The 65,991-nt window shown below is 41.2% G+C and overlaps 2 protein-coding genes across 3 annotated transcripts; one reads left to right on the top strand and one right to left on the bottom strand.

Annotated features, from left to right (window-relative positions):
* Positions 1-38,022: 38,022 nt before the first annotated feature.
* On the top strand, positions 38,023-46,080 carry ANKRD1 (ankyrin repeat domain 1). 2 transcript variants are annotated; one of them, XM_083865984.1, is made up of 9 exons: positions 38,023-38,148; positions 39,332-39,511; positions 41,388-41,456; positions 41,546-41,653; positions 42,280-42,378; positions 43,432-43,530; positions 43,676-43,774; positions 43,864-43,962; positions 45,169-46,080. In XM_083865984.1, the coding sequence occupies exons 1-9, from the start codon at positions 38,119-38,121 to the stop codon at positions 45,277-45,279; spliced, it is 894 nt and encodes a 297-aa protein (XP_083722110.1). In that variant the 5' UTR covers positions 38,023-38,118; the 3' UTR covers positions 45,280-46,080. The 2 variants fall into 2 exon arrangements, with proteins under 2 accessions (XP_083722110.1, XP_083722109.1); XM_083865983.1 differs by having other exon boundaries at positions 41,319-41,456.
* Positions 46,081-47,523: 1,443 nt separating this feature from the next.
* On the bottom strand, positions 47,524-65,553 carry RPP30 (ribonuclease P/MRP subunit p30). The gene is made up of 11 exons (XM_083865985.1): positions 65,437-65,553; positions 64,464-64,519; positions 64,088-64,144; positions 63,316-63,390; positions 62,715-62,786; positions 58,015-58,104; positions 55,787-55,903; positions 52,296-52,325; positions 51,793-51,830; positions 50,602-50,681; positions 47,524-49,208 (listed from the first exon to the last, which is right to left on the bottom strand). Exons 1-11 carry the CDS (start codon positions 65,516-65,518, stop codon positions 49,099-49,101), a joined length of 807 nt encoding a protein of 268 aa, XP_083722111.1. The 5' UTR covers positions 65,519-65,553; the 3' UTR covers positions 47,524-49,098.
* Between the last annotated feature and the right edge of the window lie 438 nt (positions 65,554-65,991).

Raw genomic sequence — 65,991 nt, 5'->3', positions numbered from 1 at the left:
TTTATAAAAGCATTTGGTGGTCAGGCATCATTCCCTGCCTGCATTCAATCCCTGTGAATGTTTTTAAGCATCTTTGCTATTAGCAGGGCCTTCCTTTTCAAGTTGTACATTAAACATAAGAAATGACATTTGAAGAAATACTTTTGTGTGTGGTTAGTCTCTAAGGCAAATCTTCTAAAAGTAAGCCAATCAAATGCAAATCTATTTCCCAACTCCATATAATATGTAATCTTAATATAGATATCTTTCCAGGAGGCAGCATGGTTTCCCTAACAGCAAAAATCAGAAAGCTGTCCTCATGGAGGGGGTTGGAAATAGTACAACACTGATGAGGTAATACTATTGCAACACAGTCAAGGAGCCTTCAGATTGTCACTTGCCACGAATCCTGATTGTTGCCTGCAGCTGGTAACAAAGTTAATAGTGCACCTCTGAAAAGCCTCACACTTCAGTGGTTTGCCTCCATTTACCTCTGGAAATATTGTCAGAGGGATGCAAGCTGCACCATCACCAGTCCTTTGTGAACATGAAGTACCTACACGGAACAAAAAGCTGCCTCAGCTCAACTTTCATCCCTGCCTAGATTTTAGTGAGACAAGAAAAAGGTGAGAGTTCTTTAAAGAGTCACCACCTGGCAAAAATAACCAGAAAAATCCAAGTGACTCCTAGCTGAATGTTTTTACCTTCCATCAGTACTGGAACTGGGAGGTGAACAACATGAAAGGGAAACATTTTCTCTGCATGAGCCTTTTTACAGCAGTAGGTGAGAACAGCACTGTTGTTTCAGGTATAAAATATTGTAACTATAAAACTGAGCCTATTCTCAGTTTTCCCTTCTTTTCCTCAACAAGGAAATAATAGTAGAAACTAACTTTTGAGTGTAGAAAATAACAGGAAAACTTCACAATTATCAGCTCTGCATTACCCTATGACATTAGAAATGTTTAATAAGAAATACCATCTTTTTATAAGAAATATCACCTTGATGTATGTAATGAAAAGACATTTAACATCTCAGCATAATAAAACCCAGTTGCTCTACACAAAATAACTGGTGGATCACTGGGGTTAATTTTCCAGAGAACTATTGAAGTGCTGAACAACAGAATGAGAATTCAAACAGCAGTAACGTGCCAAAAGGATGATTTCATTCACTATTTCATATGTGCAAAAATGGAGCGACAAATCACCTCCATCAAGACAAAACTGCTGCAGAGAATGCAGCAAGGAATCTGTATTTTTACCTTTGTTCTCACAAGAAGAACAATGGAAGGTTTGCAAAGTGCATTCTGGTCTGTCAAAAGCACTCAGTGTTTGAGTCACCACAATGCCTGTGACCTGGAACGCCTACCAATTTTTTTTTTTTTTCCTGTGTTGATTAAACTTCATTAAAGGTGAAAGAACTGCATGCTGCTGCAGGAGAGGGGAGGAGGCAGCACTAAGAGGCCACTTTCCAAGCAGATTTCCCAGAAATACAGCAATTAATAAAGAGCCCTAGAAATGCTTTTCGTGCACTTCTATTTATTATGTCATGAAGTGCAAACTAAAAGCTTAATGAATCATAAAATGCAGCATTTTTATGATTATTTCTTCATGCCTAATCCAGACCTGTCTAAATAAATGAGGATAGTAATGTACAGGCAGAATTTGGATCTGGCTTGCTCTCGGCCAAGGTCACATACACAAAACAAATGGTTCTGTGAAGAGAGCTCACGGAGCCTGGTTTGCTATAGATTTTATCTGGGAGCTCAGTTCACTGGGGGCAAACTGTGTGTGCATTTTAAGTGAAGTTTTATCTGGATCTAGGATAGTCATAACATAGTTCTTCATGTGGTATCTTTTGTGTCTTGTAGGAGCTGAATCCTTAGTAGAGGCACTCTCCCTTGTTAGGGGCACCCCTAAATTCTCTCTCTCCCCTTGGTAATGACCTTCTGATTTTCATAAATATATGAGAATATAAATTGCTTGGAGACTGCTGCTGCTCTCCAATTTGGTTAAAATTTCCTAGTGGTTTAAGAAGCTGCCACAGCAAGACAGACAGATGCAAGACCACATCCAAATCACAGGATTGCATAAGCCTGTTTCCTTAGAAAACCAGAAGAGGAATTCTGAGACCCCAGAAAGGAAATCACAAAGAAGGAGAAAAGCAATTTAAGCAATATATTGACAGTACCTAAAAAGCTCTTCCTATTCCTCTCCACAGCGAATCTACACACATAAAATTATTGAGGCAAATACTGTTCAGATTTAAAACATCTTATTGGCACATTAGTTTTACTCATTTACCACATTAGTTTTACTTTTCCTTACAGTTAACACAACTGAACTTCACTGAGCTACTACCAAAGAATACGTGCTTCATCATCCTGATATCAATAAAGCAATATAGTGCATCAAAGAAATGTTACCTAGTGAATGACATTTTTTTTACAGTAGAAGCAGAAGACCATCAATATAATTAATTTCTGAGGGTTTTTTTCCTAGACAAAAAGTCAGGTACAAGTCTCTGTTCAGATAAGTAGGAGAATGAGTATTCAATCCCTTTAAAGATTTTTTTCTTTTATCCTGTAAGCCATACAGTTTTGTTTTACACAGTACTTTTCACTATAAACAGGATCAAAGCAAACTTTCAGAAAACACCTCTTTGGTTCTGCTCTGGAAAATTATCTCCTTTGTTTCCTTTTCCCTCCCCATGAGCTGTTTTCAGTGTTTCCACCAAGTTGTTAGTCATAACAAGTCACCAAACCTGGAGGGTGTTAGCTTTGCAATGAAACAGAGACAAGTCACGGATGAGGTTCTCTCCTAATAGCTTTATCATATAATGACACAGGAATTGCAGCACCCTGGGCATACTGATGCAACTCTGAACCGACAATTTGATCATATTTTAAAAGAAATTATTTCTGAAAAATAGCCCAAATGGGCTTCTCTTCCACAAGAGAAGACAAATGTACATTGTCCTAAAAACATTTGCACAGGTGATAGGGGGACAGGGTTCTATGGCGCAAGGAAGACACCTTCGTCCTAAACTGAGATCTGCATTACCATTGATGGAATGACGGCCCCTGGGAGCCTGCGGGGACGGGGACACAACCCCTGCATCTCTGCCAGATCCTGCACATTGGAAAGAGCTCGCTGGAATTCCCACTGAAGTGCGCTTAGGTGGGTGATGCTCGCGGTAAACAATTCTTCAGCTGGGGAACCCACCCATGACAACTTTGGCAACTTTTTCACTGCAGCTGCTGACATCACTGTGGGAGCATCACTGCAGGAGCATCACTCCTGGGTGCAGCCCTGCTCCAGGGGCTCAGTGCAGGAAGGCAATGCTGATCTCTACTACTTAGCTTGGTAGGTAGATCAGGTTTGATACTATGAAAAGGGACCACAAAACCAAAGATTTTATTAAATCTATCATCACTCAAAGGAGCAAATTACATTGTTTCCTTGCTTCTGAATTAGCTGCAGTCTCAGTACTAATTTTTAATTCTCAAAATTTTCTCCTTACAATATATGCTGCTTAAATCCAAGACTTTAGTGTTTCTTGTGTTTAATGGAGCACTCTTGCACAATAAATACAGACATTGTCTAACAAACATACTTGAAATCTTGATTTTTTTCCTGGTGTGGGGTAACAGCAGAATTTTTCTTACTAATTATTCAGGTACACTTAAATAGCTGGTTGGGAAATTTGTGTACAGAGACAAGTTAGCAAAGTGCCAGGTTCTAGAAGTAGCCTAAGTGCTGGTTGTGGAGGTGGCCTTTCTCATGACAATCATGCTTTGTCCTTTCAGCAGACAAGCTGTAGCAGCTGCCACGTGGCTGGTTTTCTGATGGCCTCCTCTCCCAGGGCAACAAAATCCCTAGCAAGCAGCAGCGACTGCTACAATTGCTGAGAGCAGAAATAAATGCACATTCAGGACTGATCTACTATGAGCCTTTACTTTCCTTGCCCCAGCCCATTATCTCTGTTTTGCATCAGTTACACAGTGGCCCAGAAGTAACGAAACAATTCTGAAACCTGAGTAGCTGAAATTGTTTCAGTCCTTCCCCACCACCAAGAAGCTCAATCCACCTCTGGCAACTACACTATGGTTTAAAACTCAACCTCTTTTATTCAATTGAATGAAAAAAAAAGTATGTTTTTCAAAATATACACTCTCTGAACTTAGAATAACCCAGAAATAACAAGGCATTAATGCAGACAAGAACTTTAATGCTCTCATACAAATAACATTTGTGAATTTCTTATCACTTTTGAATTGTTTTCTCATCTCTAAATGGCAGTTTGCCAGCGGCCTCTACCTCCTGAACTTCTCCTTTGTATGTGCTAAATTCAGTACAAGCATCAGCACATGTTAGTATTTCTATTTTTGCACCAAGCATCAGTTTGTAAAATGACAAATAATAATAATATGGTAGCACAAACTCAATTTAATAGAGGCTTATGATCAAAATCACATTTTTTGCTGGTGAGATTTGGTCAAGATCTAAATGAAGCAAACTTCTTTATCATGTGTAGCTTTGGGGAATCAGATGCACACTAATTAGAAAGCATACCCTTTCCCCCCACCCCCCTCTTGAAATATTAAACATAACTGCTCATAACTGATCTTGTTTTCTTGCTAGAAGACAATATACTTGAGAGAGACATGTTGCATTTCCCACCTCCCTGCCTCCTCCCTTGTGGCATAGTCTACCATTTTTCTACAATGAAACATTCAGATTTGGCACTTGGGTCTCCTTAAAGATAGCAAATCCACACACCTTCCTTAAGTAATAAAAAAAAGCTTCTTCCTTTAAATGATAATTTATCGTTTGAATACTTCTTGTACAGAGGACTTATTTCTAGCTCAAGATCCCATTCTGGAAAGTTTTCCTCAAGTTTTCCATTTCTATTCAACCATAGGAGGCAGGATTCAAATCCTTCCTTTACCAAATTCTTTTTCATTACTATACAGCAGCAGAGCTCACAGTATAATCTGCATCAAGTGTTCTTCTTGATTCTGCCTTTAACCAGAGACATTTTTAGAAACGTGGAAGAAGGTATTGTTTATACTGCTTCCTGTAATGGACCTAAGAGGATGTTTAGCAAGAGAGATACGAAAAAGGCAAAGGAAGATTTCTGCATGAATAGATCCTATAATAAGCATTTTAGCTTTGGATCCTCTATTTCATTCTAATGTGATTACTAGTAGGGAGATATTACCAAAAGTGGTCCAGTATGCAACTGTATTTTTGGATAGCAGAGCCTAACTTATAGTTGTAATAAATCAATGTTTCCTTCAGTTATTTATTGTATTTTAAGCCAGAGACAGAGCAGATAAGATGTCAATAGGACTTTTTGCTGCTTTTGCCAAAAGCTGAGATTGTCATGCAGGACTGACTGGCTTTTTAACTAGTGTGGTTGGCCCACACTGGAAAGATCCACCAAGGAACAAACTCAAGTCTAAAAAAGACATGTCCAATTTAAAGTCCAAACATAGCCCCCAAAGTAGCACATACACAATTATATATATACAAATTAAAATAAAAAATGTATATAAACATATACATGTAGAAAGATAGTTAAAGCAGCCTTGCATTCCCCTCTGCTCTTGTTTAGCTGTCCTGATCAAAAAAACATGAGAACAACTGACATTCAGCATAGAACAGCACAACTTTGGGAAGGCTGCATTTGTCTTTACTTTGTCAATTGTTTAAGAAATTGGACATGAAGAGCCTCTTATTTGTATGAATTCCCTCACTATTAAGGCTAGATAACCCTGAATAACAACAGAGGAAGAAGCAGAATGGATTTTACTACTCTAACCACCTTGCTCAGATTTAGTTCTTGCTCCTCCTCAGACAGCCCTACCCAGTTCCTGCTTTTTATTTTGAAGGAGACATAAGGAAGGGACAGTTTCAGCTGATGTTGGGGAGGCAGGTATATGATCCATGCAAGTTCTAGAGCTGAAACATAAGAAAATATTTCTCACCACCAGCAAGACCTGTAACTTCAGCATTTTTCAGAAACAGAACAGCATAACTTTTGGACATGTCCCATACCCAGAATATATTCCACTGCGCTCTGCAGGAGTGCCAAAAGGTGACTCAGCTACAGTGCAGAACCTCTCTGTAGGCAGACACGGTCACACTGTTGCTTCTTACTAAAATCTGAAGTGTGGCAGTTGTGGCCCTGGTTTCAAGGTAATGACAGAAAGTGTCACCACTCTAGTGCAACTGTGACTGCCTGGAGAGAAGTGTGGCCTTTAGTCAGTTGTAAGAGTTGCCATTCATGAAAAATCATTTATTTGCCAGATATCTCGGATAATTTCATGCTGGGTAAGGAAATATCCTCTCCATGGAGCAAGGGTAAGTGATGGGTTGAGACCACACTAATTGTCTGCTACCAAAGCTTTTTTCTAGGTCCCAGGGAGTCGCAGTATTCACTATTAGGACCATTCTCCTTTCTTTTTCATTACAACTGGTCACTCTGGTGACTTTGGTTTATGGTGACTTCATGACTGGAAGATTCTGCTGACTTCAATAGGAGTTAGGACAATACAAATGTTTTTCAGAACTAGTGTCTGAAACACACCTCAAAGTTAAAGTTTTCAGACAATGAGGAAAAAGCCATTGCAGTGTCTCTATTCAATGAAACTGGAAAGCTCACAGGGGGCCTTGAAGCATACTTCAGTTATGGTCTGGCTTGGTTTTGGAGTCTTTAGCTTAAAGGCTATGTCTCCTTTTCATATGAGGGTGAGTCCCAGTTCTGTACAGAATTTTCTTCAAGCACCAAGATTTTAGTTTCCTTCCTAGAATCAGAAAATGGGAAAAATCTAAACTCTCACCTTTTAACTTTTTTTGGGAACTTGAAAGTGCTGAACTTGCTAATAAATATTAAGAAGATTTTCACTGTCATCGTGATAAGTTGGAAACAAAACTTTCACTGAGACTAAAAGTAGTGAAAGTAAAGCTCTAATTAATTTTAGGAGAGCACAGACACTCAAGTTTGATAATTCTTCTGCAGGTTCAAAAGAGAAGAGACTGAATAAGGCTCATCTGTCATTTATGCTGCCCTAATATACATAGGCTACAGAAATTCTTCTGAGAGCAAACTCAGACAAAAGAAGAATTCTCAAAGCTCATTATACGGTGCTTGCAAATGAGTTGAAGTGCCAAGTCTTTGATTTCTGGAGTCGCCAAACACTGGCTCAAATCCTGACCCCCTAGCACACAGCCTACAGAACTAGGATATGCACTGAGGAAATCAAGAGTTTGGGGCAACAATAGAGCCAATCCCATCTTCAACAGCTCTCAGACACACTTTTTCTTCACTTCTCTTCTTTTCTCCACTGCAATGGCAAATATACTGATGTATCTCAGTGCCCTAGAGTGTTCTTTCTCTGGCTCTCAGGAGACTCTGGTAGGTCCCTTCAGGCTGTACAGTGTTGGTCTCCCTGTACAACAGACCCAATGCCTGCATGGCTCTGAGTGTTCAGAAAGGGTTGGGAAGCTGTACAACATATTGCACCTAACTGCAAAGATTACCTTGTAGACAAAAATAAGACCATGAGATGTTAAAGAGTCCCCACCTCTCAGCTCTCTGCTGCATCACTATCAGCCCAATCCTCATTACCATTTGTTAAAACACTGTCCAGAAAGGCAGGAGCATTTCAGTAGGAACATATCCTCTAGCCAGGCTATGGAGTGGGCAAGTACAAGAGCTGCATCACAGGATTAGTTTAGAGGCAGCATTATGCACCTTGAATTCTGAGGAGGGGCTGTGGTGTGGGGTAAGCCAGCTAACATTGCCATTTCACTCTTATGGCTATTTACAGTGGGTGGGGAGGAGAGAGAACAAAGGAACACTTTCTTACAAGTGCTTTTCCAAAGTGGTGTCATCTGAACACAGAGGATTAAGTCGTCTACTGACATAGACTGACATAAATCAATTGCCTTTAAGTACAGTAGCTGCATTAGATCTGGCCCAGAGCTCCTTCAGGTCATCAGAAAATGTTATTTGTTACTTTTGGCATCACTAAGACTCCTTCATTTCACTCCCAGGAGGCAAAAACCGATACAGAGTTTCATGACAAAATATCCTCCATGTGGTTAACTTTTATGTGATCACTGAAAACTCAAGGTATGAGCACTGTATTTCTGTTAGCTTTGTTGCTTTGTCAGATTGAGCTGCTGTACAATTCAAAAGCTGAGTCAAATTTTATTCAAATCACACAATTAAAATCATGAGGGAAGCTTTCCCCAGTCTCAACAGAAAACAGTCTAAGGTAATGGTTTGGGTGTTTTTCTTAAGATATACCTTGACTACATGGTTCTGCTGTATGGGCTTGACTATTTTTTTGTTTTTTTTCCAGCTAAGTAGGCCCATACTGTGTGGGCTGCTTACAGACTGCTGGTAACATCATCAAGGCTATGTCTCATCACTGTAGCAGGAGCACACTATATGGAAAAAGATTTATGAATGTCAAAATACACCAGAGAAACAGGCAGCTTACAGCCCAAGGGGGCAGAAATCATCCCTTTAGTTAATCTCTGCAGAGGCTTTTATAGACACTGCCTAGGACATCCAGGGGTTTCCAAGAGGAAAGGAAGAGAGAGGGAAAGTATGAGCGGTTGCAAACGTATCACCAGTAGGGCTTAAAAGTATAGGCTCTCCCACTTTGTGGAGGACAAATGGCCTAGATTCCCTGTGATCTTTTCTATCTCAGTGCTGGTTTGCTTTTTTTAAACTGTTAAGGCCTAATTTATTCCTTTAATCCATAGCAGAGAAGTTGCAGGCTCCTAAAGGTAAATCACAATTCATTTAGTGGTGGTGTTCTGGGTTACATGAAAGACAAACTAATCTCAGGAATTATACATAGCTATTGGTTTGATTTCAAAAGCTCTTAATATTGAGGGTGTAGGTTATGTAATTAGTCTTTTGTGCAACAAACCTTTCCTGTCTTCTAGTGAGGATAATGTGTCTTAATTATTGTTGTGTTACTAGGTGAGGCCACAAATTCAATAAAACCTGGTGCAGTTGGTTGGCAATCATAACGTGGGATTTCCATTTAACACAAGCAGGTTGATGGTTGAGTCTGGGGAACACATTTTACATGTTTCTTCACAATTTCTGCCTCCTCTTTCACAGTCAGAGCAATGAAATAAAGTGCCTATTGAGCAGCGTAGCAAGTGTCCAAGAGACCTTCTTATGGGATGTTGTTACAAACTTGTCTCCAACATACCTTTCTTCTGTAGCTCCCTAGAGGAAATATCGAGCTGATGTTATCAGGCTGATCTTTATGATATTAGTCATCTGTTTTTCCTGCCTGGGAAGAAATTTATACCACCAGATACCCCTGTGGTCACAAAGAGTAGTGGATAACATCTCACTGAACTTGAACTTTAGTTCTTACATCCTTTGCTGAAGTAAGGAGTTCATGACAGTATAGAGTGGCAAGGTTCTTAAATACAGAGTTGAATAAAAACCACCCTCCCCTTGTCCTTACATTTAATAATTTCAGGGCATGTACTATTTTTTTTTTTTTTTTTTTTTTTGAGGTCATAAAACTTCTTAATAATCTAAAAAGACTTTTTTCCTGTTTCCTACAGCAAAGAATGCATCTTGTGTCATCCTCAGGATTGGAACTCCCTTATGTCACTCAAGGGGCAAAGCAACTTCAATTCTCTTTCCTATTGCTAATTAGAAGGGAAAATAGATTGGTTGGTAATCATTTAAATCACAACTAGTGAACAAGAAGAGCCCAGGGACTATTATTTCATAAAATTAGGGAGCAGTGAATTTAAGGGCTGCTCTAGCAAGGGATAAAATTCTTACTAGGGGTTTAGAAATCTAAGCCATGGGCTTTAAAGCTTCTTGCCCAGAGTCTTCAATTTATAAAGACCTGATGGAGTTTGGCAGGTCCAAAGTGCTTGGCCAAACTTGCATTTCAGGTGCTTTCCACCTAAATAAGCCAAGGGGAGGGTGGGTAGAGGGGTGTCAAATAGAAAATAGAAGACATAACAACACAAGCTATATTCTGTATTAGGTGTTACCAACATATGAACTATCAACTATCACAAACAAACAACACTTGGCATCATCTTTTCCAAAGACCTCATGATTACAGCTTTAATATTTGTTTTCTAACCACATCCTGAAATATTTATTTAATAGTCACTCTGTTGGTGACCTGGCAATTGGCTTAATTCCTGGCATTAATCTTAGATGCAAGGACAGCCACACAAAAATAAGAACAACGTAGAATGTAGACTTGATTTTTTGCAACAGGAAGTTTTAGAAATTAAATGAGCTGTCACAGAAGTCTTTAATGCATCTTCCCTCTTGCTTCATTTTCACAGGGTGTCAGCACAAGCCTGCAGTGCTCTGATGAACTTGGGAATGATTTTACAGCCATGTTATTTTTAGGGAATTGCAGTTGGGTATTAAATGAATTTCCCACTCCAGCCAGTCCTGGATTGCTTTATTTAAGAGAAGGGGCTGCTATGAGCTTCAGTTCCAATTCTCTGCCTTGCTGTCCCAGTTGCACCCCCATCTGTTGTTCTCTGTTTTATACCCTGTAACTTGTTTATGAATTTGAGGTTTACCTAACTGTTCTGAAGTATTCAATAAGAAGTTTGCATACCTGTTACAACAGATGCAGTCAGAAGAGTTTTGGAATGAGAAGCAGAAGGAAGCATGAAAGTGCCATTGGAGGACACTAAGTGTTTGTGCAAAGACAGCACTGGAGAAGGAGCAACTGTGTTTTTTCTAGCACTGTTTTCCTTCACATGGGTACAGCTGCCATGTGAGAAGTTTTATCTTACATGGAACTGGAAGAGAAACTCTACATCTGTCCGGTCGACATGGGCCATGACCCTGCAAACTGCTGACTCTGATAGAGCAGCCTGTGCAGATGGAGCAGGCAAAGCTACTGACCCTCTGTGACAAACCAGCACTGCTACACTTCATTGTACCATGATGGACTGCCTGGTACGAATCAGCACTTCTCTTCTGGCATTCTTTACAATCCAAACATCACAGGTAGAAGGCAGAGTAAACTCTGAACAACTAGAATTCAGGGTGTGTAATGATAACACAATCCTGTAGCTTGCCTGAAGGGCTGTGTTGTCTGCAGGTAGCTGCATTATCATTATTTTGAGACTGTTGCAATGATTGTCCTTTGTGCCCTGGAAGTCAGTTCCTCCCCTTACTGAAGGACAAGACCTTTCCTCTCATCTTCTTGCAATGGCCAAATGTAAGAACAGTAAGCAACATGGGTCATCAACAAATACATTAGAACAAACTTACATCTATAATTTTATGCTCCACTTGTTGACTAACTAAAAAGGCTGGCTTCTAAAACAATGCACGGATCACTATGATAATGTGTAGTTACTCATTCGCATTATTTTGTAATTTTTTGAAAGTTTCAGCCAAGAATTGCAGTGCCCAAGGCCTTATGTGAGGGACTTGCCCAGCTGCCAGCTAAGTGCTTTTCCTCAGTGAAGGAGCCTGGTTATTATGTGCAGCAGGCTCAGGTGAGAGTAGATTCAACAGCCTGGGACTGTGTGGGTGCAGATGCACCAATGGACTGCCACAGCAGATGATTGTGAGATCACACAGGAAAAAGGTGTTTACAGGAAGCAAAAGACTGAGTCCAGGGAGTCATCACAGCAGTGAAATGAGGTTTAATTGCTTCGGCAAGGCTTGCATTTTAGATTGTGTTAGTTCACACTCATCTCCATAACACATATAAAATAGTATGAGGTAGTTGTATGGTGCAGTCTGCACCATAAAACAGAAGATACAGAAAAATATTTCATTTTCAGGACTAGGTCAAACCTCATTTTTAATTGTCCATTTTCTTTTCATTTTCCACTGTGATCTTTTTCATTCGTGCTTGCTCATCTCCATAAATTTGCACAGTATGCTAAAGTGGAACATCTGCTTATCACTCATTATTTTCCTACTCATTTATGCAGGGTTCATTCAGTGTGATGGATGAGGTAGAACCAACAAAAAATAGATTTAGTTTTAGCTTATGGAAGGAATACACCCATCTGGGAACATCTTACTTTCCTAAGAATGGAGCACTTTGGAATACTCTCTCTCACAGCAGACAGCCAAGCATGCATCAGTAGAATAAACAACCTTCCTCACAGTTATCTGTTCTTGCTGGGATCTTGTATCGACACTTAAAGAATAAATGCCAAATATCACATGAAAATATTATTAAATGCTCTGCATTTATTATCTCTTTAGAAGTGTTTTTAATTGATAGAAATACTTCCAATTATTCACGTTTTTAATTTTATGTTTATTGCAATACTTTTCCTTGGCAGGAAAACAACTGTTATGTGCACATAAAAAAAGCTATTAGAAGCAATTTAGCCCCACGAGCACTTATCTAGGTATTTGTGTGGCTCCTGGCTATATGAATATGCTCTTATGCAATAGGATTTAGTAATCTGCAAACAGATTTAACAAGTGCCAACCAAGAGCTCCCTAAGCAAACCTCCACACACGACAAATCAAATGTACAATTCAAAAATAGAAACTCATAAGGTTAGAGTCTTATAGAAACATTATTTCACTGTTTTGTTACATAAATCCCTGAAGAGTGAAGAAACAGAGGAAACTGTTTGGTAACAGACATAAAAATTCTATCCTGGAATAATTCAGTGACTCAGGAATTTCTCTGAGACTCCACATACCTGAGTTCACAACCTTACCATGTCCTAGTCTGACAAGGGTTTTGAACCTGTTTCTCTTCATCCAGGGGAAACCACCGAATCATTATCTATTTGCTGCTCTGCTTTTGAATTCTCACAGTGACAAGAATTTAAGGAAGAGCAACTCTCCATTAAAAGATGAGATGAGTCTGTTTTAGTGAATCAATGTTTTTGATGATATATCAAGAAACCCCAGACCTTTTACCAGTTCTACATCCAGAGACACTAAAGGACTTTGGAGCCAGGGTGTGCAGAGGGAGGCTCTTCTTCCCAAGGGACCCTGCACCTCCCTGCAGTGGAGATCCCTGCTTTGCAGAAAGCCCCTGAGGTTGACCAAGGAGCTTTTGGGGTCCAACTTAGAAATGATGGTAGGAGCAAACCAAAGGGAATCTCCTTAGAAACAGCTCAACCAAAAAAAAAAAAAAACCAAAAAAAACCAACATGAAATCAAGAGAACTAGTAAGAATCCATCTTGGTGGATATTTAAGATCTGTGGGACTGAAGAAGAGAAAAAGCACATCATTATTTACAGACTCAGGTTTCTTGATATTAAGTGATTTGTATTTAGGTTTGAGAGGCAGGGGTGGAGAGAAGGTAATGTTAAGACTATTATAGCAGAGCAAAGGATCAAAAAGAGGTGAATAGCTGGGTGGCTGCTATATGAAATTTGCTCTAGGCAGAGGAGAAAATGGAAAGCAATCAAATTGAAACTGCCACATGTGCTGCAGCAGAACCTAAAATACAAGCAATAGAGGTACAAGGGGAAAGATGAGCTAAAGCTGGGAAAACTTGGAATTATGGAAAATTGGAAAAATAGAGTCTTATCGTCAGGATTTTAAAATGAGAGCAAAAGAAAATGAGAAATTATTTGAAATAGGAGAGAAATTGCAGCACCATGTCTGTTATATTTAAGAACTTAAAAAAATGGAGAAAGAAAAGCCAAGAAGTAACACTCATATGTTTACATTCATGATAAAGTTATCTTAAAGAAAAAGGATTATAAAAACCTGATAAGAGTGCCCTGCAGATCATATGATGTGAATTTCCTAAACCCTTACATGACCTCTCACTCTGCTAGACTAAAGGCTGTCCCTGACCTCCTGACTACATTGAATTGGGTTTTGATCACTTCACATCATTACCATAAAAATTACTTTCAACTTGACCTGGAAACAAACAAGACTGGCTTTTACTGCGTTAGGAAACACTGGGGCTGGTCATACAGTGATTCAGACATCGATAGGGAGAAATTTTATTACATCTTACTCAGGGGACAACTTGGGACAAGAACATTGAAGTTTTTATGATCACTCTGCCGAGTGTTATAATTTTAATACCACAGCTTATTCACACAATAGTATCAAGAGAGTTCTAGGTCCAAATCACCAATTACTGTTGAAGTCAAAGCAGAGATCCAAATCCACATGGTAGTGTCCACTTGTAGCCTGGTGTTGGCTGCTGCAATTAACCTCCACTGAATTGAAGGAGTCAGGCTGCCGTGTCAGTGCAGCCTGCTGCAAAAGGAATGATATTTGTCCACAAGCTGAGAAAACATAACCTGGAATCATAGGAAGACTGAAGGCACCTGGAGTGACTGAAGCAATGCCACAGGAAGGATTGCACTCTGAAAGTGTAAGTGCTTGGAGCACTAAGCAGCTGTGCATCACACTTGATCAGATCTATGACGGAAAATACATCTGCTTTTGATACGTTCATTGTATGTCAAGTATAGAAGCACAGATATGTTTTTTTTATGGAATGATACTGTTGCAAGACAAATAATATTAAAATATTTTCTCCTAGAGAAAATTGCCACAGTTTTCCATGTTGCAAATCTTTGGATCTGAGCTCTAAAATTGAAAATGAGAAAAATTCCCAAGAAGGTTTGTCCCAAGAGACATATCAGCATGAGAAGTCTTATCCCAAAGAGTCACTTGAAGTTTTCTTACAATAAATTTTTACAGATACCCTATAAATGCCATTTCCCCACTAATTTTTCATGGGTAAGTTTGCACAAGTTCAGACTTGCTTACTGTATCTCTACCACCTGCAGAGAGTACCTCAATGACATTCGTATTCCTCCTACCATATCTGATAATCTATGACAGATTATCAACCCCCCTGTAATATAATGAGATTAAAAAAAAAAATAATAATTAAAAAAAAAAAAAGAAAAAAAGAAAAAAAAAGAACAAGATAAGTTGTTGAGACTAAAGAAATATGGACAGGCCAAATCTGTGATGAAGACTCTGAAGTAAGTATTTCCAGCCAGTTTTCACTGCTTCAAATAAACCATCCTTATGAAGATGCATCAGCAGGTCTTACAAATATGTTGAGGGAAACCTAAGACCATTTTCGCATAATGTGTAGCAATCTCCTTTTTGATAACTATTCTGCCTCTTTTCTTCCCTTCCACTTTAGACATCTTCTCACCACAGTTTTCGTAGGCAACTTTTCTTTCTACTTTCTCTTTTACCACACTCAAGGCTCAAGGCCCATTTAAAAAGAGGATGGGTGAGTGCATTCTCTCAGGAACTGGTGCCACATAGCAAACCACATCGTTCATCCTGAGGCAACTCTTGGAGTTGTGTACACCTTGTACAGATAATGACCTTGATCCAGATCCTCTCCATGTTCATCCAAGAAGATCAAGGCAACCTTGAGAAATCTCATCTAGTTTCAGAGTTGGATCAACTGTTACATCACTTTTAAAATTAAATTTCTAAAAGGACTGAAGTAGACTACTTAATGCCCTAGTAACCAAAGCAAAGTGATCCATGGAAATCTCTTCAGCATTGTTCTGACTAGGTTCCTACACCCAGATTATCAGCTGAGCACCTTCCAGCCAGCATTAGAAAACAGAGCCAAGGTCTGTCACATGCTATTTACTCCAATCTCTGCTCCTCATTCTCAACCCCCACTTTTCCCCAGGCTTTGCAGCAGAGTCCCCTGCTTTGGTAGCTTTTTTCCCCCCTGAGAACATAAATCCTACTATATGTTTGTGCTGTAGGTTGGAGGGTGTGTGGCTTGTTCTTGGGATATTTTTTGTTGAAAGCTACAGCAATCTCCAGCTTGCAGGAGAAAGTTTCACTGTCTTGAAGACCATCCCAGGAAAGATTGATCTCCTATCCAGGCTTGCCTGTGAGAGTGCACTTACTGACCTGCAGGTGTGGCTGGCAGCTCACCAGGACACCAATGCAGAGCAGTGGGCAATAGATTAATTAAGAGATGGACTTTTTAGAAAGAGTATAAATCCCTGTCCAGTGCTACTTTTGCTAAAGGTGCTACAGGTGCAGCTGCTCTTGGCAAAGTCTCAGGAAGCCCCTCTGTGCCAGCTGTGCTGGTGTCCCCAGTGCAGGAGCACAGCCTAGTGAGCTTCACAACAGAAACAGCACCCATACAGGGCAGTTCTCAGGGTGTGCTGCTTGCAGCCCTCCTCACAGCTCCACTGCTGCTGGAGCCCAGGGCAATGGTCATGCTGCACCAGACTGCCCCACACTGAGTGCAGACAACAGTTAGCAATTGCCAAGTGTGCATGGAGGAGTTTGCTGTGCACTGTTGCATGAAACAGCTATACCCTTAGAGAGGAAAGGATATCTGCATCTGTTCCAAACATGAGACATGATGCTCAATCAGTTTCCCAAACACTCAGAGGAGGAGCTACTAGGATTTTGGATGTTAAAAATGAGGGTCTGCAGAACCTTACAGAAGCATCAGCATAATGTGGGTGTGGCATGAGGACCACTCCTGCCTTCCAAGAGCTGGTGTTGGAGAGGTCTGCTTTTCTCTGCAGTGCATTGAGGCATTTTGTTCAGAACAGAACACCCATTGTTGTACCAGATGACAAGGTTGAATAACTTCTCACCCCCAGAGGCTGCTAACCAAGCTCTGTTACAGCTTAGTGCTGCTCTGGGAAAACCTGAGGCATTTTCTCTAGCACACTATTAAACAGAAGTTTCTCTCCCTGTTTCACTGCTGGCTGGGATGCAGGGCCTTCCTGCTCCCTTTCCTCTATCAAAAAGTTCTGTAGAGTCTAGCAGGGGTAGGACTTCAGTTTTTCTGCCTTGGGAAGCTAACACCAGCATACTTTGTCCCACATCCCACGTTGAGACAGGGGAACTTTCAGCACAATAGCTGAAATCTATTTTGCTCCTCAACAGCATACTTTCAAGCACATTTTTCATGCATCAAGCAGTGGAGTTTTCACTTGTAAAATGTTTCCAAGTTAAACTGATGTAGTTCCTTCCTCCCAAAGCTATTCATGAGGTTTTTCTGCTTAACACAGAAGCCCCACAGGGCACCAACTCAACTCTGCTCTTCTAAGATACCCTTTAAAGCATCTTCCCACAGATGATTGAATCTGAACTCCAGATGTCTGCAGGCACAACCTGCAGCAGTAGATAATTAAAGTACAAGCAACACTGTATGGATTTGAGTATGGATCTGCAGAATTTCCTGGCTTAAAGCCAGAGCTCAGTAGGCCCTGTCAAACATGGAAGCAAAGTTTTATGCCCTCAGTGGTCAAAGCAGAGGATAGATTCAGAGACTGTTTAAAAAGTAAAAAATCAGTTTCTGGTAGGGAAATAAGAGGAGCAATACCACCACTCTGTTGCCATGAAATAAGAACATCCCATAGGCACAGTCAATATGTGAGTACTTTCATAAGACACAGCCCAGTAAGACTCAGTCCAATAACACCTCAGCTATTCCCTTTTCAGAAGGGAATCACCACTATCCTACACGCCTCCAAGGGGTACGGCGAGTTGCACCAATAGATTCTCCCTTCCCTAGAGCCTCTAGGCAAGTTTACTTAAGAAGTAAAAGCAAAACGTATCCCCCTCCATCTATTCCTCTGCTCCTGGCTATAACATTTCCCATGTAGCACAAGAGCTCCTCCAAAGTTTCTCCACCTGCAAGTCCAGAATGAGGGTTATGCTTCAATGAAGTCTCATAAGGATCCCAGATCTGCAGCTGAGCTCCTGCCAAGGAAGCTACCAACAATGCCATGCAGGATGCAAGTTTGTGTGTAGCCCCATCTTCCCATTTCTGCCACAGACTCACCCCCCCAGCCTCTGGCAAGACTCTCCATTTCCTTGTTTGCTTGTTCAGCTCCACCCTACATGTGCCTCCTCAGGAAGATGCCAAGGGGCAGACTTGGCAATGGAGAATGATTTCTTCTCAAGGCACATGCTTAGCATGAGCCCTAGAGCATTAAAGGGAGACCCTCTTATGTTCAGGAGTGAATATCTGATAAATCCAAGGCTATATTTAATGCATTTTTCCTCTAACAAAACAACTCTAAAACCATCTACTCCTTGTTACCAATGTTGGCAAATTGAGGCACTTTCTTAAAGGGTAGTTAGAAGATCATGGGGACCTTTACTGCTTCAATAGATAGAATTTTATTACAAGCTGCTCTTTCCTTTTTGTTCTTCATTCAGCATACGTGGCAGTGTCATTTGATGTATTCACAATTAATTTCTGGAAAACAGGTATCTTATTTTATAGCCTTGGCACAGAACACATTGCATTGCTATGAAGAAAACAAATGCATGGGATAAAACAACAACAGCTTCCAGCCCTGCTCTTCTACAGTCATTGATTTTATTTGGAACTCACTCTCACAGAGCTGTCTTCAGAGACACCAGCAAGAGATCTCCACCCTGGAAGTGCACATGCTCTTCCTCCACAATATTGGTTGTCCAGGCACTGAAATGCAGATCCACAACTTCCATACCTTGCCTGAAGAGCTGGTATGTGGGGAGAGGAGATGCAGCTGATGGGAGAAGAAAGTATATGAAAATAGGCTGTATTTTATTTGCTGAGAAGGAAGAGTGAGGAGAAGGCACTTCATGAGACACCTTGCTCCCAGAGTGAAACTTGCTGCTTACACCAAGTGGAAGCAACCTGTGGCTGCCATCCCACTCTGGTTCAGACTCTCAACCTCCTTTGCAATACATCAGCCTGGAATAAGCAACCCTATAAACAAGGACACTCTCAGATGGTCACACTGGGTTAGACATTAAATGTCTCTATATGGCCAAGTCATATACAGAGGAGAGAACCAAAAACAGAAAAAGAGGAGGGAAAGATTCCTGCAAAAGGACATGGCATTGATCTACTAAGGGTTCCAGCCCAATTCTTTTTAGAGAGGAGTACATCCCTCACTACAATGTTTACATCAGTACATGCAGTATTTCAGCTCATCTCTTGCCTTTTTAGAATCCATGTTAGCAGCTAAATACATGCATAGAGGGCATTAAGCTGATGCCAGACAAAGGTGGTGTGTTTTAGGGCTGGATTCAGCCACACCACACCTGTCAGGATGCCCACAGAGCCACACTCCTCACATGCCAGCATCAAAGGGGTGAGTCTAGACTCCCCTGCCCTGGGGTATGTGCAGCCTTGCCAAGGCCATGCCGAGACTGTTTAATCCTATTAAAGCATAAGCTGGAAGTACACGATACTCATTAAAAGAAAATAGCTTGCTTTGTTCCTGAGATCTAAACCCCATAGCAGCAGACACTGTGGGATAACCCACCATTATTGACCTCTGCAGACTGGGCTTACAATTCCCAGCTCCACTGCCACGAAGTCTCACAGCCCTGCTCTTTGCTCTCATATGAAAACACAGATTTAGGATCCCCGCTCAGGACAAGTGCCAGAGCTAGAGTACATATCTTTCTAAGGGAAATTGCAAATATGAGGGTCCAGCTAATCCTTTGGGTGCTGCTTTACAGGCATACAGGGTCCATAAAGAATCACAGCCAGCTGTCACTGTCCCCACACTGCCCTTCTCACTGAAAAAGTACCAGGTGGGCAAAATATTAGCTGGTTGTATAAGTCAACAAGTAAATCTTTTAGGAATAGTAATTATTTAGCAAAAGGTTTAAAAAAAATCTAGGTAGATGGGCTGTGCAAACTCAGATTTTGTAATGCGTGGAAGGGGTGGGAATCCAGTAGCATGTGGAGTTTGTCTGCAGTACAAGATTCAAGGTTTCCAATGGCTTTAGCTGTTCCAAAAATTTGATTTAATCTGTTAAACTTCTAAAATGTGAAGAAGTTTTCCCCTCCCAAAACCATTTTTTTAAAGATACTTCTGCTGCAGTGCAGCACACACTGTTGATTACATATCACCTTCCTAAGGCAGTGATGAAATCAGCTTTGTTGCTTTTATTCATTCCACCTATAATGAGCTGAAGTAATTCCTTCCAGTCTCATGCCTTTTGGAAAGACAGAGCTGTTTGTATCCAGGTAACCAGTGCTGGCACCACAGAGCTTGCTGCAGATGTGTGCCCAGGGACACATCTCCCCCCACGTGAAAGGGCCAAGGAAGAGGCAAACCCCCCTGAAGCAGGAACACACCTGAGCATACAGAAGCCAATAAACTTATCTGCTACATTCCCCAGAGAAGCCTGGTAGGGGTGTCCAGGTACTGGGCAGCTTTGTGGACACAGAGCTGTGCATCAACCCCCTCCCCAACACCACCCCCCCCCCCAAAAAAAAAAACCAACAAAAAACAAAAAAACCCAAAACAAACAAACAAAAAAAAAAAACCAACAAAACCCCCCCCCAAAAACCCCAAAACAAAGAGGAAAAGAAGCAGGAGAACAGCAGCAAAGGGAAGACATACACGTGCATGTAACCAAGAGTTAAATGGTTTTCGTTCCTTCATGCTTATTTCCCATCTTGTTTTTCTGCATGTCCAAGTACCAGAGCACTGCTTCCCTGTGTTTTGATAACAGAAAGTCTGCCCCACAGTAATAACCACAAAACCTGTTACTTAGAGGCACTACCAGCTGATCCTGCTTCCCTGCCCCTCAATCAGTGGAGCAGTCATTCTTCCCTTTCCCTTGGTGCTTGCCTCAGGTCCTCAGGCCCTATCAGGGTATTAAACTCTCTCTGTTGCTGAAAAATCACCACAGATATTTCCATGCTTTCTGCACCCGCTAACAGTTTATATAAAGCAGAAATCCCCCATTCTCTTCACCCAAGAATTTCTTTAAAAAAATAAGCGATATCTAAAAAAACCCATGAATATAATTTTTTACAGCAATAAAAAACAAACCAAAAAGATTACACAACATTCCCTTCACATAGCCAACTCTGAGTGGTTTGGTTTTTTTTTTTTTTTTTTTTTTCAGAGCCTGTGTTGTCAGTTATTGCTTAAGAAGGTGCTTTATATGCTCTCCAAGGCAGCATTCATACTATCCCACATATCCTGGCTGTTGCTATGGAAATCATTCCTCCGTAAGCTGATGTGCGAATGCAGGTCTCATTGCTGAGCAGAGAGGCTAAAGGTGTGCATGAGTCAAACCATTTGCTGTGCATTATTCCTCTGCAGCCTCTCTGCTGCCAGGGGACAGGAAAGGAACAATTAGTGTCTGCGCAGAGGGTGCCTGTAACAAGGAGCTGTATGGAGTTAGCACTGCTGGATAGTCACAGGAAGGCTCTGGCTGTTACCTGTGGCCAAGCACGATTTAGTCATCCAGCTCATCTGCTCTGGGTGCCACAGGATACAGGTACAGAAGGTACAAAACAATTCATGATGTTTTTAAACATTTCAGGGGGAAGGTAAGTCACAATGCACCATCACAGCTACAAGGCACACAGTCCCCTGCCCTGTCTGTAGGCCTGTGGTCCCTCAGGGAAGTCAAAAATAAAGTCAGGCTTTTGGCCAAGACCTGCTGGTGGCCACAGAGAGGCAGAGACTGAAGAGTGCTGGAGATCCCTCTGACTCTGGTGAAACAGCAAGACCAAAAAGGAAAAACACCTACAACAATCAAACTTCTCCACATATGCTGTGCTTGGCAACTTGACTAAACGTAGTTTTCAAGCTCCTGACTACCTATGAATAAGCATTAAGGCAGATATTGGAGTAGTCCCAGTCAAAACACAGCCTGATGTCAGCAGGCACTTTTCAGAAACAACTGCTGGCCTCTCCCAAAGGAACAGAGGAATCTGCTGCCTCCAGGACACAGCCCCTGACCATGAGTGCAGCCCTTAGACAGAGGGCACACGGGGGCAGATGCAGAGCTCCTCCAGCCCCACTCCAGCCAAACACCAGCACTTCCCTGCATAGGGGAGCCTGGGAACATTTCAAGACAAGCATCCCACACCCTTTTCTTTCCCCCTCCCCTGGAATACTTGGCAGTAATTTTCATAGATATATTGCAAGAAGTCTCAGGGCAGCCTCCATGCCTCATTGGTTTCATAGTTCATCTGTTCCACAGCCTGAGGGGAGGGACTGGGATCAAAGATAGAACAAGGGGTGTAATGAACTCAGATTTACAGCAGGTTTTAAAGAGGGGAGAGGGCAGGGTATTTTGGCAAATGTTAGATTAGCCATCTGAATATTCAACTTTTTTTCTTCCAAATTTCTTTCTTTCAGCCTTTCTTTTAAAAGCCTGTAGCAGGAAAAGGCAGATCCATCACAAAAAGCAAACATAGGATTTTTTTTCCTTCATCCCCCTCAAGAAATTACTGTTGAGAAGAGCAACAAGTAGTCCATCACACAAACTTCAAGTCTCTATTAACGTGTTATCTCCTTTCTCACTACTCTGCAGGAAACAGGTGGTATACCCAACCTCTCCTCTGAATTATCTTCTGTCCTAAACATTAGGAAGAAGCTTGGAAGCGAAGAAAACAGGTTCAATTACAGAATCACAGAAGTTGGTGAAGTTTTGCACCACCTTTTTTTTTTTTCAGTCACCCAGAGGAAGGGCAGCTAGTTGAAAAGCAGATTCCAAACACCCAAACAGAAGTCTAAACTTCTGCAAAACACCTCAGGTCACAAAGGCAATAATCTTGAAGCACAACTCCTGTGAGGCACATTATAAATGACAATTAAACACAGTAAACAAGCTGCAGCATATCAGTGTAAACAAAACAAGCATATCTCCCTCAACTGTAGCCCAAAATAAAAGTAGCACTTACCTCATTTCAGGGCTAAAAAGGAGTCTGCTGTCACCTAAAACTGCTCCACTCCTGCTTGCCTTCTCAGTGGAGATGTCTGGTCTGGTCTCCTCTCCTCTCTTATGAGCTACCTGCCAGAAGGTCAGCTGCTCCCTGGTCCTTAGTAGGAACACCTGGTTCAGTACAGCTTGCTACCAGAGCACAGGGAGGGCTGGGATTTAAAACAAAAGAACACAGTTAATGATTCTTTATAAAGATTGTTGTAGTTTTAACTATCTGTGATCTGTAATGGGCATTTTTCTGATTTATTTGATAAATGCCTCCTAAATATTCTAATAGACTCATTTATTGAAAATACAATGATAAGCAAATAGAAGTGTTTCCAATTGTTTTAAGAAGATATTGTATGAATGTGAATAAACTATGTTAAATCATACTATCATAGAGAAGTATCTTGTAATTTATAAGTTCTTACCTTATGTAAATGAATGCCCCACAATTCTGCAGCCTGTGGATAGCTCCCTTTTGTGTTGTGATATGAACACACATACTATGCCACAAAAGCTTCCAATTACGTGGGTGGGATTTGGAGAATACAAATGACATAAAAAACTAGAGGGATTTATTTCAGGAACAGCTCAATATGATAGAATACAGTATCAAGATTAGAGGTTATGAATTAGAGATTCACTTTCACTATCTTGTTAGAAAGGGTATAAAAGAAACATTGAAAGAATAGTAGAGATATAGGAAACAGCAAAGTAGACAGGTGCATTTAATACCAATCATCACCATTCCTCTTATTTTTAGTATAATGGTGCATTCATGGTGCATCATATTGTGACTGTAAGAAATGTGATTTTGAATGATTTTTGTTATGATCTGTTTATGACATTCCTAGGTGCAGACACAATGCCACCATTACAGGGACTGGGAAGGATTCATCTCATGTACATGAAAGCCAAAACCTATATATTTAAATTCTGAACAAGTTCCTGAATTTTTCTAGTAATTAGGGTTATTTCTCCCTTCTCAGTTGCATCATTTCATGTAAACTGTTTATTTCTTGGCAGCTCAGAGTGTGAATTTGAACGGAAATTCTCCTTAAAATATTTTATGCTCTTCTGTAACAGATGTAAGTGAATTTAGAAGTCCAGATCAATGAAGTAATAGATTGAATCCAATAGTTTTCTAAGAGCATTTTCATCAACAAAACCCAAGTCAAACTCAGAGACAAGATTCTTGCAAATGTTAAAAAACATAATGTTTTTAGGGATTGCTTCATTTATAAAGTGAAAATTTAAGTTAGTTAATTAATCAAGAGGGAGGATACACAACAGAGAAAGAGGTATTACAGACTCAAAGTTCTGCTAACTTTTGGTTTTCCTGTGGGACAGACACTATTTTTCTGCTTTGCATGAGAGAAAGTTCTCTTAGCTATGGCAAAACTACTCAGAAAAAGGACTTTTACCCCTCATCTCTGTAAGAATTCCACCCTAATTTATGTGTGTGATGACAAAAGAAGACACAAAATACACATCAGTGCCAAATGCTAAAGTTAAACTGCAGGGGAGGAGGAGGGTTTGTCAGTAGGGTCCTGTACATCACACTCTGTATGAGGCAAACCCCAAGAAGTCCAAAGCTCCCAGGTCTGATTAGCTCCCCCAGGAGTGCAGTGACAGCACCAGGCAGTAGAGCCCAGGGCATTTCAGGGTGAGGCCATTTACCTACATGACAGCAAATACTGCAGTGCCCCTTTAAACTGATTCTATACACATAAATATGGTGTAGCAAATCTCATCCTCAACACCTCATCAGGCCAAAATTGGTGGTCTCTTGGCTGAACCTTATGCAACTTGGCTCCACTTGACCAGCAACACACCCTGAGGGTCAGATATAGGAGGGATATTTTCATCTGACTAGACTGTTAGTGAAAACAAATACCATCCATCATTCCCTGCCACTCCCCTTTGTTGCTGGATTTATTTTGTGAGAACAGTTGTCCTTTAAACAAGAAAGAACTCATGTGGTTGTTTTTGTAATTTCAAAAATGATCCCAAAATCTATTAAAGGATGATAGCATCTAATGCAATGTGTCCTGTCCTTCCACAGGAAAGGCACAGGGATCTGTGTTTTTTTTCTCTTACAAAGCAAAGATAGCAAATGTTGTTTCTTTCTCTTCTGTCTATGCCTTTGGCCCTGAGTTCAAATCTTCATCTGTCAAATCTAGATGTAGAGCTGGAAACAGACCGATAATCACATATGATTATCAGATGCACCAATTCCACTGATTCAGGGTGGCAATATGCAACCTACCACTTCAAGAGAAAACCTCTGGTTATTTGGCTGTTGAGCACAGACAAAGTGTTGTGCACACAACAGAATTGTTCCAGGTATTTTCCCTAAGTCCAGCATATCCAGGATGTGTCTGAACAGGACATATAATGAGCTGTGTCAGGAGCAAAATGACTGAAGGGACTAGAGCCTACAGAGAGCTGGTATAGTGTGTGTCCTTCCCAGCTCTGATGTGTGAGGTGCATTGTACTCCTGCTCACTGGCTGGCACTGCACTCCTACACATTAGAGTAGTTCCTCTGTGTTTTCCAACTTCTCAGGCTGTTTGTGGCACCTCAATGTATATTAACAAATAGAAGATTTTTCCAAGATTGCTAGATTCTGGGGATTGGAAAACTGACTGATTCATGGAAATTCTATTTCAGGTTAGTTCTACACTGTAAACCAGTAGAAAGGCATGTTCTTCCCAGAAGATTGACTCCGGATTAGTGAAGCTCAGCTGGTTGGAGCATGGTGCTAATAATGCCTAAGTCATGGTTCAATCCCTGTATGGGCCATTCATGTCAGATTGGACTCAGTGATCCTTGTGGGTCCCCTCCAACTCCAAATATTCAGAGATCCTGTGATTCTGGAGAAAGGCATTTCAGACCAATCCAGCAGAAACTTCGTGTTGGTCATCAGCAGTTCATCCACCTCCATTCATCAACACAATAATCCTCCTGTTTCCTCCTGGTGATACCCAATATCAGCACAGAAGGCACGTTGCCTTTGGAAGCACAAACTTGCAAACACTCTGCAAGGGGATGCGCATGTCCCTTGTCCTGCTGTAACCTGGAATTGAACCTGATTCAAATGTAATTCATAGACAGGGCTACTACAGTTACACTTTCTCTCTTGCAGCGAGACACAGTGGCAACTACTCAGTTCTGGTATATCTACAATGTTAGAAAACAGTAACTCGATACAAAGAAAACCTCAGCAGGGGTCTGGACTTACTGCTCAGTGACAGCAGTTCCTGCTCTAGGAATATGGCTCCAGATGATGTTAGGATGACACATCCCAACCACAGCAGAGAATACACAATTGTCCCCATATGACATGTAAGGTGACACTGTCCACAGCACACAATTTTAGCCATTAGACATTTGTTATGAATATCTAGCAGCTGCAACTGGGAATAATTTTTAGCATGAAGGTCTTGCGTTCCCTGTGCAGACACAGTATAAGGGGGAGTAAACAGCTGCTGAGGTTTAGTCCTCAGCCAAAACCCTGCAAACTTCTGACCCTACATGTTTTCCCTGGACTTAGGGGCTCCATGAACCTGCAGCTCCAGAGGCTGTGGAGGTGGTGTTGCACTTGCTCTGATCAAAAAGTGTGTTTGTAGCTCCATGTTCAGCTCCTCGCAGGAGCTGAGTTTGTCCACTTCTTACTGATGCTTCTGACAGTTACTTGGCTCCTCTTTCTCATGACCATTATGACTAATAAATATATCCTGTCATTTCTTAAAAGATACTATTAGGAGCTACTCCCTTTCATCCCTCAAACCATCTTAATGAGGGAGGAAGTTTGCTAAGTTCAAGGATAACTCTGCACTAGTTCAGCCCAGCAGAAATCTCACAGACAACTGTCCTTGCAAGATGGGAAAGGATGATTGTGGAAACTAATTTATGCTTAGAGCAAGAAGCACTTAGTGAAACTTCAGAGAAATTTCATTTTCTCTTCTGTTAGCATGACTGGTATTACTAAATTGCTCTTGTCAGCTGGGATGTTTTGAGGTTGAGTATTTGTGCTTAGTTGACTTAGGAAAATGCTGTGCTGAAAGAGAAGTGAAAAGTCTTGGCACAAAATGGGCACTTCAACGTGGTGGTTTGTGGTGATTTTATTGCATCTAGGGATGACTTCCATATGGATGCTCTGCTTCATGTGACAGTTCTTGAAGAACTGTCTCACTGGCTGACAGCACACAGCTGGCAGGACAAAAATGAGATAAATTTTCTGTGTGCTGGTCAAAGAGAGGGTGGAATTGTTGGTTTTCATCTTAAGAGAACTGAGGAAACTAGGGCCAAGTCCAGTACAACTGTGGCACAACCTTCTGTGAAGATGCTGAAGGTAGCACCTATTTCGTGGTTAGTGGGTTTTCAAAAGGCAGACTAACCTATGATTTTGGGATTTCTCTTTTTAACTTATGGTGCTCTTACATTGCAATGGAGTAGTTCAAGGGCTTCTTGTGTAAGCTTCATCTTTGTTTGAACATACTAGCTTCAGCCAACTGGATTTTAACTGCTTGAAGGTAAGAGCTGATTATTGAGGAAGCTTCAAACTCACAACACCTCAGGAGACTATGGATTTTAGGCAATAGACTTAACTCATACAAGTTATGAACTGAAACCTATACTACCCAGAAAGAGGAATAGATATAATCCAAAATGCACAGGGAAATTTACCATTTCATTCCAAAACCTTTGAATTGTTTGCTTGAATGAGATGTTGGAAGCATGAAATTTAAAATATTCATCTGTTCAATTTTGTATTTTTAGGCTTGTAGCTCAAAAAAGTCTACAGACACCACATGGACTGACTCCACCTGTCTGTAAGCTCATAACAAAAATGGTGATACACTCAGACCAAGAGCCTGCAAGTTTCATGATTCTGTTTCTGAGTTGGTATCTAATCCCCTTGTGATTTCTGATGGCTAATTAATTCCTACAGCCCACTCTGGTTGGTTTTATTTTCAGTAAGAAATGGGTACTATAGTCTCAGAGTGTATTAGATACCATTTTGAGAAGTGCACACTTCGCTGGAGGACTTCTGTGCCAAGTCAGTGGTTTTGGGACAGTCCATCAATGCGAGATACCTTGCATTGTGTGTGAGGAAGAGCAGGACTTTGCTGAGTGCACAAAACAGCTATGGGATTGCTTCAAACTACTAAAGCCACTTACTTTGGCATTTACAGGTGACAGAGACAACATTTTACAGCTTTAAAACTTTCCATTTTAGTTTTTCTTTACATAAAAATGTCATAAGGATGCCAGTGAAACTCTCACTCAGTGATAGAGTGCTGCTATATCTAGGAAAGCTGCTACATGTCCCTGCCATTATTCCTAGACAGTAATAAAAAAGAAAATGTTTCTGGTTCCTCCCCCCATTCTAATGCCTCTCTGAGATCTTCTGAGTGGCATATAATCATATTAATTAATGATCATGCAAGACAAAATATGAAGGAAACATACACTTCAAAGGACTATTCATTTGTATGTGAGTGCCTCTAACCCCAATGAAGACAAATGGAAGATGCACATATAAACAAAAAGAAGAATATGTTCACCATGATGGACAGAAAAAGGCCAGCCTGGAAGAAAGTGGAATGCATAGAGGGATTTTAAGAAGGATTATGGATGCTGGTGGCAACTGCACTCAGTAAATTATAGTTAGATCAAAGAAAAATAGAATGCTTTGATAAGAGATTAAAAAGTGCCCTTCTCAAATGTACAGCTGTAATTACAAACAAATAAAATTACATTTTAACCCCATATTCAAGGTACTACTTTTTTATTTAGTTTTATTTATAAATTACTTCTGGCACCCAGGGAAAAAGACAGATTTTTCAATGTCTTCATTCTGTTACAACCAGCCACCAAATAAACACACAATCATTGTTTCCATGCATGTATCAAAGTTTTGGTGGGGGCCACGGGCTTTGGGTGCAGGTGGTATAAATTTTAGAAAAACTATATGTGGTACTGCAGCAAAAACGTAAAGAGATAACCCAGACAGCAAGGCTGCTGCTTTTCTTGGGTTGATAGCTAAGTATTTACTTGTAATAAAGAGAGAAGCAAAATAGGATTTGCTTTCATCTATTATCTAGAATAATTTTTTGCCCAAGAACATAATGAGCATGTGGACTGTTGTTTATGCAGCTTAGAAAAAAAAGTAGTTCTTTGAAAAGTCAATAGAAAATTAGGCAGTAAAGCCATAAGTTATTACTAATGTGAATATGCTTTCATCACGTTATACTAAGTGTAAAAGTTGCTCTTTTTTTCTTTTTTTTTTTGTTAACTTACAGCTAGCATGGGAAGATGCATTATGACTGTTTCCCTTCAGGAGCAGAGAAGCAGGCACCCCAACATGCATTCTTCAGTGACTGGGACCACAGAACTATTTGCAGCTGCTTGATTCAAGACAAATCAAATCTGAGCAATTTAATGCTGGAGTTGTCTAGAAATTCTGTCCTTGGAAAAATCACCTGCACATGACTATTCCTCTTTTCCAAAAAATTGTTCAGACAGTAAAATTCAAACCAGGCACCACAGCCTTATGTTTTTCATCTGAAGGTTAAAATTTAACATTTTCCTAGATTAGCTTCTGGTACAATTCATTAGTTGAAAGTTCTCTGCACTGGCAAAGTGCTTTTAGTAGGAGACTTGACTTTCTCAATTATCTGGTGCTGAGGGATCTAATATTTTACTGGGGATTAATTTGTTTGGTCCAACAGGATGGAGGTAGCACTGGGTTACTGTGAATGGTGCTGTAATGCCTTGAGAGCTCATTCCACTGAGCACTTATTGCTGATGAGAAGATGCTTTTATCCTCTCATCAATAATCTATAGTTGATATAGAATGTGGTGCTCCTCCTGCCTTAAAAATCTTTAGTGAGAAGAGCACAATTCCCAGTCTCATCAGCACTAAGCTGTACAAGTTTCCATGAAATGTCAGTCATGAAGCTGAGGGAAGCATGGATGCATACTGCTGGGATTCATTTCTTCAAGTTTTCCTAGAAGTGGCATTAGAGAATCCATGTATGGAGCCCCTGTGTTTGTGCTTCTGAGATAGAGGCTGCACATGGCAGTAGCCCTCAAAAATCAAATGGCCATTGTTGGACATAGAATATAGCTGTAGTGATCTTAGTGCTGGGTAGATGTTCAAAACAGATGACAGTGCATTATTTTGGTTCTTTTTGGAATACAGTTTTTCTCTTGCTCTGATTTGTTGATTGATTGGCTTTTGATCAAAGCAACATTTTTTTTTTTGATCAAAGCAACTTCCATCTGTGCAAGTCTCTAGGCCACCTGTAGGTATTTCTGACAGGAGGTGACAAATGTCATATTCATCTCAAGTGGATTTTTTCCCCCCAAAAGACAGGAAAAACATTTCTACTGATTTCTGTGACCAAACACTAAAAGGGGAAAGCCCAAAAGGAAATTGCAAAGATAATCACAAATTCACCTGTACCTGGCTTTAATCTCAGCAGTCTGGCATTCTGAGCCAGCACATGCAAACATAAGAGTTCAGACTGTGATCATGTTCTTGGCCTCTGACAAATAAGCCTTAAGAATATTGAAAAAGGAGAAAGTTTTTCCATACCTATTTGAGCTGGAATTCAAACAAAGTTGTAGTCAGTCAGAGATGCCCAACACTTCCTTGCTTCAGGAAAGCCAGGAGCCTGGTGGAATTTAGACATCCGGTGTTTCAATATTTCTTTTCCAATTTCTGCCAAAATCAAGAATTGCAGGGAGACTTTATGAAGAAAACAAAATAACTAGCCAAACTGTGCTATGTCTCACAAGCTGCAGTTTCTTGGCAAAGCCCCTGATGATTTCTCATTTCTTTCAAACTAGTTCTCTGACTCATCCTGCTTAGGGGAAAGAAATGCCTTCTCCCTTCCTCATCACACACCACTGTATGAAAACATAAGGTGACACCAGAATTTACTGGCCACTCTCTTGGAATAAAGAAAACCCAGTGGTCTGAATCCAAGTGTCAGAGAAGGCAGTGGCCTCTTCATTGCCATTCAGGCAGGAACCTCTGGGAATGTATTCACTCCTGTGGTCACTCAGCCACAACCCTTGGCCATCTGAAAAACTGGGCACTGATAAATGACAATGCCTTTCACTATCTCAGTTTCTTAACTTTTTTTCCTCATATCCATGAGAAAAAGTAAAGTATGTGTTTGTTTTAACGCTTCTTCACCATGAAATTTAGTGTTTCATTTGGATTAATGTCATCCTGCATCCTCTCTATTGATGCCCTAGGGGGAGGAAAAGAAGGATTTTCCTGCTCTTTCTATGACTTTAGAGTGAGAACAGCCTATGCCTACACTGCCACACAGACAGTCAGAAAAAACATGAAAAAAGAAGCAGAGCTCACAGCGAATTTCTCATGGGGTATGTGAATTAAATATGGGCAGAGCTTCAGGAAGAGCTGGCTGGTCCTGGTCACAGCCTAGTCACCTCTCCAGCTCCTTTGGAAAACAAGAGTTATTGTGGAAAAGGCCTATCCCTTATCCTACCCTGGGTATGGTCTCCTTATCCATCTGGCTGTGAAGATGTCTTTGCTGAGACAAAATAGCTAAGGGGGAGATTTTTAGTATTTTCCTTTGTGAAAAGCAACTTCCTAAAAATAGTGTCTGCAGATGAATACATTGCAGTTTGCAGACCAGAGAAACCAATCTAGATAATTCACTCCTCTTTCCTCCCTCTGCATGCACTCCCTATACTTTCTGAACATGAAATGAAACAGAACACAGAAACCCCATGCCAGTTTCACAATAGACTCCTCTAAGACTTCTGTATTACAGGAGCACACAAGGCTTTTATCCAAATTCCTCATAGACATAAATTTGTCTCTGATTATGAAACTTTAGGGGAAAAGGTGCATTTGGAGTTTTTTCCTTGCCTCTTTTTTTTTCTGTTGGTGTTTTACTTACTCTCTTCTCTAAAATGAAACTCAAACTTCTTTTTTAATATATGCTATGTACCTATAATAAACTGACAAAAAAAGGAAAAATATTTTCTTATCCTATTTGTGGAAGTATCTATCCTCTAGCTCCAAGAGGATGGCCAACATATGATGTAATGTAATTCCAAATTTGCACCAATGCTTCTCCACCCTCACTGGTATTATTGGAATCAAAGGAGATATTTGTTAAACATAGCTTGGATAAAAATCCAATGATATCTTATTGCCAATGAAAGCTTGTGAAAGGGGAGAAACAGCTTTTCAGCAAATTTAAGGTGAAGCAGATTTACGCATTTACATTTTAATTGCAAAATGTTAAAAGCAAAAACAAAACCCAAACCAATCAACCCTCTCTCCCCAAAATAAAAACATAAAATGGTTATTTTTTCCAGGTAATAGTGATTTTAAAATTCTCCTCAAGCTGTTTCTAACATTTAGTGAATATGATTCCAATAAATGAAAGAGAGAGGCTGCCTGAATGCACGTCTTATAACAGAGTTGTGACACACTGTTTTGCTAAGAAATTACAAAATCAATAATTTATGAAAACATCCTCATATTTTAAAGCAAAATCCAATTCTTTATAACCTTGATTTCCTGAGCTTCTTTTTATTCACAAGAAGCAGGAATCTCCCTCAGGTAGAGCATCCACTTGGGCTGCACCCAAAGATATCACAGACCCACTTAAGCTCCAGTAAAGCAGAGAAGCTCTTTTTCTTTTTTCTTTAGCTCCCAAGATGTTTTGACTGGCTGAAAATGATGGAAGAGTTAACAACAGGCTTGCTGACCTGACTCAGTTCTGGGAAAACAGAGGGAAGAGTTAACCAAAGCTTTAGCAAGACAGAATCAGACAAGTTACATGAATGCCTATCCATGTGGCTAGATGTAAAGCAAATCTTTTCTAAATGTCATTTTGCAGAATTTAAGGTCTGGTTGAGAGTAGCATTCCTGTTAATGCAGTTTACTTGGGTCTTGCCAAAGGCATTTCATTTCATGGCATATGTTGGTATGATTAAAAAGCGTGCATTGTATGGAATTAAAAGGATGCACTTTGGAAGAATTAAAGTTGGCTCACTGACAGATTGCAAAGTGGTGAGAGTAACGAGTGGAACTATTTCCAGCAGATTCCCACAAGGATCAGTTCCTGGTACAACATCGTTTAGTATTTTCATCACGTGTCCAAACAATGATGTAAAATCAGTCCCAAGATGGTTGGGGGCTGGAGCACTCATGGTCTGAGAAACGGCTGGGAGAGCTGAACTTGTTCTGCCTGGAGAAGACAAGGTTTCAGGGATAATAAAAACAGCCTAGGAGGTTACAAGGAAAGCAGAGTGTAATGGTGTAGCCAGGCTCTTTGCCGAGGTTTGTGGGAAGAGAATGAGGGACTGTGATCACAAACTGAAAATGGGGAGGTTTTAATTATATACAAGGAAAAAGAAATTGCTATGAGAACAATCAGACATTGGATCAGGATGGACGGGGGATGTTATGAAATCGCTTTCCTTGGAGGCTTTTGAGGTCTGATTGGATGGATCCTGGAACAACCTTACCTGAATTCAATTTTGGCCTTGTTTTAAGCAGAAACTTGGACTGGATGGCTTCCCAAAATCTTCCCTTGGAAGGAATGTAATTTGGTTGACTCTACGTGGAGAGGGAATTGGGAATCCTGTTGGGTAGCACTTCAACATGTACTCTAATGTAAGACTACAGGAAGAATCAATTGCTGTCAAGAGCCCCACAGAAATCCAACACCTTTGCAAGGTGGAACACCTAAAATAGGAGCAGCCAGTTGCTGGTGACCATCACTTCCTCAGGTGCAGCCTGTGAAGTCTTGCACTGCTGCCCGATGGAGCTCTCCAGTGCCTCCTGAGCTGCTGTTTTGCTATGTAAGTGGAGCAAAGGACAGCTGGGACCTGGATTTTGTCCTGTGCATGCTATGCAGCATTTCAGATGGATGTTTCTATCACTCGAAACTATAGCAGCCCCTTACACTTACAGAGAAAAAAAGGCATTCAATACTGAGATGAGAGAGAGTACACAGGAGCTTCTACACAAAGCCTTACCTAGATTCAGTGACTGGAGTCTTCAAGTTAGACAACGTGAAATTCTAAATAAAAATAAAGTTTAAAAATGCCACAGCTTCTCCAGAGTGAAGATGAATTTTCCCTTGTTGCTATTCAAAAGTACTGGCCATGTTTTAACTGCAGAGCAAGTGGCCAGTGCTGGATTGTGGCTCAGGTGGCCAGGATTTGCAGGCGGGCACTCACTGTTCCCTACTTCAAGCACTTTCCCTTTTCTGCCTGACTTGGAGTTGTTCTGGACTATTTCTCAACAGTAGAAACCTTTAAGACAACTCTACACTTTCACAGAAAAGCCTTTTTGCAGTAGCTGAGGGAATAATGTACATGATCTACCTCACCAAATGTAGTCAGAGGTTACACAAACAGCATCAGCACAGGTGTGCTGGACCAGCAGGACCTTGATCTATATTGCTAACTAGAAAGGCAAGCAGCCAAGAGGTAAACCCTTCTGACCGCAGATAACAACTTTTCTGATGTGTTTTGCTGCACTTGCTTGTTGGGTGAGACCCATTAAGATGAATTATCTAGGTTCACATGTGGTAGAAATGCCATTGTGATAAAGCTCACAGCCTCAGATACATCCAAATAACTTGTTTTTAAATAGAAATCACAGTAGTATTTTTTTCTGTAATGTGAAATCCCCAACCCTTATGTAATTTGAAGAGGCTTTTTTTTTTAAAAAAAAAAAAAAGCATCTCTGCTTCTGAAGTGATGCAACTATTGACTCATTGCTGGTTTGAGTTTTGACACCAGAGAACTGCATTGGCCAGAGCAGCTACCTGCTAGGCTATGAATTCTTTGTTTCTTCAATAACAATCTGAAAAAATGGAAAAATGAACCTCATCTTTTAATTCAATAATTTCTTGCAATCTAATTGTGTACTTGACTAGCTTAATATTCCTATGTAAAAAAAATTTCTAGATTTTTTTTTCCTCTGAGAAGACATACCAGTTTTAGACACAAAAATACACATTGATAAGTCTCTAATCAGATGATGTAGCAATTCCCTGACCACTTTAGAAAAAGCAGAAAGACATACATATTGCTATGTTGAAAAAATTAGAACAAGTGGTATAATTATCATATCATAGTTAACTCGTTCCCAAATCAGCTAACTTCTTGACAAAAGTACCATAGAGTGTATGTTAGACAAATAAAAGTGTTTACTGTCTTTTATGGAAAACCAACAGCTAAAAAGAAAGATGAGAAAATAAATGCATTTCTTGCAATATGCAATTATATATATACTGCTCTGTTGTATTTGGATATGCTGAGTGCACACACACACTGCAAAATAAACAAGCCATTACACACTAACACATCCAGGAGGAGTAGCCTGTGGGTTACTGCTTCTTCAGTGTATCTTGATTATGAATTTATCTTTGACTGCACACATGTGGAACACTTTGCTGGCTCAATAATCTCTTAGGTGCATAACCACTCCTCAGCAACTGATTTTTTCATACCTTTACTTACTTAGCAGCAGTAAAAGGACACAGGCACAGTGGCATCCAAGGGCAGCATGTATGGGTGCATGGCAGAGCCAAGGGCAGAGAGCTGGAAAATGTAAGATAAAGTTGAGCAGTGATGCCATTGAAAACATGGTAGTCACACACTTGACGGGAGGTGGTGATATCATTTTTATCACATATGATACTTTCACTCTACCATTAATCACTTAGAAAAATTCATTACCAACATTCTTTACTCTAGTCAGACAGTTCCATTTCGGTAGCAGGGAACAGGGTGTGCCACAGTTTTCCCCCTGTCATGGTGAGCCTACTGTCCTTTCATGTTTTCTCTATGAAGGATTTTTGTGACAATATCCAGTTGCATCACACCTTGCAGATGATTGCTCTGTCCTTATCCTTCAGTGGAGTGGCAAGAGTTTTTCAGATTCCTGTTACACATCGCCCACTGACCATCTGCTATTACCACCTTAACGAGAAATCACTTGATGAAAGGCAATTGAGTGGTTACCATCCAGTACAAGGTTACAAGCTCATTATACTACTTCCCCCTCCAATATTAAGCAATAGTGATAAGCCAAGAGTCTTAGCTGATACAAACTAGTGCACTTCTGCTATTTCAGTAGTGTTGCCTTTGTTTACATGACATTTAGCTTGAAAGCATTTGCTGTTAGGTCAATTTAGATCCCAGCCTTTGGTTAAAGTGGGTTTCTGGGTGCCACCGTTTTAAAATAAAAACTTGGGATAATCAAAGAATATTCTATTCTTTATTATTATTTTAGTCATCATGGATGAGATGCTTTAAAGATGAATAAACTGTGGTGTTTCAGTACTCATGAGAACTTGGTTTCTGTTTCCTCTCAGAGCACTGAGGTTTCCTGTAAAGCTACTCTGGCTCTGGATTTATGTACCATTAGCAGAGGAAGATCTATTCACTTAAAGCTTCCACATTAGGCTCTGCTGAGTCAGTCTTATATATCAAGCTGATAAAAACAAAACAAAACAAAACAAAACAAAACAAAATAAAACTACTCCAGAGGAAGTTCACAGTTTCTTAAACAGTTTTTGTTCTAAAAGCAAACCTCTGTATTTCTTTTTCTGCATCAGGTCTCTCCCATGATCTGTTTCCTCTAAACTAGAAGCATTCTAGGCAGCCATCCTGCTAGGGTTGTGGATTTCAAGACAATCTCCTAAATAAAAATCAGAGAACTGAACAGATAAGGTAAGCTGTTAGAACACAAGAAAAAGCCAGAGCTGCCTCTCGTCAGAGACATTTAGCGGGAGTACAAAACTGCAGTGAAAAAAGCCTGGCAGACTGATTCAGAACATACCACTAGGGGGGGAATGATAGCGTTGCTGTACTTAAGTCTGGAAAAAAAATGTTCTGAAAGGTTGTGTTGCTAGCACATACTCTATTTTAGTTCTGGGACTCATCCTCTAATGTCATATATATTCTGAGTGGTAAAGAAACCACCTGATGGCCAGCTTCATTTCAGGGAAAGGGAGGGCATAGGTATGATGGGCACTGGAAGACAAGTTTGGATGTGCTCGGATTACGGGGAATAGTTCAGAGGAGACACCTTGAAAGGTCAATGTCAGGAATGCAGCATGCTAATGATGCTAATGATATAAACAACACCCGAGATAGGTCTGGATTTGGTGAAGCACTTCTGGACACGTTGTACTTGAAGCACCTGAGCTGCTGTATTCATTTCAGCCAGGTGACCTGTCTACCTCACCAGACAGGAGCTCCAGGCATTGCACTGTCACAGAACTGATGTTTCTTGGCATTTATCCACACTCTTTGAATGCAAAGATTAGTGCATCTTCCTCTTATAAAACTGCCTTCTGCTGGTGATCATTCTCCTGATTCCAGACAACTCTGATTCATAGCATAAGAAAAGCTTTCCCAAAGGATTCAATAGCTCTTTTCCCCCAAAACATGCACATCATCTGCATATATCTCATCTTAAAAAATAAGCAAATCACTTCTGGGCTCCTATTCTCTGATATCCAGAAGGAAAATGTTGCCTGAGGAAACAGTATTAAGTTCCATCCCCCCCGCCCCCCCCCGCCCCCTTTTTTTTTATTATTTTGCATAATAGGACATAATTTATTATTTGGCTTATAATCATTGACAAGGGTCAAAAAAATTGCAAATCTTACTGTTTTGATATCTTACACTGATTGTAACTTATCATGTCATAGGCCTTTTTAGCACCAGAGACATCATTCTGGTATAGTAATCCCTTCAGAGAATTCCTTCCAACAAATATAGAATACTGTCATCATGATGAGAAAAACCCTTTCCCCTAAAAGTGTTTCTCATCCAAGAACAAATAGCAATGAAAATAATGGCTTTTCAAGACTTCAGAGGGAATAATCAATTTATCAGGAAGACATTGCTAAAAGCATTGTACCTAAGCCACTTACCCTTTCCAGTGACTTACAGTCATCTGAATGTCAATTAAAAAAAAAAGGGAAAGAAGATGAAGTTATAATGCTGTATCAACAGACAGCTGTCCTAGTGGGCACTGGGAGCACAGAATGACTGGCATTGCTGAGCAGTGCAGTCATTACCACAGGAATGATGAGCTCACATTTCATTCTGGTTCCCGTCCTGGAGTGGTCAGACTGTGGGACTGTCACCCCTGCCCGCCCAGCTGCCGCCCCTCCCTGCCGGGACACCAGATCTGGCTCGTTAACGTGTCTGGAATGAGCCTGACCACCTCTCAGCTGGCAAGCGCCAGGGGCATACTTGGATTCCCAGGTTGGAAGATTATCTCATTCAAGCACAGTTCTCCCAAAGATATATAAGTGCAGGCAGCGTGGTGGGCCCTGCAGAGCTGGCCTGAGCCCTGGGAGGTTTCAGCCCTACAGGAGCACAGACTTCGATCACCAGCAAAGATGACGATGATGATGAAAGTAGAAGAGCTGGTAGGTGCAACCTTCTTTCATTTACTCACAATTAATTATTTTCTAGACTGTCATTAGACCTGGCAGAGAAAGATGGCCACAGTGGATCACTGATTTAGCAGGTTATCAGCACTGCTGTGCTCTAGGTGCAAACCCTTAAATACCATTTGTTGTATTATTATAATTTCATTTTATTTTTTCCTTGGGAAAGGGTCTCACCACAGATAAAACTACACAGCTGTTTGGATTTGGCATCACAGCACAGTTCACCAGGAAAAGATCAACAAAAAATTAGCTATTTATTTGACTTTGCCCTTGATTTTAATTTACATGTATATTTTTAGAAGCCAGTAATCTTATGATCACACTAAGTAATTCCAATCTAATAGGAGACTGGGATGATATATTAATGCAGGGAAACTACAGTATTTTATAATACTAAATTAGCAGCTTAATAATAGTATTGTTTTCTAATAATAAACCAACAGTTCCTACAGCCACTGACTGCTGTTCATGATGTAAAAGAGTCTTTGAAAAATTAGGTCTAGACCACAAGTAATGGGACATTGAACTGTAGGATTCAGACTAAGAATGTGTGATGTGATAGAGAAACTGAGAAAACAGGAATGATTCAATAAAACACTGCATTTATTTTCCCAGATGGCTTTGTCATGATACAACTGCCTAACTAGTTAATGCTGTCTTAAATTCTTTGGCAAGGTTCTCACAGTTTCTCCTGTATTAGACTCTATAAAAGATAAAATTTTACAAGGTAATCAAATAGAAAGGCAGTCTAGGCCACATGAACCACTCTCAAAATCTGTCTGTACTAAGTTTAACAAGTTATGTCTTTATACACATTTAATTGGGCATTAGAAATATTTCTGAAAACTATTGGAAGCTCTGCTGCTGCACAGCACCACATAGCTTCTGCCATTCTGCTACAAATGGGGCTTAGGTACTGACAGCAATGGATAAAAACAGCCTTGAAATCACTCAGCAACCCTTTTAACTGGAGATGTGCCTCAGCCAGCTGCATCCCCAGCTAACCCAGGCACAGGCAGAATGGCCTGTCCTGGCTGTCACACACTCCCAGAGAGGGCAGGAATGTGGGGCAATCAGCCCTAGGCACTCTGTGTTCCCAGGTGGTGGACACTGCAGTCAAGAATCCACTGATTCTATTATATCATGTTTGCATTTACAGGTGACTGGGAAGAAGGTGGATGATAAAGAGACTGGCAGCTTCCTACCTGAGGACTTCAAGAATGGAGAGTATGAAGCTGCTGTAAGACTAGAGAAGCAGGAGGACCTTAAGACAGTCCCTGAGCACTCATTGACCCGAGGTGGTCTGGCCTATGAGAAGGAGAAAAAACTAGAAGCAGAGGTAGGCTCTTGGGTTTTCTGCTTGGATTTTTATCACCATATATGCATTTCCTGCTGCAGTCCTTGAAGTTCTGCCTCTCTCTAAGTTAGAAATATACGCATGGTGAGCTAGAAAATCTCTTGGGAGACCACCATGAAAGGAGGTTGGTCTAAAGTCCACTGAAGATCACAGAGATCTGCTCACCTCTGTGGCCTGTGGGAGCAGGTAGTAACACTTTGAGGCAGAACCTAAAGCATCCCCTGTATTATCTGACTGAAACCCTGAGAGCTCCTGCAGCCCAGGGCTCACCTGCTGCTGGCTGGCACTGAGGGGGAGCAATCAGAGCCAGTGAGACACCTTCAGCTTGCACACCTAATGACTGCTACCAAAAATAACTAACCCACTAAAGATGGAAGAGTGCATTTCTGAAGCCAGAAGCCTTAATTAACATGAAAATGTTCTTTTTATGAAAACACAGCATTACACTTACTAGCTACATTTGGGAAGAACAGTTACAAATGAAACTCATACTGGTCTACAGAAAAGCACCAATTTCTATTCCTGGAGCATGAAAATTCTCCTTAGATTCTTAAGAACTGATGTTTTTTTCCCCCAATAATACAGTAGCTGTAATATCTTTAATTTTTTTTCTTTGTGAATAAGCAGTCAACTGGCCTAAAAATTTAAAGTTATTTGAAAAAGATAAAGTTTAAGTAGCAGGGGAAATAAGACTTTGTTCTAAAAAATGAAGAGTGAGAAAGTAAGTCTCAGAAACGTTAGAATAAAAACTGCTTCTTAAACTTCAACAGAGACATCATTACTGGCTACAGAGGTTATTCTGAGTTCCTTCAAGGCAAGTTCCTAAGAACTTTGTGGGTTTCCAGTTATCTGCAGTCAGCATAATTATTTTCCATTAGACCAATGATCTGCAGATCAAACCACAAATGCAGAGAACAATAAAAAGAGGAGGTGGAAATAACTTGAAAAAGAATTCAGTTGACAAAACTTTATACCATATGACAGCATGTCACCAGTGTATTCATCCTTAATCATATCATGGGACAGAATTTATCATCTGTGCTCACCCCAAGTTAACCCTTGTTTGTGAATCTCCCTCCTGAAGTCAAGGACACCTCGAGGGATCTCAGCTCAGGCAACACACTTTTCCTTGGTGTCAGCAGTGCCCCACACTGACTTCATGCCCAGATGCTTTTTACAAGCAGCTTTGGAGAAGCCTTAAACATTTATTGAACTGCCCCATCAAGGACACTGAGGACATTCTTCGTGGCTTCCCAAAAATGTAATAACACTTGCAGACTGAAAAGCAAAGATCATTCTAAACCTTGTTCTTCTCTTGAGGGTATGCTTTTAAGAAAAGAGAATTAAGTTCCAATAATTTTGAGGCTGCATCATTATAAAAATGTGATCAAAGAAAATCACTTGGTGAAAGTCAGTTGAAACTGCAGGAGCTTTCCAGCTCTCATAAAGCTGCATGAGATTTTTAAAATTGTTGTGCCAGAAGAGACTGTAATGCTGCTCTGACTCCTAGCCCAAATTCATATTACAACATATAGCTCAAGAAGAAGTCTAATGGTACATGGAAAACTATAGATGAGGTAGAATTTCTCACATAGTTAGCAATTTATCATAACTATCAGTTAGCCCTATCTGCAAAAAAACCCAACCAACAAAAACCCCCAAACAATTTATATCAAAGTTCATCCTGTCTTAATTGACTTCAGCTGAATAGTATCACATTGCTGTCCTGCCACTGAATAGGAGAGGTGGTCACACAGCTCAACTTGCTGCCTTGCCTGATTTGTTTCAGCTGAAGAAGAAGAAATTAGAGGCCAGGTCAAAACTTGAAAACTTGGAGGATCTTGAAAAAATTATTGAGCTGAAGAAGAAGAAAAGATGCAAGAAGGTGAAGGTGCCTGTTTTAAAGAAACCCGAACCAGAAGTTATTGTAAGTTACTTCAAAGTACCTTATTCTAGGAAAACATTAATGGGGGTTTGTGCCACACATATTTATGTTCTCTATATTCTTTCCTTCAGACAGGACCTGTGGATATTCCCACATTCTTCAAAGCTGCACTGGAAAATAAATTGCCAGTAATTGAAAAATACCTGTCAGACAAAGGGGATCCAAATGTCTGTGACAAGGTACAGTCTTCTTCCTAATGCAAAGCCTGCTACAGTAGAGAGTAATAATAACTTTTACCATGAGGTTTTGTGGATTCCACCCTTGTGAGAGGAGAAAAAGGGGTGGGGGAAAAACAAATAAATGCTGGAAGTTTTGTATATCAAGTTTTCTAGTGGCCACCAAGACCCTTCAAAATCATATTACCTCAAAAGAGTCTTTATATTTAAAAGAAGGCTGTTGGTGCCCAGGAGAACCTGATTTTCTGTAAAAGGTGATCTTCCAGTGCTTCCAATGGAAAAAGAGATAAGAATTTTTTCTGCAGAACAACAGAAATAAGTAGCTGCCCTCCATAATACATAAGCTGCACTTTGAAAACACAGCGTAGCATGTTGGATAGGGAACTCAACAGGTGTCATTTTAAATCTGGAGGCCATACTGCAGATACTTCCATCCTTTAATATGCTGGGTAGGCAGCTCTCAGCTATCAGATTGCTATTAAAATTTAGCAGATTTCAGGTCTCAAAAGTATTAGCTCTTTAAAAGGAATCAGCATGCAATATGTATTTGCCACCTAGGGAGGGTGGGAGATTTCAAGACATCTTTGTGCCATATGCAATATCTAACTTTGCACTGTTTCAATTGCCAGTTCAAACGCACTGCGCTGCACAGGGCCTGCTCTGAAGGACATCTAGAGGTGGTGAAAAAGCTGGTGGAAGCTGGAGCCCAGCTTGAACAGAAAGACATGGTATGCACATCCACTCACACCTCTTCCCAAAAGCTGCTCATTGTTTTATACATGCCAGGAGAACCATTTATAGAAGTGCTTCTTGTAGAGGAGCAGTACTAAAAGGCCTTACAATGTCTTTGAGGTTTATCCTTAAAAATAACATGGTTGAGAAGAGGTCTCAGGAGGGAGTGTTTGCCTCCCTGTGCCAAAAGCTCACAGGGAGTGCTGGCCAGCAGAGTGCCACAAACAAGAGAGCCTGGGGCAGGGTAAGAGCTGAGGTCAGGCTCCCACCTCAGCCTGCTGTCCCACTCAGGTCTCCAGAGGCACCAGGATTTCAGGGCTGTGCTCAGGAGAGCCCCCTGCTCCTCCCCTGCTCCTCTGGAATGCTGGCCACAAGGGTTCCTGAGTATCAACAGCTTCTGCAGCTGTTTCTTCGCTTCCCTGCCCTTCTCCCTTTGCTGAACAGTTGGCGCTGGCCAGCCTTGGTCCCCTGGCTTAACCCAGCAGTGCTCACAGAGGGTGACAAACAGGAGCAATGACAGACAGAGTGGGGCCACCAAGGGACTCTTTCCAGCACAGCTCGGGCAGAGATGCTAAATCTCGTAGAGGAAAGGGGTTTTAATTCACATTGTGGACTTGCATAACTTGGTGATTTATTTTTTGAAGAGAACTATTCTTTCCATTGAGCTTCATTTTCTATGCATTTTAGAACCCAAAAGGCATTGAATAAAAAAATTTCAATAGCATGTACCAGTCACATACCTGGTTAAAGGTAACTTCTAAGCTCAAAGAATAGACAAAACACATCCTCTCTCACAGCAGGGATCTCTGTCTTTAGGATTAATATGCAATGAGTGTGAAGAGTGAGAAATTCACAGTACTACAGAAATTAGGGCAAAATAAGAAAAGCTGTTACTAGAAACTTTTTTTTACTAGAAACTGTGATCACTCTGAGGTGCTCTAGGTTAAATCACAGAAAATTAATTTGGATTAATTTAGAAATTTAAAAATTGTGCGGTTTTTAATATAACCTTATATTAAAATATTTTTAATTTCCTTTTCCTACAAAAGCTTCACTCTACGGCTCTGCACTGGGCATGCCGGGGTGGGAACCTGGACGTTCTGAAATTCTTACTGGACAAAGGAATGAACATAAACGCAAGAGACAAGGTACGTGCTTCTGGAACTCCGCAGCTTTTTAAAAATCGGAGTCGAAAAGCTGACCCTTACCCCCAGTAGATAATTTCTGGCAGCTGTTTTTGAACAGCTTTTTACCTGTTCATGCCACTGACCATCTCCTCCTCTGGCCCCCCAGCTGCTCAGCACACCCTTGCACGTGGCTGTGCGGACAGGCCGCTACGACTGCGGGGAGCACCTTATCGCCTGCGAGGCGGATCTCAACGCCAGGGACAGGGTAAGTAAGCCCCAAGAGCCCTCCCTGCAGCTCTGAGCAGAGCCCCGGGAGAAGCCCCCAGCAGCCCTGACACTGTTCTCCATCCCTAGGAAGGAGACACGCCAATGCATGATGCTGTGAGGATGAACCGCTACAAAATCATCAGGCTCCTCATCCTGCACGGGGCAGATCTGACCCTAAAGAACTGCGTAAGTAATAGTGCGAAATTGAAGTAGTTTTAAAATGCTTTAAAATAAATTTCCCACCAGAGCAGTTCCATAGGTTTCAAGACTGGGAGAGACTATTTTGAGGAGACTTAATTAGATCATTTCAGAGCTAATTAAAGCAGAGCTGAGACAGGGAAAGGGTAACTTGGGGAAGGTTGTGGAAACGAGGAAAACCCAGTACCTCATTTAAAATTAGAACCCACTATCTGCTACTTAGACAACATCACACCTTTCTATGATTCATTTTAATTACTTGTATCATAAAAAGACGTAATAGACAGACACTTCACAGAACTCCTGGGCTTCAACCACCACTGAGACAACGAAGATCTCAGCTTGTAGGAGAGCTCTCCTTTTTGTTAAGCCCACAGCTGAGGGCCAGCCCTAGCACTACACCCGGAGGACTGCCTGCTCACCTTAAAGCTGGGCAACAAATTCCTGTAGCTGAGCAGAGAGAAGTCCCATACCTGGCTGTGCTCAGAGCCATTGCAGCATTGCTCGAGCTCCATGACCACTTGTTAAAATCTAGTACTTGATAGATCTCCCAAATCCAAACCTAGGAGCAGTAGCATAGGTTTTACCACTGCCAGTCAATGTTTTTGACTTGACCATCAGGCAAAACCCCAGGGACAAGAAAGAAAAGTCACTGGAGCACTCTGTACTACTCTGTACTCTCTGCCCACCTCCCTGAAGTGTGGCCACTCCCAGCATTATCCCTCATCAGAGTATGACAATTATGGAAGGTACAAACCCCAAAGGCCAGAGACTTGCTCCCTCAAACTTTGTCTGCACACTAAAGTTGGTCCTACCTAATTCCTGTGGTTCATACCCGAATTAAACTCTTATCTGAATTCTGTATTTAATGGAAGACTGTCTTACTGAGATTGCACCTAAATGTATTTCTTATCACTTGAAACCAGAACAAAAGGACACCTGCATGTTCTGCTAGTCACAGCATCTCCCTAAACCCACTGAAGCCCAGTGAATTTTCATCATGGGTCTCACCAGGACTGGGACTAGATCTGTAGAGCAAAAGTACTTTGACCTCAGAGGTGCAAGACTAAGGCTGAACTTGCGTGTGCAGAAGAGATTCACATCATGCAGATGCACTGAACAAGTATTTAGGAAAGAAAAAGGACTTGGCCATCACTAGATGATATTAAATATTCCTCTGTTTCTTTTAACCAGGAAGGGAAAACCCCCATGGATCTTGTTCTTCAGTGGCAGAATGGCACCAAAGAGATATTCAACAGCCTGAAAGTCAATTCCAAAAAGAGTTCCCATCTAGGTAAATTCTGAAGAGAGAAACCAGACCACACTCTTTTTGCTGCTTTGAAATGCATCCTACAAACCTGGATGAAAACGTCTTTGAACATCTATTGAAAATATTTATGGCACTGGATTATTTGAAGTGCCTTCACTGAAAACTGCAAGAAACCTGTGAAGAAATTATTTTAACAGACAGGTTGAGCGTTAAAATTCCACTAGCTCTAAAATGGCTTTATTTATTTCTATTTATTATTTATTTATTTATTAGTAATTTTTAATGATGCTCATTATTCAAGCTTTTTTTATATAGATGCAATTGGTCTAAATGCAATTTTTGCCAGCAACATAAATCCTTTTGTCTTAAACGGCAGCATTTTCAACTATGTTAGCAACTTTCCTCAAGCCTTCCAATAGCTCTAAATAGTGAATACTTGCAACTGTTGCCTTGTCTCACTGCTAAAATAACCTGTGAATTGAGTGGCAGTATGTGGAAGAGCAATGGAAGAAGGTATAATGAGGTGCCAAGAGGATTTAATGAAGTAGTTGAATAATGGTTTTTACTCAGGGTTTGGCAATTGTGGTTGATAATGAGCTCAAGGACAGAGCTCCAACCACCACGTACCCATTTGGACTGAAGGATTCAGATATAATGTTGTGAAGGTGAGAGGAGACTGTATCAGGGAAGTGAATTTTTTAAAAACTAGACTACTACAAAGTATGACGATAGAAGAATGCAAAATCAGATTATGTATATTTGTAAATTTGTACTGCTTTTTCTGTACATTTTGAACTGATCAATTTCAGATTAAAGTAACAGAGTGGTTCTTTTTACTTGCTGGAGTGGATGATGGAGGGGTGAGCATGCATGGGTAATTCTGTCTCTCTTTAAAGGAAGTTCACATCATGTTTGCTGTAAAATTCTTAAAAACTAAAAAAAAGTCTCAGCTGCTAAGAGCAACCATCCCTTGAGCTACCTCCGTGCCACTGTTAGATTAACCCCATCTCACTCATTTTGTTAAATGGAGGCACACGTGAAAGTAGAAAGACAGTATTTGGCAGACACTTTTCCCTTTGCTTTAGCAGAAGCAGGACAACCTTCAGTGCTGCTAGCCAGGGCATATTGTCCCATTTCATAGAATCACAGAACAGTCTGGGCTGGAAGGGACCTTTAAAGCTCATCTGTTCCAACCTCTCTGCAATGAGCAGGGACATTTCCAACAAGGTCAGGTTGCTCAGAGCCCTGTTCCACCTGGCCTTGAATGTTTCCAGGGATAAGTCATCTACCACCTCTCTGCGCAACCTGTGCTAGTGTTTCACCACCCTCATTGTAAAAGACTTCTCATATCCAAACTAAATCCACTCTTTTTTAGTCTAACCCCATTACCTCTTGTCCCATCATAACAGGCTGTGATGAAAATTCTGGAGAACTTTTTTTTTAAAGTTCCATTTAAATACTGAAAGGCATCAATAAGGTGGTGCTGGACCCTTCTATTCTCCAGGCTGAACACCCCCAGCTTTCTCAGCATTTCCACACTGACTGTTCCATCCTTCTTTGTGGCCCTCTGGACACACTCCAACAGCTCCATGTTCTTCCTGTGCTGAGGACCCCAGGGCTAGACATAGCTCTCCAGTTGGGAGAGAGAGAAGAATACAGGGGTATTTAGATGCTGCATTCCATTAAATTCTTAATTTTCCATTGGGTGGCCTGACCATGCCAGCGGCTCTCACATTCCTTCACTAACCCATGTCAGTTGGCTTTACAGTCTGGCCGAGGCAATGTCCTGAGCAATATCCTGAGGTGGAGTCAGAAGTGGGCAGCAATGAATACTTGTTCCTGGAATGCCAGTTTTGGAGTGAATGTTCACAAAACCCAGAGCAAGCAAAAGAACCACTTATTCTGTCTCCTAGACTGAGGCCAACAGCTTTAGACAGATGAGATCCCTCTCACACAAGTGCTGTAACTCATGAGTGTCACCCTGCCAGCCACAGCCTAGTTTGTGCACCCATCCTTCTCCACAGAAATTACAGCACACCTCCACTTGCTGCCCTTCTCTGCAAGCCACGACTTCCCTGCTTGTTTCTGCCCAATTACCTGGACACTGGGAGCAGGACACTTGCAGGAAACAGAAATGACATCAGTGCTGCCTAACTCAGTCTGTTCATCACCTAAGTGAGCAGTTCAATTGTTCAGGCATCCAGGTGGCCACATCAATGAGCTTCAGGAAACTGGGGGAGAAGAAACTTCTCAATCAGCACCTGAAGCACTGTAGCCAATAAAGGGCAAAGAGGCAGAGTTTAATTTTTTTAAGTCAAACAAGTAGCAAGAAGGATCTCAGGCATTCAAAGCCTCCTTCTATATGTTAGTTACCAAAGAAATTCTGTCATGCTCAAGGTAGATTATTTTCTGGCCAAGGCAGGATTAACATATCATTCAGAAAACTGCATCAAAGACTCTTCACTTCTTCTCTGGTCAGAGCATAATTTTAGAGGTAAGTCCATAAATGACAAACTATTTTATGCATATTTATATATACACACACACATATATAAAAAACTCCCCAATACCTATAATAAAATGGACTCAAGTCACAAAGTCAGCAAGTAGTAGCATACAGGAAACATATTTCATGTTTGTTGAATGAAGCAAAAGCTGTTGTGACTTACACTCATGTTATACAGAACTGTTAAATCTATGAGAATTTCATCTATTCTGCTCAATCCAGTTATCAAGAGCTCAGAAACAACCCATGCAGGATTCCTGCAGTATATTTTACATGTTACAACTTCCACTTTTTAACTTGCTGTTAGGCACCAGAAGAGAAGAGAACACTCATGGTAAAAATGGCTCAACACTATCTCAGTACAGCAGCTGATGTGATTTTTATATTAATTTAATAAAAAGAAAAACTTCAGCCAACATTTGGAAGAGCTCTGAAAATGCTTTGCTGCTTTTATCTGTTTGATTGGTTTTTTGGCAGCCAGATTAGGTTTACTGAGGCATTAAAATGAAGGAAAACAGAAAAGCAAGAGGCAGCAAAATGAACACATGCATAGATAACAATTCCAGAGCACAAAGTAAAGAAGGAAATGGTGCAGTGACAATGTGAGGTGAAGAGTGCTCAGGCCTAGGTGAGACAGCTCCTACACTGCAACATCCCCTGCTGAGCACACATTCAGTGTAACCTCTTCCTTCCCACCTCTGGCAAACATCTAATGGTATTGTTTGGATTTATGTGCTGAGGACACAGATGGCCTTTGGGATATGTATCTGGCAACTCAGGTCAGTGACTCCTACTGTAACCCAAATCCAAGCAATTGACAAATCCTGGGATCTTCATGATACCCACTGATCCCAAAACTGAATAGGAAGCACTGTTGTTTTTTGGTTTTTTTTACTGTATTATTCTTCTTCTTCACAGGTCACTAGAAAGTAAACTTTATCTACTGGCATGCAGTTATAGAGAGATGTGTTTAAAACTTGAGAAACCAGAAGAGCTAGACTATGAAGGCATGTGTTCTTAGACATGTTTTTAATAAAAAAGGAATGCATGCGTACAAGTTTCCATGTTAGAAACGTTCTGTTGAGTTTGCATTAACTCCAGGAAACCTAAGGCAGGGTGAAGAGCCAGTCTCCTGACCTTGGCCAGAAGCCCAGCATGACCTTTCAGATGTGGTGAATACCATTCAGCAGTCTCATTCACAGTTTCCCTCACTTGAATGCTGGAAGAACAATTCTTCTTCAGGCTAAGCAAGGTAGTAAGGGAAAAATTAGGTTGGCTGGAGGTTGGAGGAAGACTCAACACTGGGTGAAGAAGAGATGGAGGCTTCTGTTGACAACTGGTTCAGTCCTCAAGCTTGAGTCTTAGCTTTTTTGCAGGCTGGCACTGCTGTTTCCTCCTCCTCAACCTTGCGAGGCTTCTTCACTGTGTACACTACACCACAGGCAGTCTTCCGAGTTTCTGGAATACACAATCAGAAGCTGCAGTACCAGTACCTCAAATACTCAAATAAAATGCTTTAAGGCACACTCAGTTCAGACGTGTGTGCCCCAAACCACAGTTGGACATATTGAGCAACCAGCCAGTCAGCAGACACAGCAGGGAAGCAACCTGCAAGGGCAGGAGCTTGGGATTCACTGAATTACAGAGTGGAGAAACTACTGGGGAAAATACAGTAGTGGGTGTGGAATTAAAAAGGAAAAACGAAGGTCTGCAGGGGCTGAGGAGCTGCAGAAACACAAAACCATAGAAAACCAGGCTTAGTCAGTTCAATAATCACAGAAGAACACATTCTTGAAGCACTGTCAAAAGCATTTCTGAGCCAAACATAGTGTTCTTAAAAAAGTACTAAAAAAATGCATTCACATACCCCAAGATTCTTAGGCTATGTGGGCACAACTGTATTGGCAGAGGGTCCCCTACATACCAAGGAAGTGACTTCATGGTATTCAAGAATTTTATTTACCAAATTCTCAACATTATCATGGAAATACTGGTGTGTGATGTTACCAAATCCTCACATTTGTCAAATAACCTACTGAACCTAATCCAATTTTGTAATTACTGGTGTGTGGTGGTGGAAAGCTTCTCTGCAAAATTTGAGTTAGAAGAGATTCCCTACAAATACTCTATTAGCAGAGAGGCTCTGCCAAGAACCTTGATGAAATATATTGACTTATTCTGGGCTAGTATCCTCTCTGGGACAAGGGAAACGGCACTTGATATTTAATTTCACAGAAAATATAGATGACAGGCTTGAGAAATCCCACATAAATTTGACAAACTCTATATCTCTATGTAGATAAGTAGCAGGCTGGAGGAGAACCTGTTGATTTTTTCCACGAGTTTGAAATGATCCACACTGAAGTGTGAGTCAGAAATAATCCACATATTAAAGCACCAGAAAGGGACATGACTAAGGTTGCTTCTGCAAACACACTGGAAAAAGGCAAATGCAAAACACATGCATACCCATTTTTTTTAAGTCAATAACTTAGTTTCCGTCAGTGTCATCAAGATCAGCATTCAAACCTTTCTGAAATGAGATAGTTTCACTATGAAGCACAGCAGGCAGGTCCCTATTTTGGTTCAACCATTTATGACTCATTAATGTGGTTGAGTGAGTCCTCCAGCACAGACAGCTCCATGAGTTCAGCCACTGATTTGCCAACATGACAACAAAGAAAAATAAAACAACCTTGCCACACAAGCCCCTCTTCATGCATTGGACAAAGAAGTGAAAACCCCCATCTGACTTGCTCTGTAAGGTCTCAGACCTCTTGGAGAACATGCATCAAGAAGAACTCAGTTTAACAAATGCAGATGTTACTCAGAGGAGCTCACAAGTGCTCACCTCCATGCAGCATGGCAGCTCTGCAGTTGGTGGACACAGCTGCCTTGGCTTCGCCTTCTGACAGGCCAAACAGCAAACCTCTGTCACTGCTGCTCAGGATCAAAACACACACAACAACAAACACAACAGGGAAGGCTCCATGCACGATAGGTTTGCCTGCTCTACAAATAACTGGGAATTAGCAAAGCTCTAACTCAAAGTGACATTTTGCATAAGGTTACCCAGAAGCAGAGAAATGAGGCACCCAATTCTCCTGGCTGCAGTTCCCCAGCAGCCCTCCTGGAAAGCTCCTGGCAATGTTGCTTCTTTCCAGACAAGAAGCTGTACTTTTGAAAATAAGTCGTCAGTGTAGGAATATTTTAGATATGCATAATCAAGCAAAAAAAATTACCCCACGGAAAATTTCTGTTTTGGAGACAGAGCAGTGTCTGATACAAAAGCATTATGCTGAAGTTTCCAGCCACCTTTAGCAGGGTTGACACCACATTAGCTATGTTAATTTGGGTTGAGCCTGACTGCTCATTTTAAGAGGGAAGAAGACATTGTGCATAAAATCCTTCCAGGCCACACAGCCTCCCACGTGGTTCTCATGACGCAGAGCACGCTCCTTCCCTTCCAGGGACAGGCCAGACATGTGCTTCTGGGGTGGGGAGAGCAATAAAAATGCGACTGAGCTCCTAAAACAAGGGAAGAAAAGACACCCTCCTTTTGTTTCTAGAACACAGCCTCTTATTTAATATTACATGTGTAACTAAGGACTGGCAAATTCAGCGCTGCTCAGATAGGAACTTTTAATTTTACATAAATACAACTTTATAGCTTCTGCTGTTAAAAATGTGGCACTTCAGAGATACTACGTAGTAATTTCTTGTTTGGTTCATAGTGGCCATAGATTTTTATGGGTTTTATTAATTTATTCATTTACACTCACACAACATTAATGCACACCAAAACAAAACATTCCTGTAGCTGAACACAAACATTATTAGTTACAGTGACTTCTCATGCACCCCATGACCAAGACCTATTGCTCCTTCCACACACACTCAAAGCCCTGATCCATTGAATGGGTCACCAACAAGTACCACTGTATAAAGTTCAAGGACTGCAAAGGGTTAGAAAAGTTTCAAAATCACTTTAAACTTTCCAATGTTACTACTAACTGCTGCCTTTGACTTTGGGAAAGGATACAGATTAGCCACGTCGTAAGGACCTCGGAGCTCTAGAGGCTAAAACAAAACAAAGAAATTTGGATATGTGAAGGTCTCTGCTGTCAGACTGACAGTGTGAGCAAGCAGGGCAAGGCTATCAGTCAAGATTAAATGCTATATAATAGCAAGCTACTGAAGATAATAGGAAATCAAGCAAATGCCACTATTTTGGCAAAGAGTCTCCATCTGGGAGAAAACTGTCATGGAAAATACCAAACCAGCAGCAAAAAAAAAAAACGCTGAAAAACCAACAAAACAACCAACCAACCAAAAAAAAACAAAAAACAAAACAAAACAAAACAAAACAAAAAAAAAAAAAAAAAAAAAAAAAAACTCCTGAAATCCACAATACAACTCTTTGGTAATGGCAAATATATTTAAACTTACAATTTTTATATGTTTATGTGTAATTAAAGCTGTATTTTCAGCCACAGATAAATCTTCAAAGTGTATTGACTTAAAAAAAAAAAATCTGGGACTTACCCTTTCAGCTGCACTAGATATAATGATGTTCTGGAAAACAAAAGAGAACATTCATCTGTAAGACAGCACCAAGAAATGAAAAAAAAAAAAAATCAGCAAGATGCAAAACTTTATGAGCATTAGCTAAGTTCAGGCTCAGAGTCCAATTAAACATTGGAGTATCTGATGCCCTCAGATGAAGTGAACTCCATCAGGATGGGATTCTTAATTTGGGGACATATTAGTTACTGCCCTGTCACCTACACAGACAAGGGCACAGGCACAAACCCTCCCTTGCAATTACAAACATCTCACAGCCAGACGAGATGAGTAAGTTCATCACATTTTAGAGGGACAGGCTAAGCAGCATAGGTGTCCAGAGTGATGACATTAAGCCATTTTTGTATCTGTCCTAGTGGACTTCAAAGCACCTGTAAGGGTAAAGAAGAAATGCAGAGCTGCAGACACTGAGTCAAGAAGTGTTCCTTTTATTCACACCAGCTGAAAAAGGCCCCACACAAACAACAACTCACCCTGAGCTGTAACAGAAATGAGTTTAGGAGTCCAGGATCCCTCAGAAGCAGCTTACATATAGTGCCTTGAGATAGTTTGGTGCTCCCAAATGTTCAGCCTATACTGTAGCAGTACAATTCAATGCTAAGCATTCATGTTATCCTTGACCACACTCACACTGGTTCAGGAAATGTATCTACACTTAGGCAGTGGCTGCCACTTTGTGCCACACACTCATTTCCCTCAACACTGGCACCCCTATGAAAATCACCAGGCAGAGAAATCCTTCTCCCTTCTCTCCCAAAAGGTTTCTGCAGAACAGGTATGTGACTACACAGGGGCTGGCAGATCTCACAGCTCAGCTGCCAGAGCTTTTCTGATGCTAATCTCCAAGGATGCTCACCTTGGGGGAAGCTCTTAGCTCAGGGGGTAACTCTGAAGCAGCAAAATCTCCTTTCACCTTTTATTATACTGAATAAAAGGCTTTGGGAACTCCTGCTGGAGTGGGTGAGAATTAGAATTGTGCTGAGGCAGACAGACTTTCCCTCTCTGACGTCAGTACCACCAACATATCACACCACCTCTGGTTTCAAGGTGGGGCTTTAGATCCCTTCCCCACACTGCTTTGCTTGCCCCTGGGCAGGCACTGGAAGAAAATGCCCCGTGTGCAGCTGGAACTCAACAGCTGAAAGACCTAGGTAAAAATGACTGTTCACACTGTGCCCAAGGTTTCCTCGTGTGCTGAGGAGGAGAGGATGGGACAGATGACTCTGCCTCACCATAAGGAAAGCCTGAAGCAGAAGCAATACATACATCAGAGTGACTTGACAGTACACATCCTGATGGAGCCTAGGACATTTTCTTTCTGAATAGTTCACCTTTAAAACTACGCTATGGATCCCGAAGCTGCTTTTGAGCCTAAGTGGTGCTGACTGCAAGAGTTTGCTAGGAAAATTCAAGTCCAAACTGTAGCAACTAATGCCTGTCACCCAGGCTCACAGAAGCTCCCAGAGCAGCTGTATGAGACATCTCAAACCAGCACAGGATTGTGGATCACTGCTGTGCATTGGAGATACACTCTGGCTAGTTCAAAGGCAACTGGCGTTCACTAGGGGATGGGTAAGATGGAGGAAGGAGACAAGAGCAGACAAGAAAAGCACTGCTGGCAAGTGCAGGAGAGGCAGGAAAAGGCAAAGCCAAAGCAAGAGCTAAAGGGAAATCTAAAAGGCAAAACACTATCTCCCCAGGTAAAGCAGACAGCAGCTGTTCAGTATACTGCTCCAGGCAGCCTCCAACTCAGTTACCAAAACATGGGAGGAGAGGGACTGTGGCTATACACACCTTCTGTCTGGCAAGGCAGGGGAATTTCTCCTTCATTCCCTGAACATTTTAACGTTTTAAAGACATTGCTCAATGCTAGCTCTGAGAACACAAGTATATTTCTGAAGGTTTCTCTGCCCTGCTATAATAGAAGAAGAATAAAAGGATCCAAAAGCTACTACAGGTTCAGCAACTACATGTTACAGAACATGAGAGTTGCATACCAGGTGCCAGTGGAAGCAGCCTGTGGACCAGCCATCCCATGTCTCATTTAAACAAGGGCCTTTACCTCACTGACAGAGGCAAACCCTCAGTAAGGGCTAATAACCATCTCTGCTGCTCCACAACCTACTGGGTCTGGAGGCAAGGAACCAAGACAAGCCAGCAGTCTTCTTCCAGTGCCCAACAACAACTTGTCATGTGCAGCTCCAGCTGATCTACCTTCCAAGCAAAGATGAAACAACAGACATCAGATGCAGAATGACAGGGCACCATGCAGAGACTGAGTGCCTGACACTTGCCCTGTCCACGACACGATGACACTCAACTGGTGCTCTGCAGTTCATCAACAACCATGTGAGAAGCACATCCTGAACTGCACAGAGGAGCAACATCAAAAAGAGAATTCCAAAAGAAAGGGGTCTGGTGTGTACAGAAGTCATGTCCAAGTCAGTACTTCATGTCACTAACTGCCAGAGCTGAGCTTCTCAGGAGAGGCTGTGCAAATACTTACTTCTGTAGCGCCAAGGAAACTAATCTGTTTGACCCAACCTGCTGTTCTATAAAAGCTGCCATGTTTGAGGAGAACTGAGGTAATAATGGATCTACTTTAATTTACCTTCCAAGCTCTACATTCCACTTCAGGTTTTTCAAAACCAGCTGCCATTCAGATGCCAAATCCAGCTTCTCTGGATTAGCTACATGTGGCAGAGGCCATTACAATACAGAGGGGGGAGCTGCAATTTCTGTTAACTTTGATATGTATTATGATATGACCCCGTGTTAAAAAGCATGGCCTGAGAGGACACAGCATAACAGACAGCTTAACCTGGAAGCCTGGGAGGAGGTAAGTTATGAAAGCAATGAGTTACAGGCATCTCAAAGATACTTCTTCCTTGGGTTTCAGTAGCATGGAAGAATGCAGTTCATCTGACTGTAGCAAAGCTTCGGCTGACAGCCAGCTAGTTGTTGGGTCTATTTTGAACACAGAGAATTTACTAACCCTTTAACAAAACAAGGTTTCTACTTTTTTTCTTATTGTTTTCTAACCCCCATATTCAAAGCAGTCAGTCAAAAGAGCTTTTGGTCAACGAGAAATATGAAATGGAGGATTTTAAAGAAATAAGTGAATTTCAGTTTTGGTGCAAACCTCAGATGTCTGGCACTTTAATCTCCCCCTATCCCCTGCAACCTTTGTTTTGGGAATTGCATACCATAACAACACATGGGTTGATCTGGAAAAAGAATCTAACGGCTTGACAGCTTAAGAAGAAAGCATGCAGTGGTGCAAGACTTGAAGTATCTGGAGCTACAGTGACTGTGTCCTTGTGTTAGTAGGCCAAGATTTAGTCACAGCTTCAGATCTCCCAGCATCAAACTCATTTAAAATGGCTCAGTCTGTATAACTCCAGAAGAGTTTGAACTGATTTAATTACCTTGTTTTCACTTTGAGAGCTTACCTTCCCTTTGCAGATCTGCATCAGGCTGATGGCATTTGAAATTGTGTATCTTCTCATTGTAGAGTCTTTGATGGCAGGCGTGTAAAGAAGTTCAAAGTAAATGCCTCGATCTATTGCCTTCACATGAAAGAGAGTGATCAAAAATCAAAAGGAGAGAAGCCTAACAATCTAACAACTGCTGTCTATTATTGATGTAGCTTATTCTCAGTTTAACTGTGTCACATATGAAAAAATTTAGGCAGAATTGTTCCAGTAAGAGCACAGCATAGCATGAAATGAGAATGGGAGAAGGCTTCACTGTACACCAGATACATGTGTATGAATCTTGGACGACAGATAAATGAGATTTAACAAAAAAATACCAACCACTTCTTTGTTGTAATTTGCTATCACTAATATATACACACTACAACAGAATTGAGGAGACAGATAACCAGCCACTGCTGGTTATCAGCTGTCTTGAAACTTTGAGGACCCTACCCCTCTAGTTCCACGGCCTGCTGTAAGAAAAAATCCCCACTTCCCTCAGTGGGAGCAGATGTATGTATTGCAGATGAAGAATTCCTCCTTGCACAAAAGCAGCAATGAGGACTCTCCTTCTCCTGTCTCACAGCATACTCTGGTGTTTGTGACAGTGTTAAATAACAGTGAGTCACAGAAGAGGTTTCAAATAGTAATACTGATTATATTTTCAGCTGCTTTGACATCCTTTGCTATCTGTCAAAGTGCCTCACCAAAAGCCTAGTATTCTTGTTTTTGCAAACACAAAAGGATAAGCAACTAGCACACAGCGTGCCAGCAATAAAGATACAATGTAAAGCCAGGAGTTCTTTGTTCCATGGCAATCCTACATTTGCCTGAAATTATACTCTACATTTACACTAATATTATTAAAATATGCCACAATGGTAATACTGTAAGAGAGTCCAGTAACTGAATACAGCTGGAATTATTCCAGCTCCCACCCATGCATGACCTCTGCATGCAAGCACAACAGAAGCTACATATGCACCAAATGCTTTACACAGGACTGGCCTGAGAGCTGCAAACAAGAGAAGCCTGAATTCATCTAAACCAAACAAGTGATGGCAATACACCAGTTTCCAGTCAGAGTGATTTTTAACCTCATCCTCAACACTTCAGCTGCCTGCCAATCTGTCTGGTATTGTAACAACCAAAACTTATTGCCCCAGGATGCACAGACCATCCAACTGACCTTGAAGCTGGGAGTGTGGAGGATGAGGAGTAGCTTGCAAGGAAAATGTCTCCCAACACAGGGCTCTAAGAGCCACACAACTCTTTACCTGGGCCAGCTGCTGGAGTTTTAGGCAGCTAGGGTACTTTCATACAGTGTTCCATACAAAATTGTTATTCCAAGTGGAATGTTGAAATCCTCAGTTTATCATAAACTCTAATGTATTATTTTTATTCTGCCTGAGAATTAATTCTAGTTAATTATGAATTTTTATTCTAAGTCAAACTTTCTAACAAAAGGAAGTAGGATTACTAACCAATTCTAAATTTAAATTTTTGAGTACTAAGTTCTACATCAGCCAAGAATGCCCATGTAGAATGAACCTTTACATATATTCAGAGGAGAAATAAAGTTCCCCTAAGAGCATGTTCAGATTAAGTTTTCTGGCAAACTACCAGCAGCAGGCAGAGCTATATTTGATGCACACTGACAGCCATCATGGGTCTCACAGCACATATTTAGCAATGCTACACTTGGTTCATTTACCAAGACATTCTTTTGTCCAAGTATGGATTCAATACAGTTGTCTTTCAAGTAAACAGCACAACATCCTTCTCCCAAATTAACACTGCCGTTCACATTTCCTGTCTTTTAAATCAAAGGGCTGTTTATCTATCCTGACACAGCTGTACCATTTCTGGTTGGGAAGCAGCTTAGTCAGCAATCACACCATATCCCCCTGCTTAGCAGCACTGTGGCCTTAAGGCTCTGTTTCCACTCCTTGGGAACACCACTTCTGCCTTCTTAAGTGGGGGACAGAAGGAGAAAAAGAAAGAACATACATCACTCTGTATTAAACACTGCAGTGGAGGCCCTGAAGTGAAGGACATTTGAAACAATACTATACATCATGCGAGAAAATAAAAGAACCACTTGGATAGGAATAGTGGGAAGAAAGCAGTAGGGAATTCAACTCAAATTCTGTATTTAATGTCAGTCTAACAGCAAGAAAACAATTTAGATGTAAATTTACCATATTCACAGGGGGCCTTCGGAAGTAGAACGGCAGCTTTTCTGTGACATTTATGCAGACCAGATCCACATCTAGTGTTGTGCAAGCAATCTAGAGCCAAGAAATAGGAACAGATTATTAGATATGCCAAAAAATGCATAACCAACTTAAGGTGCACTAATATTCTCTTTCATTTCTTAATGCAACAAATGTCTCTCCAGGGTGAGTTCAGTTTTAAAATTATGTTATTATACTACTCTGCCTTGCAGGTATGCCAATAGGACAGCAGCATTTGAGATTTAAAACCCAAGTCTCCCCTTTCTTACAGAATGAATTTTCCAATTAAAGGATGGTCAACCCCAAAGCAATACTTACTTCTTTGTTTTTATCTGGCAGAGAACATGCAGAAGCAATGCTGGCTTTTGACTAAAGAACTCACAGGTAATAAAGGCCAACAACAGTTTACAAAGGGAAGAGCCCAGGAACTGCTCCTTATACCATCATGCTCTGCTTCCAGTGCAGCACCTGTTTGTTTTCAGGATTAATTACTTTTACTAGAAGCAATAGAGAAAAGAATGAGGAAAAAAAAAAAAAAAAAAAAAGCAGAATGTGACTGTGACTGGTGGTGCTCCATGCCCAGTACTGGAGACCAGTATTTCCTTTCCTGGCTGGGTGGAGAAGGTGCAGCTCCTCCTGACAGCCACACCTCTGGCAGAGTCTGGAGACAGCACTGAAGGCTATGGGTTAAGAGTTTACCTTTGAATTCACGATTTACAGGTTGTATTAAGAGATGGAGGGCATGACCAAGGGGCAGAGGCTCCTCACACTGAGATACACGGAAAATTAAGGGTGCCTAAAAGGGAGTCCTTGATTTACATTAATCTCATGCACCTAAGGTAGGAATTATATATGCCTGCTCTGTAAGGATGATTACACAGGGCCAGACTAATGTCTGTAAGCAGCGCTCTAACAAAGAAGGTAAGATAGCCTGAAGATATTGAAAAGGAATTTTCTGTGGGTAGGGGAACTCTCTGCACTCAGAAACCTGCCAGCAACTACTCCAAATACACCTGGGCCAGGTGCCAGCCATTCATCCCTCCTCCCACTGGCACAAAATCAGTAGGGGCTGTGAGGAGCTTCAGGGGTAAGGGCTGCTATAACACAAGACACACTACTGCTTGGCAAACTGTTCTTCTACCAGTTACTTCACATGGAATTTGGATGGAGATGAGAGCAGAGGCTCAGCTTTAGGAATGTTTCTTAGCTGTTGATAGCACTGTCTCCTAGACAATACAGACACAGTACACATGCAGGCAAACCACAAGGTTTTTGCAGTTGAAATGTGTCTGCCTGGACATTCAGACTAAACTTTTTCTTCATGGCCTACCTTTATTTTTATCCTCCAATAAGCAGGACACGGGCTGCCTATGGAATCTATGGCATAGAACAGACTTGCATGAGGAAGTTCAGCCCTACTACAGTCAGCTTCCCCCCTTTTCTTGCACGAGGGTACAAACTACTATACAGAGGTGATTTATTAGAACATGCACAAAACAAATAGTTCCAAATCATGCCCTAGAGAATATGTCAGTGAGGTCATTAAAAATTCAGGAAGAGATAATGCTAAAAATTAAGAAAGCAAGAAGAGACATCAGACACATCCAAGTTTCTCCATGTGATGAGAACTCAAACCTTCCCAATCAGCTCCAGAAACACTGGAAAACTCTTTACTAGTTTGCAAATTAAGCACGGTGGGAGATGGAGTGACTCAAAAGTTAGGATATCTACAGGATTCCAGTGACACGAACATTTCAGAAAATACCACCAAGGAAAACCAAATTGCAAGTCATATTCCCCTATGAGGAATTCCTGCACTGTATGAAAAACTGGAGAGCAGATTTCTTCAAGAGCTCTAATGTTGAGCCTAGCTTTGGCTCCCAGACAAGTGAGATATGCAGGCAAGTTAAGGTTACCCGGCCTGCTGAAAAGATCTGACGTGCAACAACTTCATCCAGAAAATGACATGCAGCAAGTTTTGCACAGCCTAGCAGCTGCCTGGCAGCACTGTGGGCAAGAGCCCCATCTGCTGGGAAACTCCAGCCAGCCATTAATAAACACATCTGCCACTGTCTGGATGATCTGAAGCAAGCTTTGGCAAACGTTTCAGGAATAAACATTGAAATTTGGCTTTGCACTACATCTTCAGATTTACCCACGTAAGCTTTTTTAGATACTGGTGATGTGCTAAGTGCTTATGCACAGCAGACAGAGCTAACTAATATCATTAAAACAGTCAGAAATCTCAGAAAGCAAAATTTTTGAAAAGCAGCAAGTACAGACCCTATTACCTGCATGAAGTGGACATTCCTGTTGCAAGCCAAAACTATCCTTTTGGGAGACTTAAACAAAGAGCCTGTTCTGCAATTGGCAAACATGGCTTCCTCCCTTTAGTATATAAATTATTTGAAGAATTTGAGCACATATTTCAGTACTTATCACTGCCACACTCAGTCACAAAAGAGCTTCCCTGGCTTGTGACAAAATGGCACAAGTTAGCTCCGGGCTATGCTAAAATTGGAGTACCTCTCCAATGGTCATGTAATTTTTTCACAAAAACACAAAAAAACCTTATACTGTGGAGAACATACAAGTGCCAAATTGTTGGCGAGAAAGATGATGCTCTTGAGTTAATGTTGAGTTACCAAAAGCCAGTAAGAAGTTCATCTGTCATGCAAGACCCACTCTTGAAGGCTTTATTCTTAATAATGAAGTATCCATGAGTTGTAAGAGGCAAACTGTGTGTGCTGAAACCCCTCACCAGACTCTCTGTGTGATACCTGTGTGAAACTGAACCAGGTCTCCACAGAGTGAGACATTCTAAACTCTCTAAACAACAGACAACCATACAAACCTTCCCTGAATGTGAAAACGTAAGGATGAGGCTTTTCACCTCATGCGGTTTGCAAGAAACATGCCCGGGTTCCATCTCCAGCTCCAAGTGCTGCCAGCATGGAAGCAATGAAGATAATCTCACTGACAATCCTGCTTCTTTCCTCACACCCTGTCCATCACCTGCCAGAGTGTCAGCTTAACCAAGCACTGTGTGCACTGGCTCTGCCTTGGCACCACTCTGTGCGTGGCTGGCTGCTGAATCACGCTGGGAAAGTGGATCTGCCTGAAAAATAACTTGGCAAAAACTCTGGTTACTGCTCAGCCAAAAGCAGGCTCCTCAAAGCAAACTGCTGTGCAGCTCAGCAAGCAAGCAGCCTCAGTAGCAAAGCAAAGCAGACAGGGACTTGCAGAAATGAGTGGCTGTTTATGCCAGTTTAAACACTGCTACAGCTGGACATCCAACTGCAGCAGGAGTCATGATATGGCTGAAAATAAGCAATAATAATCCTTAAGAGAGAACACCCTTTTCCCAAAAAACCAACACAGCACACCCCTGCTGATTAACCTAGTTTCATGGGCTTGTTTTACACATGATAAACTGACTGAGCTGACTTGAGAAGTGAGATTTTATACTATTGCCAGAGATCAAAAGAAAGAGGTGGAGAGTGGCCCTCAAAGATTATTTTAAACCATTTGCCTCTGTCACACCCCCAAGAGTCCTAAAATCTTGCAAGGGAAATAAAATTCAGAAATTAGTTTCATTTAGCTGTAACTCTTATAATTAATTCTTCTAAAATATTCTTTAAAGTTCATGTTCTTCGACAGCCTCTTGCTTTGTACTTTACTAGGATAAGTCTTGAAATAGGAGGGGAAATAAAGTAGAAAAACAAAACAGAAGAATACAATTTTAATGTGGCAAAACAGGTACTCAGCAGTACTAGAAAGTGGCTTTAACTTATTTTAAAAAACAACCACCAAACTCAGTTTTAAATTGAGAAGCTCCTTTTGAAAGTAAATTCTTCAAAGGAACTCACTCTTTTTTTTTTTTTTTTTTTTTTGCTGTCCCTGTCCCTCCTTCACACTGCTTTAAACTGCATGCCTGCTTGCTGCCTGCCAAGGTTAACAGAGATGGAACACTTCTATCTACTCACCCAATTCAGACTGAATATTATTTATGAGCTTACAACACATCAGGTCAGACATCACAATTTTGGGTTTTGTAAGAAAAATTCTGACAAAAAAATAAGTTGCTTCAAGGTGCTCCACCTGATCAGAACATTGACATCAGCTGTTATCAAGTATTTGACAACAATTTAAATAAAAATATGAAGGAAATGGAGGTGAACAGCTCTCAGGTAACTCACAGAATGACATTAGTTCCACTTTAAAATCCTCCCTAGCATTTTAGAGACCAGGAATAATTAGTTCTAATGGAAGATCACAAGTGCATTTTAGGGAAGTTGTCAAGAGTGAAGTTAAAGCTCAAGACAGAAGTTTTCTACATGATGTTAGTACACATGTATCAGGGGGGAAAAAAGATGTTTTCCCTCCTCACTAGAGTACAAGGCACACAAAGGCAACCACAATGCAGGGGCATACAAGTCCATTCATCAGGTACATGTTTCAGATTTTAACCTGTCACATTAGGGTCGTGCAACCTCCTGCAAATCCTCCCAAACCCCTCAGCCTATCAACTGACCAGGCAGCCTGTAATGTTTGATTAACTCCATGGAGTCTTTATAAAACGGGAAATAAAATCAAAACAAAGCATGTACTTAAATTAGCACAATGCCCTAAATGAGCATTACTGATGAGATGATTGTACTTACATGGAACAGTTTCTCAGTTTTTGGAAATACTGCTATGATGTCATATAATCTTACATTTGCAGATGTTGATCTCTATAAAAGGAGCAAACAATTACTACCTTGAATTCTGACAGATGTCAAAGCTATGCACAATGATTACAACCAAAACAATGAGAAGAAAATCCTTTTTCCCTGTAAAGTACTAAAACAAAGCCAATAACACAGCAGGTTTGTACAGTGAAGTAATTCATTCTCAGTTTGAGGCTTGTCCCACCCATCTACTAAGACACTTAACCTTTTTGCTTTGATCTTGTAGCATGAAAACATAATCAGACACAAGGCTTGCTCATGGTCTTCTAATTTATGCACAGAAGTTCAGAAACCAAGGAACAGAACTGTTGTTCCATATTGACAAATGATCAACAGAAGCCATATCCAGTCTTGTAAGTCTGCAGCTCCTCATGATCACATTATTTGTTAAAGACCCAATCTGAGAAATTTCTGCTGAGTGCCCTATAAATTCCAGGAAGTTGTCCCACAGAATTTCCAAAGTTTCATCCATTCATTCATTCATTGAGAGAAGGAAATAAAAGTTGCAAAATTGATTGCTGAGTATACTTACCAAGAGATTACAGTGGGAAGGATCAGAAACAATAAGTGTTAGCCGGGTCAAGACTCTAATTCGTTTAGATGTCCCCTACAGAAAAAAGAATAATATAAAAAAAATTTAAAAACTCAAAGCAAAAATCTGTGTTAACTTCACCCAGCCTTCTATAAAAAGAAAATGGTGTTATGCTTCTAGTCTTGCTATACTAATTTTCTCAAGTCTGTAGTTACACTTCCCTAATTTACACTATTTGATATTATACCTGTCCTTACAAAGAATGACTTATTGTGTTTCTCTGGGTGAGGATGAATATAAAGTAAAAAACAGATTAAGAAAAACAATCATGCAGAAAAATTGAGTATGTTTTACTACTGCTATGATTCCCCAGGCAGGCCACAACTGCAAGGAAAAGCAGTTCTTGAATTAATCAGTCAGTGACCCAAAACACAGTCTTGTATTTCTTTATATCCAAATTTTGCTCCATCAAAACCATGAAGTTACTTCCAAAACTTCACTTTCAAGAACTGTACTGTAATTATTCAACTACAAGCAGATTAAAAATTCATACAAAGCAATTTCTTTAATAATTTCTAAAATAATGAATAGAGCCTACCCTTATGTCACTGTACCATTCTTCCAATGCTTGGTTGTTTTAGCCATGAAATAATGGACAAATTTCTCTTTCTTGATTAAAACCTCATACACAAAATCACATATACAAACACACAAAGGTTAAAAAAAGGTAACTCAGAATAACAATATGTATATATAATGTAACTAGACATACTTGTACAATAGGTAAAGATGGAAACAGCTCTGAAGGGGATACTGGCTTGGCGATTTCCTTGAAAGAGAACAGAACAAAGTTATTAAAAATGCCATGGATTAGGCTTACATGCAAACAAAAACTGTGTTCCAATCTTAGGAAGAAATTTACCATGCTAAGAAAACTATTTTTTAGGGACAGTACATGAATCATATTAAAAATTAATCGCAGGGCAGTTCTACTGAAATATAAAATTGGAGTTTCGTTACAAATAGAGATATTTGTGTCTTGTGTCTAGATGTGCATTCTGCAGTTAAAGTTATCTGGAAACATGCAATAAGGCAACAGGTTTATTAAAGAAAACATAGTAAGAACAAATAACCCCAAGAAAAATTACCTGTTTCTTTTCTTTAAAATCGATGACATGATTAAGTGCGACTGCAGAATATCCCACTGAAAAACACACAGTAAAACTATTTGGCTCAGTAAACAAAAAGGAAACAAATACAATGAGAAAAACTGTAAAATAGTCATTACTTAAATGTCTTAAAAGTTAATAATCATGTGCATATTTAGATTTTACAGTATTTTTTTAAGGAGGCTGGTTAACCCAAAAAGTGCTTTAAAATATATATATTAAAAAAAAAATATAAAAAAAAAGTTTAGCTTTTAACATAGCCCAGGCCTGACAATCTTACTCAATGGCAGAGCTTTATGAACACGAATACTTGGGCTTTGTGTCCCCATAGGTTTGGCCTTGTTTATGACTTTCTCTATGGAAAACTGCTAAGCATATTCAGGACAGTTAAAGCTGCAAACAACGCAGAGCTGGGAGAGATACAGCTGTCGGAGGAGGCAAAGCGAGCCATTCAAAACGCTGCCGAGCAAAGGGAGGAACAGGTATGGTCCAAAGGGCTCTGAGGAAGATGACAGACTGGCCAGGGGCATTCAAACCACCCGCCCCAAACACCGCACCGGCAGCACGTGGCTGCAGCTCTGCAGGAAAAGTTCCGGGCCCTACGAAACTGCGGGCGGAAAAACTTATCCACGTTGGGAAAAAACACCAACTGTTAGACTGGGATAAGCAGGCAGAGACAGAGCTGCAAGGCGCACCAGGAGCTCCCCCTGCGACCCGGGCAGAGGCGGCCCTGGGCACCGGGCCTGCGGAGAGCTGCGGGCCGGGCGGGCACGGCACAGCGAGCGGCGCCGGGGTCAGGGCGGGGGGCGAGATCGGCCCGCCCGAGGGAAGGGAAGGCTCATCCCGGGGAGTCCGGCTGTGCCCACCCCAGCCCGGGGCCGGCCCGCCCTCTCCAGCCGGGCCCACCGAGCTCCGGGCCGGCCCCGCCGCCCTCCCCGCTGGCAGGACTCACGGTGCGCCGCGGCCTCCAGCAGGCTCTGCAGAGACTTCTTATCCAGCGCCTGCGGCAGGTTGAGGTCGGCGAAGCCGGCCATGCTCCGGCCGCGGCGGGGGCCCAGCCCGGGCCCGGCAGCGCTGCACGGCGGCGGCCCCGCCCCTCCCGCCCGCGGCATCCTGGGAGCTGTAGTCCCTCAGCGCCGGCCGCGGCGGGTGCCTCACCACGGGCTTTGGCGGCCGGGGAAGGGCTGTGGGGTGATCGCTCAGGTCTCAGGCCTGCAGGAGATCCCCCGTGGCGTTGCCCGGGCTCTGAGGGACTCCCCCCGAGGCAGGGGATCCCCGGCCCTGCCGCAGCCGCAGCGGTGCCGGGCCGGGCCCGCCGGGCGCCGCCAGGTGGAGCGGTCGCCCTGCTCCTGTGGCCTGTTTGGCCCCTGTTAAACCGGTTCGGCTCCGTCTGAACGTTGGCAATAAAAATCGAACCCAATCTTTTCTATTTACAGTTTTATAGCTATTATCTTTCCTACAAAACTCCGAGCTGCCGTGTCAAAGATGTCCCAACACCGAAAAGGAA

This window comes from Zosterops lateralis, assembly GCF_965231275.1.
Source record: "Zosterops lateralis genome assembly, chromosome: 8".
NCBI lineage: Eukaryota > Metazoa > Chordata > Aves > Passeriformes > Zosteropidae > Zosterops > Zosterops lateralis.
The sequence above is the reverse complement of the archived record's forward strand: the minus strand, read 5'-3'. Positions and strand labels throughout refer to the sequence as shown.

Coding starts and splice junctions, on each gene's coding strand:
- ANKRD1 (XM_083865983.1), top strand. CDS start 38,119: ATGACGATGATGATGAAAGTAGAAGAGCTG. Junction 43,531..43,675: donor ACATAAACGCAAGAGACAAG/GTACGTGCTTCT, acceptor CTGGCCCCCCAG/CTGCTCAGCACACCCTTGCA. Junction 43,775..43,863: donor ATCTCAACGCCAGGGACAGG/GTAAGTAAGCCC, acceptor CTCCATCCCTAG/GAAGGAGACACGCCAATGCA.
- RPP30 (XM_083865985.1), bottom strand. CDS start 65,518: ATGGCCGGCTTCGCCGACCTCAACCTGCCGCAGGCGCTGGATAAGAAG. Junction 62,787..63,315: donor CTTCCCACTGTAATCTCTTG/GTAAGTATACTC, acceptor CTCCTTTTATAG/AGATCAACATCTGCAAATGT. Junction 58,105..62,714: donor AAACTGAGAAACTGTTCCAT/GTAAGTACAATC, acceptor TCTTGGCTCTAG/ATTGCTTGCACAACACTAGA.